Raw genomic sequence first — 72,089 nt, forward strand, 5'->3', positions numbered from 1 at the left:
ATCCTACACGTAGGATGTCTCAAGGGCACTTTTTGGCACAGACTCCAACTTTTTTATCATGCACATGTTCTGAATGACATTTACAAGCCATACACCAAGTTTCATCACATTTGGACCAAGCTTGACCTTATATGCATGGAAAAATGCAAAGTTACGGCATAGAGGCAATAATGGGCCAAAGACCTACCAAATCTTGTCCAAATCCCATGAAACTTGCACAACACATTCACCAACACATCAGCAAACAATCTGTGTGGTCAGGGAGAAAAAATGATGAAATAGTAGGATGTTTAATTGACCTTTTTGGCATGCAAGGGATGTTTTATCATTCCAGATCCAATTACCTCATCATCAAGAGCCCATATGTCAAGTTTGAAGCCATTCTAATCACTTTTGATCCCCAACACCTTCAAGATACACTTTTTGAGCCCAAAAACACCTCACAGAGCCTTACAAGCATCAAATCTTGTCCAAATTCAAATCCAAGAACATGGCCATGTTCCATAGGCCAAGGACAACCCACAGAACAAGTTTGATGTCATTTTGATGAAAAAGACATCCTACGTGTAGGATGTCTCCAGCATAAATTTAGCCTTCTGTGCAAATAATGACATCATGCGAGCCAATACCATGGTGCAATGAGCCCATATACCAATTTTTAACCCATTTGGACATCAATTGCTACCTATGATGGACATTCTACCCAAATTGTGGCCTAAAGCCTGAATCACTCAAAAATCCACTTTTTGATAGCCAAATTCAAATCCAAGCCTATAGCCATGTTCCATGAGCCTTACACTACCTGCATGTCAAGTATGAACCACTTCTTATGAAAAAGACATCCTACGCGTAGGATGTCTAGATGGAAATTTTTGGCCAGATTTGCACTGTGAGCACATGCACAGCTTCACAAGTTCCTTTTAAGCTTTATTTTCAATTTTCAAGTCATTTGGATAAGTACAACTCAGTTTTGCAGCTAATATGGAAAAAACACTAACTTCGAACTACCGAGTGCAACAGGATCTATGGCGGCCTCGAAGTCACCGAAAAAGATGAAAAGAATGACCATCAAAGATTATCTGGACGAAGTGGAACCCTTTGTCATTCCAGAAGGAACATTAAAGCCCACCAGCACTTGGATACAAGAAGATCTGTTAGAGTCAAACGACCTAAAGATCTACCAAGGAGTGTTCAAGGACAATGAAGGCAATGTCATAGAGCTACCAATGCTGTCGAGAGAGCTCAATGAGTTTGTACGAAGCAAAATGGCCGGCTACTTGGAGAAAATTGACCTCCACAACTACTTCGAAGCAATACCGGCAGGGGTGGACATCAAAAGAGTATGGGAATTTGTAACAAGCATCAAAGAGGATGGAGTGGCCAAGGTAGCAGATTTACAAGGCAGACCAGATACAGAGATCATAATCACGGAGCGGGTTGTAGCCCATGCACTAGACCTCTCCAATGAGGGGGACAACGTCACAAAAAGAAGGGATGAAGTCAAAGTGTACAAAGAGAAAAGGGCAAATTACACCTTTGAAGACATTGCCAACCTAAAGGTGGCAATTATGAGCCAGTTGTACAACCAGTACTTCCACATGTGCACTAAGAGGCCATAGAAGTACAGGATTCCGCCAGGTGCAATTGCCACAACTTTTACTTGGGCAATGACAAAAGGCACCCCAAAGATAATCAACTATGCGGCATACATACATGACAGCTTAGTAAAGATAGGCAACAAAAAGCCAACCTACATAGTGCCAGGAGAGCTGATCACCAAAGTGGTTTATGGGGCACTACACGCTAAAGGAAGGTGGCCTGACCCCCCATTTCAGAATGAATGGCTGAGAGTAAAAGAAGACAAGGAAGATGAGCCGCAAAGGGCACCAAAGGTGGCTACGAGATTGAAGAGACGGCTGGAGCCAGTTGAAGAGGAGCAACCCGAGCAGAAGAAAGGAAAGAAGGAGTTTGCTCAAGTGCCGGCCAAAGAAACCAGGTCTCAGAAAGCAGCAAGACTCGAGAGGCTGATGGAGAGTTTTCGAGCACAAAGAGCCCTCAAGGGTGATTTAAACGAACTCTGGAAGCCATCTCTCGAGTCTATGTCCGGATCATCCAAAAGAGTGCAAAGGGACCGCTTTGAAGATTATATCAAGAATTTCGAGATTCTTGATGCTGCAGCGGAAAACATTCCCCATGTCCCTTTCACCGAGGAGGAAGTGGAGCAAATAAGGCAGACACTGCTAGATGAACAAGAAAGCCAAGAAAGAGAAAGAAAAACAAAAGCAGACAGAGACTTAAAGGGCAAACCGGTAGCTTTACCAGATAGCCCTAAACCCAGCCCACAGCCATCACCACCTCCTAGCAGCCCTCCACCAGAAGATAAGGAGGTTGAGGACAAACAAGATGAAAGGCAAGCTGAGAAGCAAGAGCAAAGGCAGAAACCTGAGCCAAAAGAAGAGGCCAAGCCTGAGTCTGAGCAAAAAGGATTAGATGAGGCCTACTACGCATTTTTGGACTTGCTAGCTACAGGCTATACAAAGGAAGAAGTTGCCACAGTTGCATTCGACTTGGCGAGAATAGGGCATAAAGAACAAATGCAAGGCATTCGGCTAGTGGAACTAAAAGAAATTGCTACAAACACTGTAGACCTGCACCTGCCCTCCAATGACTGGGACGTGGTGATGACAAAGCTAGCCGGATTGCGAGCACAATCCATGGCTTCAGAGAAAGAGATGATAACTCTCAAAGCCACTGAAGAAAAGACTAAAATGGAAAGGGATTCTCTGTAGGCACAAAGCCAAGGGCAAAAAGAGAGAGAAGCTGACCTCTAGGCCAGCTTGGCAACGGCTCTACAAAACTGCCAAGCAATGGAAGAAGCAAATGAGGCAGCAGCAAAAAGAATACAAGTAGCTGATGAAGAGTGTTTGCAGCTCAGCAAGTCATTGCGAGATGCTAAAAAAGAACGAGATAATCTAACACTACAGTTGGCAGAAGAAACAAAAGAAGTTGAGGCCATGAGGAATGCCAAGGAAAGAGCAGAGATAGAACAAGAAGCAATCCTGGATGAAATCCTTGAGCTCAAGGACAAATTAAAAGTCAAAGATCAAACCATCCAGAGGCTGCGAGCATCACGTACTAGAGTCAGAGCAACGAGCTCGACTCAAATCATTTCCGAGAGTCAACTATATGAAGAGCAAATGCAGGAACTTCAGAAGGAGCTGACTCTCGAGAAAAAGCAGAGGTTAATGATGGCTGAAGGTTCTATCGTAATGCAAACAAGAATGGAGGGCCAAAAAGCCCTGCAAGAAGAAGTGGAAAGCATAAAGATAAAGCTCGAAGAGGCGGAAAGAGTAAACGCTGAACTTAATGACCTCCTCGTGAATATGGGCGAAGAGGCTGAAGCGGAAAATCAAACACTCCTCAGGCAAATTGAGGAGTTGAAAGGCCAGCAAGGAGGAGAGGCAGAAAGCTCAGGGCCAGCCGCCAATGAGGGCATAGACCTCAAAAATGTGGCAGATCCTGTGGACACACACATGCAAGAGGAAAGCATAGCAGGATCCTCTAAAGAGCCACAGGATCTAACACAAGAAGAGGAGGAAAAATTGTGTAAGGCAATAGAGGAAGAGCTAAGAGAAAGCACGAAGGAAGCCTTGGAATGGGAGCAGAGAGTCTTCAAATCTATCACAATTCAGAAGATTGACGCCAGCAATCTCAGGCGCGAGTGGCTTCAACCCTCTCTCCCATATCCATTGCTGAAATATGAGGCAACTACAATAAACAAGCGGATCACAGAAGAGCCAACGATACCTCTCTACAATGCAGACACCTCGAAGCCAGAAGGAGTTAAGCTTATAGTGGATTCTCAGCCAAAGTGGAGGAAGGCTTGGCTTACAAAGTATCCACAATACCTAATCCACCTGGTAGAGGCACCTAAAGATATCAGAGACAATCTCAGCTTCTGTTCCCTACCAAGGGTTAGGATGTGGAAGGCACAGGAAATTTTGCAAAGAAGCCAACCCACTTGGCTGAATTAACCAAAGCTGTCGGGCATGAAGGCAGGTGAGAGAATAAGTGTCCAATACATGGCCCGAAAATCCTAACGGGCACCATAAAGTTGTTCACTAGCTCACTTGACCTTACATGCATTATGATGAGAAAAATCTGCAGAACCATCTTAGCAGTTTTCAAGACCTTCAAGCCAGGCCAGGTGATCAACAGCATAATCTTCTTCCAGGATACATACAGATGTGCTTATGATCTGTGAGGTCAGCCTTCCAAGGAGGTGATACATGTGCTGTATCAAAGAATCATGTTTCTACCATCCTATCACCTCCAGGCTTTTGAAGAAGCATTCTATACGAGGTTCTTCACCATGAATATAGATATCTTTGGCCCAACAATGATGAACCTACATTCCGGGTACGAATCATTGCTAAAGATGAGGGAAACGATAAGATGAAGCAGCTGATCAAGGCCATGTCGGGGACGACATGAGCAAGGAAGGGGGGAGTGTTAGAAGCTGGACACACCCCACGGCATCTAACTACTCGGAGGACTATTATTTTTTGTAATTATTCATTCATTGAGGAAAACCTGATTTTTCACCTTGTAATTATTGGGACTTACAGAAGTTTCCAGATTGTATCCCAGTTTTGATAGTTAGATTGAGTAGATGGTTGATTTTGGAACTTTAGGGTTTGAGGAATTATAAGGTATATATACCACTTTTTGACCTTAATGAAAAACCTTTTGTCATTTTAAACAAGTTTGAAGTCTGTGAGTGAGCGTACTGTGTACGAGCTTCATCTTGACGCTACGTGTGCTCCGAAGGTCGGAATCGAGTGCGGAGAAGTGCAGCGTGTTGCCCCCGACTAGAGCTACGCGCCGATACCAACATTGCACGCGTACCGTCCGGCTTTGTGAGCTCCTTCTACGAGCTTCATCGATTGTTTGGGTGAGCATATGTTGTCCGATTTTGCATTGCAGCATATCCACGCATTCAGATTGAGTAGAACTACAAATTAGGCACTTTAGATTTCGGAAACAAAGACCTGCAGATTTCGGCCAGACATCCTATGTGTTTCTGCACCAAGTGTTTTGGGTCGGGATTTTGGTTCATAGACCTTAGGGAGAGCGACCTATTGGTATTAGTAGGGTCTCCTTCAAGTTCTATGGTGTTTCGAGATTGTTTGATGGGTGTTTGGCTCTAGGAAGCGTTGTAGGAAGTTTCCTCTTTTGCACTCTTGAAGGCTGTGACTTCGACAATTGGTAGAGACCTCTGTAGAAATTAGTTAAAAGTCGGTCGAGTGTAGGTTGACACCTTATGCTTGCTTCTACACGCCTGCGGATCGAGCTTCATCCTTAGCTGACATTACATGTTAGGTGAGTTCTCGCTGTGCTGACGTCCGTCGCAGCGTATCCGTCCAACATGCAATGAAGATGGAAAGCTTCATGCATCATGAGAATAACATAAACTTTGCAAAAAAAACATTAACTATCCCAAGCCTCAGTCCCAAGGCCTCAAACACCTTCGAAGGTGGAGAGAGCTAGGGGGAATGAGGGTAGGGAAGAGGATGAAGAATCATTCATAGGAGAAATAAATAGGTCCTCACTTATCATATCTCTTCTTGCTTAGCATAGCATAATAGCATAGTAATGAAGATGAAGAACATGGCAAGCTTAAGCATTGAACCATGGCTCTTGGTTTGATTTTCATTCCATGGCCAACAGTGTTGTTGTAGGCTCTCTACTTCTCCACAAGCTTGGAGAAGGAGATGGAGCTCTTGCACTTTGCACTCCACACAATGAGAGAATGTGTGTGTGTGTGTGTGTGTGTGTGTGAGTATACCCCCCTCTCATGCTTGGTCCACACCTCTCTCTCTCTCTCTCTCTCTCTCTCTCTCTCTCTCTCTCTCTAGTAATATTTAATTATATCATTTAGGACATGTGTCCTCTTTTTCCTCTTTGAGAGAAAGAACTTAATTATTTATTTTTATGTATCTAAATTCTCATTAGACCCCTTTAAAGCCTATCCAATAGGATTTAAGCACATCTTAAGGGCCACATGTAAAGAATTGTTTTTTAACATGTGTATTTTATGCTAACTTTCATTTGGATACTTTAAGCACTTAGTCAATCAAGCATGGAAATGGAAACGTTAATGCCTCTTGAGAATTTATCTTTGAATTTAACACTTCAAGAACCTTAGTCATTTAAGCATAAAAATCACCTCAAGCTTTGGGCAAGGTTCCCATAACCACTTTAAGTATCTTAGAACCTCATGCTTGGGTAGGATTCCCACCTCGAGGTTATCCCTAGTTTGCATAAGGTCAAAGGACTTTTTAACACTAAATTTTGGAGGTTTTTAATGAAGCTAACCCTAAGGTCTTTTAAACTCCATTAGATGCAGGTTGCTCTTTGATAGGCTACCTCCTTTTGGATCTTTATTGAGATGTAACCATCTCTCCTCTTGTTCCCTTGCTGAGGTAAATCTAGAAGCACTTATTACACATTGCTCTTTGGTAGACCGTCTCCTTTTGGACCCCTATTGAGATGCAACCATTTCTCCTTTTGGTCCCCTGTTGAGATAGGTCTAGAAGCACATATCTATATCCTAAGACTTGTTCCCCTTTTAGCTTTTCATATTAAGTGATCAGTTTAATATGAGAAAATCATTTGGTAAAGTTAGATATTATATTTTATGACATTTCTACTCATTGGCATTGAGTAGTGTTATTGCTTATGGAGGCAATGGGCAATGGAGTACTCAATGCCTTCCCCCTCTCCATATTGAAATGTTTGAGCACTTTAGCAATGTACTCAGATTGAGACAAATAAACCAATTTCTTGCATCTGTCTTGCCTAATGCGCATGCCAAGGATATGGCTTGCTTCACCCATGTCTTTCATTTCAAAGTTTGCATGTAACTCTAACTTCAAGATTGAAATCTCATCCCTGCATTTCTTGGCAATTAACATATCATCCACATAAAGGACCAAATCAACAAACTATCATCTTTATCTCACTTAGTGTAGAGGCAATGTTCCATATCGCTACGTTTGTAGCCTTGAGAGAGCATGAACAAGTAGAATTTATGATACCACTCCCTTCATGACTGCTTTAGACCATAAAGAGTCTTTTCTAACTAACACACCAAGTCTTCATTGCCCTTCTCAAAAAAACCTTCTGGCTGCTGCATATAAACTTCTTCTTGAAGATCCCCGTGCAATAACACCGTCTTGACATCCATCTGGTCAAGTTTTATATCCTCTTTAGAAACCAACACAAGTACACCCTGCAGGGTAGTCATCTTGACAACCCGAGAAAAGATCTCATCAAAGTCAATACCCTTCTATTGCTTAAATCCTTTAGCAACAAGTCATGCCTTGTACTTGGGTTTATTATCATGAGGTGTAACTTTCTGTTTATACACCCATTTGCATGGTAATGCATTTTTACCTTTAGGAAACCAAACCAGCTTCCAAGGGGCTTCCAAGTTTGATTCTTATGCAGCAAGTCCATTTTTTATTTCATAGCTTTCTCCCACTTTGCCTTGTCATCCATTGACATGGCTTCCTTATAGTAGGAAGGCTCTCCGTAATCTATCAGGAGGCCTTGAAACTCTTGTAGACCTTCTAATAATTGCTTGAGCTGGTTGTCCCTCAACAACATCTTGTACTACAGGAGGATTTTGTACTTGTTGTCTGACATCAGACACTTCAGCCCTATTGTGGACAACTCCATCTTCTTGTATATAATTCTCTTGACCTCCACTATATGCACAGGCTTCTTATGCATCTTTTCTTCATTGAAGTATATGTCATTGTTGTGAAGTATCGTTTTTAGCTTCAGGATCCCATAATGAAAGTCCCATCTTGCCAAGATTTCCATAACCAAGAAATATGCTTTTTTTTAAACATAGGAGCCAACTTGCTTTGAAACTCCTTTGGAACATGGCAATACGCTTCACAGCCAAAGACTCTAAGATGCTTGTAAGAAGGTGGCTTCGCAGACCAAAGCTCTTCAGGTACCTTCTCATTTAACTCCTTGTTTAGGAGATCTATTAATAAGATGGATAGCAGTTGCTAACGCTTCCATCCAAAATCCATTAGACAACTCTGCATTAGACAACATGCTACACGTAACTTCTCTTGTATGGTAAGGTTCATCCTCTTAGCAACACCATTTTGTGGAGGGTTATATGGAGCAGTCAACTCTCATTTGATGCCTTTGGAATCACAAAAATTCTGAAAGGCTTTAGTGACATACTCACCACCATTATTTGACCTTAAGCACTTGACTTTCTTGCCGAACTGATTCTCCATTAATGCCACAAAATTTTGAAATTTTGAAAGAACTTCATCCTTCTTCCTGGGAGGATATACCCACACTTTCCTTGAGAAGTTATCAATGAATGTAACAAAGTACAATGAACCTCCCATGGATATGTTAGGCATAGGTCCACAGACATCACTGTGCACTAACTCTAATGGCTCCCTTTTATGAGTTCTTCCTCGTTTGTGTGGTGATTGTGTTTGTTTACTATAAAGACAATGCTCACAAACTAAAAAGTCTCAAAAGTCTAAGAAATTGAAGCCACTAACATAACCAAAATGAGACAATATTTTCATTCCCTTTTGAGACATATGTCCTGACCGACGATGCCACAAAGAACCACTTGGTTGCTCACTTACACAGATTACAAGGTTTTTTTACATTAGATACATGTAGCATGTACAAAGTCCCAGACATTGAACCATGTGCTACCACTAAAGAACCTTTGGTGATCTTTCACAAACTATCACCAAATGTGCAGTAATATCTCGCGTCATCCAATTGTCCTGTACTAATCAAGCTTTTGCTAAGCTTCGGCACATGTCTCACATTCTTGAGCATGAATGAAGAACCATTTTGAAATTTAAACTGCACATCGCCGACACCAACTATATCGCAAGAAAAATCATTGCCAAGATGAACACGACCTTTACGGGCTGCATTATATGTACTAAACCACTCTCTATGAGGAGTCACATGAAACGATTCACCTGAGTCAAGAACCCAATCCTGTAAAGCATAGTCGTCAGTGGAAACCAAAAATGTTGAATCCATGGTAGATGTGAGATAAATGTGTCCATCAGAATCTTCCACAAAAACATTGTTGATCTCTTCAATCTTTATACTTCCTTCCTTAGTCTTGCCTTCTTCCTGCTTCTTGTCTTTACCTTTCTCTTGTTTCCATTTTCGATGGTCTTTCTTCATATGACCCTTTTTGTGACAATGATAGCACTCAATGTCTTTTCGGCCACGAGAATTTCCTTTTTTATTTTGATTTCCCTTTTCCTTTGATCGACCACAAACAACAAGAGCATTGCTAGTACCACAAGAAGCATCAAGATTCTTCCTGCTAACCTCTTTGGTAAGCAAACTGCCCTCAACATCAACACATGTTAAACCATCAGGAGGTACTGAGTTACTTATGGTTGTGCAAAAAGTATCCCAACTTTCTGGCAATGTAACTAGCAAGAACATTGCTTTGGCTGAATCGTCGAAATTGACTCCTTGTGCAGAAAGCTGATTGAAAATTGTGTTGAACTTATTGAGATGGTTGCACATGGGTGTGCTCTTATCCATCTTCAAATCAACTAACTTTTTCAGCCAATAAACCTGTGATGCTACACTTTGCTTCTCATATAGGTCACATAACTTCTTCCACAACTCATAGCTAGTCTTTTCTATGTTCACATTTGTCATGCCAAGGGTAGGATCGGGCACGACCAGGCACGGCCAAGGGCCAGGATGGACATGCAGTCAAGGGGGTCCCTATATTTAGAAGGCCAAGGGCCTATATAAGGCATGGCTGGGTGGTGATGAGCATGTTCCAGTTCCCTTGTCCTTTCAGTGGTATCAAAGCTTAGGGAGGAGGAGCCATGGAGGAGGGGGAAGGAGATCAATTGTGAGGTCTTTTGTCTCTTGTTTACCTCTCTCTCTCTCTCTCTCTCTCTCTCTCTCTCTCTCTCTCTCTCTCTCTCTCTCTCTCTCCATCAAATAACAAGGCAACCTCTCCCTCTCTCTTGCGTGTTATGGAGGGCGTGGTCCTCAAGACTGGGGAAGGCTTTTTGCATGCTTTCCATGGGGGAGAAGAAGATGCTGCAGCTCTACTGTGTATGCAAGGTCTCTAAGCAAGAGGTCCATCTCAAGGAGCACCAAAGTACCGCGTGTACAGCAACCCTAGCAAGGGAGGAAAGGGACAACATCGACCTGCATAGAATTGGCCAATGTTAAGCTTGAAATGTGCGCAGTGGCAAGAGGGAAAAATTCCGTTCTGCGCTAACCCCATTCGGGCACTGTGGTGGATGCGATGTTTCCCTACTCCTTGGCGCAGACGGCTGCCATCGCCATGCATTTTTTGGAGGAAGGTTTACACATGGTGGGCACCCTAAGGGTGCCCTAATGCCACCCTAAGGGGCTTGTCCCACTGCAGGAAGGAATCCACTGAAGCATGAAGAAGGAGGGTCCTCATGACTGCAAGCAAAGGGGCTATTGCAAAATCATGAGGCTATGAAGCGTGCACAAAAACACTATATTTTCCTCAGATCAGACTGCATGCAGCATGCATGTTCGCATGTGGCCATGCGATTTCTTACAAAAGCATATGCATGCAAAAAGCCACGAATTTATTATGGTGGAGTACTATAATAATGAATAAAGATAGCACGGCTATCTTTACTATCCATTATCGCTTTTCACCATGAGTTTCACATAAGGAAAGGCATTCCAAGAGAAGCCTTGCAACCAACCTCCATGCGAGTACATGAGGGCAAGACAAGCTTCAAGTTTCAACATGGGCTGCAAGGATCATAGAAAAAGCTACCACATAGGCCATGCGGCTAGCAAGGTCAGTCGGCACAAGTCAGTAATGAGGTATGCATTTTTTTTTGAAATTGTTTGGAAAATTTGTTCGAACATGATGAGTGATTCTTGTCCCAGCAATGCTATTGTACATGTTATCAATCTCCATTCATTTGCATGGTTTTGCTAGCATGAAAGATCATCATTTGCACATGCAACTGAATTATGTCTATAATGCATTGTTACTTTGAAATTTACATAACATTTCGGGTAAGCAAGGCTTGCATTGCCTTCTTGCAAGGCTCGCATGCAATCGAGGGGGGTACACCTAAGGCACTCCAAGCACAAGCACGGCTTGTGACAATTGTTTTAAGCATTACAATTTTGTTGGCATCAAACCAATGCTTAACCTGCCAACATGACTCGAGCATGGCTTGAGTACCTGCACGGAGCAATAACAGTTCAATTTTGATGCCCATGGAATCTCAAGGAAATCGGCACACCCTGTGGCTCGACTTCATGAAGGTTGCATAGAGTTGGGCATGGACGACTTCTTGTCACTGCTTCCACAAGCCGGCAAAGATGCTCGCCACACGGCACTAGCCAATTTCAATTGAAATTGCATGCCAAGGTCAATTCTCGTTTGCCATGATCTTTGTGCGTCAGTAACAACAACTGTTGGCTCCAATCTGGGCATCTTGCATTGAAGATTTTTACATTTAGACTATGCTATGAGCATACAAACTTGGCAGGGGAATTGGCAATATGAGTGCAGGTTACTTCATTACATACCAAACGGGCATGTATGATATACGAGGGTGTATATGATTTACACGATAATTCTCTCTCACACAACAGATAGGGTTATGAGCTACATTTGAGCGAGTTTTTCTTTGACATCTCAAGACAACTGGTTACAACAGGATAACCAGGTTAGACCTTGTTCAATTTTGTTTATTTTTTCATGTTTACACCTTTGATTGGAAACTATTGCTTTTGTGCAAAGAAAAGTGCTTTGTCAATTTTACAAGAAGCAAGGCTTCTCCCTTGTGCCAAGGTATTGCCCAATGACTTGGCATCACGGGCATTGGCACACAAGTTTGGGGAATTGGCAAAATAGGGAATATTAGCTTACCAAATCCCTACCACTCTAAACTGTGCACGGCACTTATGGTTTTGGCTCTCACGTTTGAGGCCATCACTTTTGCCAAGGTCTTAGGATTATGTATGCATGGCATGCTAGCTAGGTGGATTCAATTCTATCGCCTCCTAAAATATGCTTCCGCTACAAGACCAGACACTTTGTCAAGGAGAAGATAAGTTTTGGATTGTTTCACATAATTTTGGTTTCTATCAAGGCACAACAACACTAAAAAGAACCTAAATCAAGGACTTAATTCCAAGGCAAAGTGCTATCATTAAGTCACACTAGTGTCCTCACAACCACATACATGGTGTAGGTGGGTAAGTCTATGACTTGTTTGTGTTTTTCTGTTATCTCTCTCAATGAGAGAGTCATAGCAGAAAATTGTGGCACGCTTGTATGATAAGCTGCACACTGCGCATAAGATGCACACAAGCATGGTCACAGTATATACAAGGTAATAACTTAAGGAAAGTTCCTCAGCCTAGCACTCTCTCTCTCTCTCTCTCTCTCTCTCTCTCTCTCTCTCTCTCTCTCTCTCTCTCTCTCTCTCTCTCTCTTATTTCTCTTGCAGAATAATGAAAACTTTTGAAGAATCTTTTGATACATGTTTTGTTTGGGAATCAGCCTGAGCCAAGGTGCTCTAACTCTCAGCTAGAAATTGGGAAAGACGCCCTCTACATTAGTCTTCATCGTTTTGTCGATTGAACACTAATTGCCAGAAGGACTATGCGCCACACAAGTTGGGTAAGAGTCATTGTCAGATCTCGGGTACGACCCAACTGTTGTCATTCCTTGGGTGCTTGTTCTTAAGATCGAACAGATCTACCCAGTGGAGTATACATCGACGTTAATGGACAAGCAAGAGTCTTGTCATTACAGTTGTTTAGGGTGTCATTTTTGCACTACATGTTTTCAGTGTGACGCTCGAGTTGAGTTTTTGATGACCATAAACTCACATCAGCTGATCTCTACCACGGATTCTAGATGCAACAAACCACTGCAACATCATGACTGTCCATAAGAGCTAGGCCTTTCACTTGTGTGGATCTCCTACTCTCTCTATAGCACTACGAGTATCTATGGACACATAGTTTGGGGCAAGACCCCGCGAGTGCTTACTAAATCACCCCATAGATCTATTTGAGTTATACTTTCAAGGAAAGAATTACACAATCTACCACACGGTAGCCGACAAATTCAACTTTTCATGTTGATTCCCATCATTCTATACACGGTCAAGTACGTTGGTTATCATTGCCTGCTAGTTGAGCAGTTTCTACAAAGGGTCTTACCAAGGGGTTTGACTATGTAAACTATAACCAACGAGATTGGATTGCAAAGGCAACACCCAGGGTTTCCAGTGCAATGTTGCTTGGTTTTTTCATAGGTGGGTGACATGCTCCTTTTCATCTGAATACGGGTAAGTGAACATTAAGTTCAACTCTCCAGGTGTACATCTATTGATTTGGTTTTCTTCCATTTTTTAGTATGTTTTGTTTGGCTTTTTCAAAGTCTTATAAATACGCTTGCATGTTTCAGAGATATGCCAAGGGCATGACAAAACAAAGCAATTTGGGCCATCATGTCCCATATATTTTTCTGCATTATGTTGTTATGAATCCATGTCCAGGGTTCGCTTTGGCACATGTTGTCACATGGGATACAACATGGTCTAGGAACTCAAGGAGTTCGATTTAGACAGTGTGGAGCAATGATAATGAGGGTCCCTCTCACTCTTGTTGCGGAGTGTTTTGCAGTTACCTCCACACACAAGTACCTTTTGTACTTGAAGGATGTTCTTTTGTCAAAACATTCTTACATGAGACATATTCCACATGCGGAGAATATGAGTCTCTGGACTGGCATTGGTGCCCCCTATTTTAATTATGTGTCACGACAAAGTCCCTAGGTGCTGGTCAAATCTATTTTCTAGACCATTTTCAGCACGATGTATCAGGAGCAATTTCAGTGGCCAGAAATTGTCGGATACTTAGAATGACTTGTTAAGGTACAAGTGCTGCTAAACAACATTACAGATGGTTGTTTTACATATTGCAAGGCTATGAGTTGTTAATGAAAAAGTTTCATTGTTTGTACCTAGAAGTGATCATTGTTTCACCTTCTATTATGGTTCAGACGTTTCAGCAAGGCTTGCAAATCATTGCAACTGAAAGTATTTAGTTTCTTTTCAGAACTATTTGCATTCCTCTTTAATGTGTGCTAAGCGCATCACATTTTCCATAATTATTGGCAAGGATCACCATGGATATACAGGTTCGGATCTGTTTTTTGCTAAATGCATGCACACTAGGTGTTATGGGCCCTAGTTTTCAGCAAAGGATGATTTGGAACGGCATGCGTGTTCATCAAGTTGTTGCTTATGAAGTATTTTGCACTCTATGTACAGTATCCCTGTGAGATTACTTTTGGGTCTACTAATCACCAATAGAGGTCATGGCTTGGTTTGTGTGTTTGTGGATTTTTCAAGTTAACCACGATGGTTATTCCGGACATTGTTGATTCCTCATCCATGTTACACGATATTGTGATTCCCATTTACCCGTCATCTGGGAAGACTGTCTGTAAACCGTGGGGGAAACACACCTTAATACTGTCAGTTATCCAAGGGGATAGAAAAATTACAAAGTGTAATATGGTGCTAAAGGATATGCAAAGTGCGTACATTAGCACCAATCAATCCAATTAATACGCATTTACTGCTCTACTTGGAGTTTGCTTACCATAAGTTAAAGCATGTTTGCGACTAGGTGTAGTCTCTTCATGTATAAATCAAGTTCTCAACCTTGAACACTAGTTATGGTGGGGTTGTTTACTGCTGGGATTGGAAAACAAGTCAAGGACTTAAATTTGGCTGATGAATTATGCTAGAAAGTTACTTTCATGGAAAGTGAAAAGAGGTACTCCTTAGGGTACATCTTTGTGTGATAACTCGTTTTCCATACTCATGTGTGTTCTAAATGGAGTCTACACACTACAATTGGATAGGAATCGGCAACACAAGACAGTTGCAAATGGACAACAATGTGAAAAACCAAGATGCTACTCTTGGCTTCATTGAACCTCCTGCTGAACCGTGTTCCAATCAACCAAACATTTGGATCCATGAAGGATGCCACTATAGAAAACATTAGTGTATCATCACTCTTGTTTTCGAGGATGAAAACGCTCCTCCAAGGGGGCAGTAATGTCATGCCAAGGGTAGGTTCAGGCACGTCCAAGGGCTAGGATGGACATGTAGTCAAGGGGGTCCCTATATTTAGAAGGCCAAGGGCCTATATAGGGCATGGTTAGGTGGTGATGAGCATGTTCCAGTTCCCTTGTCCTTTCAACATTGAAGTACACATTCTACGACAAAGTCAACATGATGGTGGACCCGACAAGCTCATCCAACTCCTGTCAATCATACTCATCCATATCCTCAGGCTTTATCCCCTTCATCTTTATCGGACGGATCTGCTTCTTTTGTACTAAGACATTGTAAATTTTTTCCTTCCAAAATGGGAAGTTAGTGCCATCTAACTTCTCAATGTTGAACAAACAGTTCTCTAATGATGAAGCCATCACTCAACAAGGAACAAAGGTGATAGATCCACTGCACTAAAGAAGATGATAGAAAACCTGAAAAGTTTCGACAGAGGCTCCCCTGCAAAACTGACTTCTAAACACAAAACAAATGTGTACAATGACTGAAATGCTGATGAAAATGGCTAAACTGACAAGATAGAATCTCAAGGAACTGTCGCTGTCAGTTTCTCCAACTCTAGAAGAGTGCCTTTGAACAATTGAACATTGTCAAACGCATACGCATACGCATAAAGATGGTAGCAATGCCATCAATGGCGGGTCATTGTCAATTGAACATTGTCAAACGCATACGCATAAAGATGGTAGCAATGCCAACAATGGCGGGTCATTAGATGTACTGCACTAACCGCATAAACATACATCCTATGTCAATGCCGAAACTATGGAGATGTTGGGGGCTCGCTCCAAAACCTGTATCACCGAAAGGATCTCCACATTTGAGAATCCTCCAGCTCAATAAAACCTTACCACAACCCTCAACAATGGGCTTTCCATATGTCCATCACAATACATACACCACATAAGATCCGACATCAACCATAAAAACCCTTTTCTGTAACCGCTACGGCGTTTTGTCTGATTTAGCAGACCCTCGAGATCTTACATCAAATATCATGTGATAGAGATTGTAGAAAGAGTCTGCAACGAAAACCTGTACAATGCGGAAGAACCGACGAAGGTTGTTAACCTTCACAGCTCACGGACACCCCATCACGTACGACGGACGTGTATTATGTATTTGGTAGAGTCAGGTACCGGGCTTGTCGGACCAATAGGAAAAGGGTAAGAGTGATCGCCGATGAGAGGCGCACTCTAACTGGGACATTCAAGGGATTAGTTGGCTAAGCATGGGCGCCCAAGTGTGAATGGGGTGAGCTCATATAAAAGCCAACTAAACCTAAAATTCACTCATTCTCTCATTTGTGCCATAGAAAAGTGCTCTTGCTCCATCTCCATCTCCATCTTCTTCTTCTTCACCTCCGTGTGTGTGTGTGTATGTGAGAGAGAGAGAGAGAGGGAGAGTGTGTGTGCGATCGAGCATTACGAAGGCACGACGGCGGCGAAGCGGTTGAGCGCGGCACGACTGCAGCTTCTTCTTCATCGCGGCGAGGAATCCACTACGAAGGCGAGCGTAGAGCGGTGAGTGACACACCCTTTGCTCTCTTGAGCTTGCTAGTTTAGGCTTGTTGTGTGCTTGGAGCCATTTGTGGCTCGCACACGGTGTATCGGCAAGTCCTTTGCTTCGACAGTGCGGCAAGGAGCGCACATTTTTGGCGCCGCTGCCGGGGAAATGCCCTACACTAAGCTCGGTTAAGCACTTTACGCTTTCTTGTGGTGCAATTTCTATCATAGGAAAGGTAGGGAATGAGTGTGTGAGGTTGTGTGGAGAAGGATTTGTGAAGAAGGAAGGTGTGTGGTTGTGTGGAGAAGGTTTTTTGTTACGCTGTACTGTCTTTTTTGTTTTCTGTTAAAGAAGGAGTTACATTTTTTTTGCAATGAACTGTTAGAATTAAGGTATTAGCTATGGAATGTTAGTTCTGTAAGGTTCAATGTTAGTTCTGTAAGGTTAGTTTTGTAGATCTGTTAGCTACTGTAGTACTGTGTAAACAGTGTTAGAGTGTGTGTGGCAGTATCTTCATTAGCTGTAAGTAGATAAGTTAGGTGTAGGTTAAGTGTGTGTGTGTGTGCGCGCGCGCAGCGCGACCGCGGCGACTTTTTTTTTTTTTTTTAATTAAAAAAAAATTCAAAAAATTATTTTCGGGCTGGGGATCATTCCCCAAGCTCAAGCCCAAACCCAGACCTTAGTCCTCAATTTTAAAAAATAGTTTATACACCTTTTTATATTTAAAAACTATTTTTAGGATTTCGAGGACTATAAAAACTATTTTTAGGATTTCGAGGGCTTCACGTAGCCGAATAGAGAGCTGTAAAGCACGGCACGTTCCTTTAGCTAAAACGCTTGTCTTGAGCTTTTACACGCTGTCAGGAGTTTTTTGGAGCAAGGGATTGCGCATATGTACATACACATGCATGGTGCATCGAATAAAGGATTGCCCATTTTCTTTAGCCAGGTGGTTACGTGGGGCCCACATGTGTACAGGTAGGACAACATGTACATAGTGCATCGATTTTCACTATTACCAGTACCAGTGTGTTTTTTCTACAATAATGAGGAGTTGGTAGCGCTTAAAACTTCTCGAGGAAGCTATCCGCGGGCCGACGACATGAGGCAAGCAGGTGCGTCAGATGGCATCTAGTGGCGTCAGGAGGGCGAACGAGGTCAATATTTGCACGCGGATGAGGACGGACACAACGTGGGTGTTTTCTTGTGAGAGTTATGCAGAAAGGTCATCATTAGGACCACTTTTTGGGGCCACTTCACGTGGTGGCGAGATGCATTATTGGAAAAAAGCTGAGTGCCAGGTGTGCGAATGATGCAAAAAGGTGACAACTATGCACTGCGAGGTCAGTTTTTGGCCTGTTCGGGGTCCGTTTGAGGTCATCTAAAAGGCCAAGGGTGCCCAACTAAAACAGCTAAGTGTGGGAACTGAAAAAATAGAGAGAAGACCAGAAAAAAACGTGGAGAAGAGAGGAGGAACAGCCGCAGGTGTGTTTTTGCTCATTTTGGAGCTTATTTTGGCCGTAAACTGCTCATCCGAGGTCGGATTTGAGCTCTTTGACATTGTAGACTGGGGTTTTGGGCCGTTCCGGACGCGATGGCGCTGTCCATTTTGCCAAATTCCTCACTCTTTTCCTGCTGTTTTTCTGTGTAAGTTTCTCCTATGAGCGAAGTTTCTGCTCCAGTTTGTGATTGTATCTGGTATCTTTTACCCATATTGTGTGAGCTGTTTGCCCCATTGGTGTTGGCCCAAGCTCATTTGTATCTAAAAATCATAAATTCTCCTCTTTTGAGCTGAATTTTTGGGTGTGTGTGCGTATGTGTGTGTCTGTGTGGAGTGGGCAAGTGGATAGTCTCTCTCCTCTCACTCCAGAGGTGTGTTCCCTGTCTCGGCCAGGTGTGTTGTCTAAGCCGAGTGGTGCCCCATAGTGTGTGTGTGTATCTTCCCAAGAGTGTGTGTCGGGTCGTTATAGAGGCGCTGTGTGTGTTTTTATCCCGCTCACATTCTTTTGGTGCCCCCACTGAGGATCTTCTTCGAGTACCTTCTGCTTCGAGCTTCGAGCTTCGAGCTTCGAGCTTCGAGCTTCGAGCTTCGGGATTACAGGTTGCAGATTACAGGTTACAGGTTACAGGTACAGGGACAGGTACAGGTACAGGTGATTCACACAGGTACAGGTAGCTGGAGTACAGTGATATACTAGCAGTGATGTCACTTGCAGTTGTTGTGGGAATGCATCACTTGGCGCCTATTTGAGCGCATTGTCTGCTGGATTGTACGTTACTTGTGGAAACTGCCATTGTACGCATTTGTGGAGCCATACTTGGTTGTATTTGGCAGTCCCAGCCATTTCTGAGACTTGGTCTGGAAGATAGTCATTTCTGAGACTTGACTATACGCGATTTGCATTAGCTTTCATGTGAGGGTCGATAGCGTGAGGTTTTATTGAGCTGGGGGATTCTTAAATGTGGAGATCCTTTTGGTGATACAGGTGGCTGGAGCACCCTTTTTGTGACCTCGCCATAGGCTATGTACTAGTGAGTCCTATTTGATGCTCGGGTTCTATTGTTGGCAGTTTATGCATACATATACAGTCTATATTTTGGGTTCTCATTGCTCTACTTCTGGGGAAACTCTGTCGAAATTTTCCCAAGTTATGATGGCTGGTTTTTTGGTATTTTGAGCCATTTATGCTGTTATGCTGCTGAAATTCTGGCAAAATCAGAGGTTGAGTCAGGTGTGCCTTCTTGGGAGCTTCATGGTTGGCTTTAATGGATGATCAAAATGGCCCTCAGTTCACTCCTTTTCATTTAACTCAAAGAATTCAGATTAATGTTCATGTGTCCAGGAAGATCTTTTTCCAGCAGCGCATAGTCTTTATGTTTGGGCCAAGAAGATTGAGAGAGATCCTGGAATGTCCTTTGCCTGTTGTCATTCCGATGATTAACTATGAAAACTCATTTGATGTGCATGTGTTTGTCCTCATCTAAAGCTGAGCTCCATTGAAGTTTCTGAGGATTGGGTAGTAAAAAGTTTTGGGTTCTTGCACGTGTGTTCGAAGGGGTTCTCAAAGCATCATAATTTGGGTAGCCATGGCTTTCTCTTATCCCGAGTTTCATGGAAGAAGTGATGAAGATGTGGAAGAATTTTTGGAAAAGATGGAGGTTGCCTGCATTAGCAACCAGATTCATGACCCTACGCAAATGTTACGCCTTCTCCAAATTTTTTTGAAGAGTGATGCACGAGTTTGGTCTAAAGCATTTGAAGAGGAGTTGCGTGTGGCTGATCCACCTGTAAGGTTGAGTTGGGACAATCTACGACATGGGTTGGAAGTGGAGTTTGTGAAGATAGAAGATCCTGACAAGGTGTGGCAAGAAGTACAGGCTTTGGTGCAAAAGGAAGGTGAGCCAGTAGATGCGTACATACGTAAGTTTTCATTGGCATGGGAGTGAATGTGCAAGGCTTTAGCACCACAGGTACCCCCGCCTGACATGATGAAGAAGGACAGGTTCTTGGCTGGTCTTTGGGAGAATATACGTTGGAGAGTGGAGCTAAAGAAGCCTAGGACATATGAGGATGCACTAGAGGTAGCAAGGAACAAAGAGTGGAAGCTGAGGAAAATGAGCCAGTTAGGGGTGGAGTCTTTGCCAATGAGGTCTGAATTTCAGCCTATAGAGTCTTTACAAGGGCGCATGTCAGGGGTTCATCATGAACCAGTGGTTCCTGTTACTACTCAGGTTATGCCAGCAGTGGTCACTACAGCAGTGCAAGATGATGGCCTAAGGCAAGACATGAGGCAAGTGGTTGATCTGATGAAGAATCTCTGCCTAAACATGCTAGGTCAAGTGGGAAATAATCGAGGTCGAGGGAGGTTTGCAAATCAGCAAGGAGGTGAAGAAAGGCCTAGGAATGGTGTTGGACAAAGCAATGGTAGGTTTTGGAGGCAGACGCCCACATGTTATAATTGTGGAGAGTTGGGTCACATCAGCCCGCAATGTGATAAGCCACCAAGGATGGGGGGAGACATGTATCCATTGCCAAGACAGGTGCTAACTAGGTCAAATGATTATGGCATCGAAATTAAGGGAGACGAAGGAACCAGTGGACTCACCCAGGAGGAAAAAAGGAAGACAAAAGTGCTAAGTGTAGTCACCTTGGAGAAGGCATCAAAGCTAGAGGATACATTAGTGATGCCTATTGGGAAGAGGACCACAGAGGAAAAGGAAGGAAGAAGTGTCCCAGGTCCTAGTAAGAAGAAAGGAAAGAGCCATGAAGGCGAGGATGTAGAGGCCAAGAGGAAAAGGAGAGCTCGTCGAAAGTTTCATGTTTCAGATTTTCCACTAGGGGATGGGCAATTAAGCTATGACTTGAAGGAGGATCTGACGAGCAGGAAGGCAGATGTTACTTTTGGGCAGCTTATAGAGATGGTGCCTAAGCTAAAGCGACAGTGGAAGAGGATGGTTAACCCAATGGAGAAAGAGCCAGAGAGAGGTTCAGTGAAGGTGTTGGCAATGGACGAGCTACCAGACATTTGTCCAATAGTAGATGTGTGGCATAAAAGGAAAAATTTGGGACAAGGTTATGTGGATGGCGGAGCCCAAATATGCGTCATAACACACTCATGCGTTGAGAAGATGGGTCTCACAGTGGCTGGGGTGTCAGGTTTTCGGATCAGATTGGCAAACCATCAAAAAGTAAAATGCTTGGGTGTTGTAAAGAGCTTAGAAGTGGAGGCATATGATGCAAAGGCAGTGGTTGATTTTCATGTGATGCCAGCAGGGTTGGGAGCATATCCTATTATACTGGGCAGACCATGGTTACGTGCAGTGGGAGCTGTTCAAGATTGGCGACATGGTACGATTAGCCTCTATGGAAAGACAGGTACCAAGAAGCTTTATAATATGGACACAAGGAAACGATTAGAGGAGCTTTATGAAGATGAGGATGAGTCTAGTGATGAAGACTCTTCCACGGTGACAGATGAGGATAGTGATAGCACTACCAGCAGTGATGAGGATGCTGATGTTGCATTTCTTTTGATGGATAAAGAAATCCAGGAGTGTGGTTTAGTCGCATTTGCGAATGAGGTTGAAGATGAAAGTGAAGGGCCTTATGAAGTGATTGAAGGGCTGATGCAAACCAAGGTTGAGTTGTCAAAGAAGCAGGAATTGATGACACAAATGATCAGTGGAGACCTCTCAGCTATGGAGAAGGATATATATTTGCATATGCTGGCTAGTTTTCCTGATTTGTTCATTACTTCATATGAAGAGACCAGAGGGTTCAAGGGTGAAGAGATGCATATAGAGCTGAAAGAAGGTGCTAAGCCAGTGCGGAAAAGGCTAAGAAGGATGAGTCAAGAGCAAATGGAAGCCTTGCGGGTAGAGGTGGACAAGTTATTGAAGGCAGGGTTCATAGTCCCTGTGGAGACCACAGAATGGGTGAGTCCAGTAGTAGTCAGTCCAAAGAAGGATGGGAAGTGGAGGATTTGTGTAGATTTTAAACCCTTAAATGCAGCCACTAAGAAGAACCCATATCCTCTTCCATTCATCGATCAGATCTTGGATTCAGTGGCAGGTTATGAGAGGTACAGTGTGTGTGATGGTTTTTCAGGCTATTTTCAATTGAAGATTGCTCTTAAAGACCGCACAAAGACAACTTTTATTACGCCATGGGGCTGCTATTGCTACACAGTATTGCCATTTGGGTTGTCAAATGGACCATCTTTCTATCAAGAAAGAGCAAATTGGGTGTTGGAACCATTCATTGGTAGTTGTGTTAAGGCTTTTATGGACGACTTCTGTGTCTATAGCAGTAGGGCTGAGCATCATGAGAAGTTGCAGATGGTATTGGCTCGATATGATGAATGTGGAGGACAACTAAATCCAAAGAAATGTCATCTAGCATAGCCAAGGGTGAAGTTATTGGGCCATATGGTGTCAGAAAATGGCATTGAGGCTGATCCAGATAAGGTTAAGTCTATTATTCTTCTTCCATCACCTATGAGTACGAAGCAATTGGCAACCTTTATACACAAAGTGAAGTACATGGCACGGTTTATTCCATTGTCTTCGCAGCTTCTTTATCCATTATAGCAAGTGGCAAAGCATGATCCATTGCAATGGGATGACAAGTGTGAAGAAGTGTTTCAAGAGGTAAAAGAGGTGTTAGGGGGGTTGTCAGCCATGCAGGCTCCTGATTGGGAGAAAGTTTTTTATGTAAATCCATCAGTAGGGGATGATGCCATTGGAGCCATGCTATTGCAAAAGGGGAAGGGCAGCCATTATATGAGGCCAGTGTATTGTGCAAGCCGAGTGAAGTTGGTAGCGGAGAGAAAGTTATCGGAAGTAGAGCTAGTGATGGCCAGTGTAATATTTGCTTGTCGACGATTTCGTCATTACTTGCTACCACGGCCTTTTGTTTTCTTGACGAGTTATGCCTTTTTGCCACAGTTAATTAATGGTATTAACATGTCAAATGTGGTGAAGAAATGGGTAATTGAGCTGCAAGAGTTTGAGTTCTCTTTTCTAGTGGAAGATAGTACAAGGGCTACCCTAGCTGATTTGTTGACCTACAAGGAGAATCCCCTTATTGTTAAGGAAGAGGTGGTGAGAAAGGTAGTTGAAGAAGTGCCACAGATCAGCAATGCACATGTGTTGTTCTTTGATGGTTCATACAGAAAGAGCCATGATGCAGCTTCAGGGGGTATAGCACTTTATGATCCAGAGGGGAAGCTAGTATGCAAGAGAGGGTTCAAATTGGATGCGCATAGTAACAATGAGGCTGAATATGCTACATTGGAAGCCGGATTACACATTTGTTTGAAGCATGGGGTTCGAAGGTTGAGCATAAAAGGTGATGCCTTGTTAGTGGTGAAGCAAGTGTTGGGTGTGTGGAAGAGCAAGAACACCTCATTGAAGGAAATGTGCTTCAGAATTAAAGGCCTGTTAAAAAAGTTTGAAGCATGGAGTATCAGACACATTGAACGTGCTCTAAATGGAGAGGCACATGAAGCAGCTCAAGGCATGATTGGGGAGCTATTTGTGTTGAGGACCACTTTACCTCTTTATCATGGCCGGGAAAGTTTGGCTCAAGAAGAGGAGTTTTTGCTAACAGGAATCATTCCAAAGGAGATTCAGAAGTCTAAGAAGTATGGCTTTGTGCGTAGAGCATACAGGTACAAATTGATTGGTGATGTCTTATACATGAAAGGGGCTGATCTCGTGTTGAGACGTGTACCTTGGCGGGAGGAGCTTTACAGAGTGTTGGAAGAGAATCACGAAGGCGCATGTGGTGGCCATTTTGCTCTAAAGATCACCTTGCATAAGATTTTGCAAGAGGGGTATGTATGGCCTAGTTTGCACAAGGATGTTCACCATTGGTGTAGGTCTTGCAATAGGTGTAAGCATTTGGGAAGAGAGTGTTGAAGCCAGAGCTACGAAAAACCATTATGGCGTTTGATGTGTTTGAAAAGTGGGGAATTGATGCAATAGGCCCGTTACCTATCACAAGCAGGGGCAAAAGCTATATTTTGACGGCAGTGGACTATCTCTCTAGATGGGCAGAGGCTATAGCAGTAAAACAGATCACTGCAAAGGATGTGGCAAAATTTGTGTATGATGAAATATGTTGCAAGTTTGGGGTGCCACTGGAGTTACTTTCAGATAAGGGGCCTGGCTTTAGAGCTAAACTGCTAGATTTTTTATGTGCAAAGATGAAGATTAGGCACCAGCATACCACTCCTTATTACCCGCAGTGTAATGGCTTGAATGAAAGATTCAATGGTGAGTTGGTACAGATTCTTTCGAAAGTGACAGAGCACCAAGAAAAGAATTGGGATTTGGAATTGCCTAGTGCATTATGGGCTTACCGTACTTCGGTGAAGACAGGTACAGGGTTTACTCCATTTCATTTGGTGTATGGAAAGGAAGCACTATTGCCTGTGGAGGTAGAGTTGCCTGCGGTCAAGATGTTAGAGAAGTTGCTTGGGCCGCCTAGTGATGCATTCAAAGAGAGGCTCTTGCAGTTACAAGAGGTCCAGTTGGATAGGATGAGCGCATTGGAGCATTATGGGCAGATGCAGGATAAGGCTTTGGCAAAGATAAATGAAAAGTTCAAAAGTAAGGGTATCAAGAAACATGACTTGGTTTTGCGCTACAACAGTAAGCTGGACAGCACCTTCCAAAAGAAGTTTCAAATTAAGTGGGAAGGCCCTTTCAAGGTAGTAGAGTGTTTTCCAAATGGCACATATCAGCTGGCTAACCTGGATGGTGTTCTACATAAGTCAAGGGTAAATGGATTGCGTCTTAAATTGTATCATGCTAGATTGATGATGGTGGAGCAAGATGAACTGATGGTGGAGCAAGCAATGTTGGTGAAGGATGAGGAGACATGTGATGCGGCGAGTCTCATATCGCTCTTTGCTTCTGCTGATCATGAATGATCTAGCAGGCTAGGGGATGGGCAAATTATGTCAGGAGTTTTTTGGAGCAAGGGATTGCGCATATGTACATACACATGCATGGTGCATCGAATAAAGGATTGCCCATTTTCTTTAGCCAGGTGGTTACGTGGGGCCCACATGTGTACAGGTAGGACAACATGTACATAGTGCATCGATTTTCACTATTACCAGTACCAGTGTGTTTTTTCTACAATAATGAGGAGTTGGTAGCGCTTAAAACTTCTCGAGGAAGCTATCCGCGGGCCGACGACATGAGGCAAGCAGGTGCGTCAGATGGCATCTAGTGGCGTCAGGAGGGCGAACGAGGTCAATATTTGCACGCGGATGAGGACGGACACAACGTGGGTGTTTTCTTGTGAGAGTTATGCAGAAAGGTCATCATTAGGACCACTTTTTGGGGCCACTTCACGTGGTGGCGAGATGCATTATTGGAAAAAAGCTGAGTGCCAGGTGTGCGAATGATGCAAAAAGGTGACAACTATGCACTGCGAGGTCAGTTTTTGGCCTGTTCGGGGTCCGTTTGAGGTCATCTAAAAGGCCAAGGGTGCCCAACTAAAAAAGCTAAGTGTGGGAACTGAAAAAATAGAGAGAAGACCAGAAAAAAACGTGGAGAAGAGAGGAGGAACAGCCGCAGGTGTGTTTTTGCTCATTTTGGAGCTTATTTTGGCCGTAAACTGCTCATCCGAGGTCGGATTTGAGCTCTTTGACATTGTAGACTGGGGTTTTGGGCCGTTCCGGACGTGATGGCGCTGTCCATTTTGCCAAATTCCTCACTCTTTTCCTGCTGTTTTTCTGTGTAAGTTTCTCCTATGAGCGAAGTTTCTGCTCCAGTTTGTGATTGTATCTGGTATCTTTTACCCATATTGTGTGAGCTGTTTGCCCCATTGGTGTTGGCCCAAGCTCATTTGTATCTAAAAATCATAAATTCTCCTCTTTTGAGCTGAATTTTTGGGTGTGTGTGCGTATGTGTGTGTCTGTGTGGAGTGGGCAAGTGGATAGTCTCTCTCCTCTCACTCCAGAGGTGTGTTCCCTGTCTCGGCCAGGTGTGTTGTCTAAGCCGAGTGGTGCCCCATAGTGTGTGTGTGTGTATCTTCCCAAGAGTGTGTGTCGGGTCGTTATAGAGGCGCTGTGTGTGTTTTTATCCCGCTCACAACGCCATATTTTGTGGCTCGGTTACAAAAAATAACCAAAAATAACGAAAAACTTGGGTTATAAACAAAAAAAAAAAAAACTAAGTGAGCGGCCTTCACGGGTACTCACCAACGCGCTTAGAGTGTGGAAATCATATGAACCTACGCTCTGGACGAGTGTTAGAGCACGAGCATATTGGTAGTGCCTCCATTTACGCGGGCACCCATTATTCCTCCACCCTAGGTTCTGGACCTTCGGCCAGGACTCAAGGTAGCGCGACCCAAGATCCTCATATCGCGTCTAGTGATTCTTCCTCTGACTACGAAGTCATGGAGGGGTATCCTACACCAAACCCTGATAGTTCAAGTCAAGACATGCATGCCATGGGCCCACGGCTCGGGTCCAGCGTGTTTAGCCGCTTAAAAGAGACCCTTAGTAGAGCTACTCGCTCCGAACATGCGGTTAATGAAATAAATGAAGGGAGTGGGGAAGTAAATTCGTCATTCATGCCTAAAATAGACCCTATGCTTCTTGAGAGTGTGCATGTGAATGTTCCATCCACTGTACCTCCTGATCCTTTAGGACTATCTCCCTCTGAGGTTTTACTACCCGATGGTAGGAGTCTTGCCGAAGTACAAGAGATCGAACGCTATATGCAAGCAACAAGGGAGAGGGAAATTGAGAACCTACGAGGGCTAGAACAAAGTCGATCCCTAAAAGCAAAGGCTCCTATGACAACAATCATACCAGCCGAGCAACTGAGTGCTCCCAAGGTAGCAGTCACGGAGGGGCAAGCAATGGGGAGCAATAATGCTTCCACTTCAAGGGAAACCTCCAGCACGCCAGGCCTAGATGGGATATTCCTAAACGAAAATTGGGAGTATGACCTACAAGCAGAAGCTTTAACTGATCGGTACACAGGACACACCTATCATGTGGGTTGGTTAGATGTTCTACAATCCACATCGGGTGCTACTAGCATAGATGAGCAACAACAGAAATTCTGTGATGTCCTCCATAGGATTGTCGAGTTAGAAAGACAGAACACAGGGATCAACAGGCCTAATGAGATTCTTGGATACGGGAAAGGCCAACCAACCAACCCTGTCACAAATGGAGACTCCCTCAGTGAGCCCCATTGATCCTCCATATGTTGTTTCGCCAGGAGCCTCAGTACAATCTGAGCCCACAAGTGGCAGCTTTACCTTCCCAGATCTAGCTCATCTTTCTCTTAATGACACTACGGCTACCATGCATATCCCAGTGGTGAGCATGACAAGAAGTACACCATGGAGTTCATTTGTTAATACTGCGCCGATGCCTAGTAGCACAGTGCCCCCAACTATACCTACATGTATGTATCAATCATGTGCAACTGTCGTACCTCAGCCTCATGTAGCTCCTACACCTCCGATTATTCCAAGAGCTTACAATCCACAATGGAATTATCCAAGCTCTTATACAAGTGGAGCCATGCCATTTAATAATAACATGCCATATCAAGCACCTCCTATGCCTAGGGCCACACCTGTAAACTTTGGACCACCGTCTGGTACACCACCATACGAAATATGGGACCCAAGAGCCGTGCGTATGCCAAGGCTAAGGCCAACTCCCATCTCACATGTGGTTCCAGGAGCACACATACCCATTATACCTGCTCAAATAGGAGATTTGGCAGCATTTGCTCAAACTATCGGTCGCTCTATTGCGGAAAACATGCGTGGTGCACCTGATAGAGAGCCTAGGAGCAAGGCAGTTCAAGTAGCTAAGCTCACACAGAAATTCAATGGAGACGGAGATGCTAGAAAGCATATGGAAGTCTTTGAACATGTGTGCGATTCCTTGGAAGAGCACAATGAGCTACATAAGTGTAAGGCTTTGAGTTTGACCCTAAGCGGAAAGGCTGGAGATTGGTATAGAACCTTAAGAGTAGAAGAAAAAACGATCTACTCTACTCTTAGGAGACTGTTCTTAAAAGAATACATACAAGAGGGAGTACTTTGGGGTGTAGCCTCTCAGCTCCAGAAAGCCCAACGAGAAGAAGGTGAATCCGTGAGAGACTTCATTAGTCGCCTAAAGAATTTGAATTCTCGATGCAATCCAAACGAGCGATTCAACAACAACCAATTGCTCGATAGATTCATTAGGGGACTACGACATGAAAGTATCTATAATGGCCTAGTCATTAGAGGTATCACTACTTGGGAAGCAGTCACCATGAATGCAATCCAATTGGAGGATAATTTAATGATTGCAGGAGAAAGAGTGTCTGCCGAGCCGAAGTCAAGTAGCTCCCAAGCATCAGGGCATGAGCCAATGAAGATAAAGCCAATCGTGAAAGAGCAAACGATATCTGAGATGACTTTGGCAGATCTCACAAAGGCCATCCAAGAAAGCCTTAGGGGTAATCGTGCTCCACAAAACACTCATATGTTTCCAAGAAGGGAGCAACAATGGTGCTCAATTTGCTTTGGCCCACATACTACGAGTGAATGCCCTACTTTCAGAGTAAAGTTTAACGGGACTTGTAACGCGTGTGGTAGGTATGGCCATCAAGCGAAGGATTGCCTAATGCTTAAACGCATCATGGAAAACAAACCGCCTATAGCTTGGGCAGACTCACCTCGAGTTCCTGCATTGATGCCTACCCCACCCATGGAGCAACAGTTGCCATTACAGCACATGGTCCCTAGAACCCAAAATGTGGTCCAAACCACACCGTTGCCACCTCCAGTGCTAGGACCGCAACCCCCTCATCCAAGAGTTACACCTATGAACCAAATAGGTTGCGAGTCATCTAGTACTTATGTAGATTGCGAAGAGGACATAGACTCTAGTATCACCTATGGAGTCGACATGCTTGAGGAGTGTCCCATGTACTATATGGAAGACCATTGGGGACAAATCAAGCCGGTATATCAAGCTACTGCGCTAGCAGCAAGAGGCCAAAACATTAATAGTTTTGCCAGGAGACCACCTCTTCAGTGCTACGAATGTGGTGGACCACATCGAGTAGCTGAGTGCCCCATTAGAATACAAAAGAATGCCGCACTAATGCAAACCAGTCAAGGGAGTGCATTGGAAATGCCAATACTCACTTGTAATCGTTGTGGCATAGATCATTTGATCGCACAGTGTCCTAACAATCCAAACGCACCGAAAATCACACCATTGAACATAATAGAGATTGTTGATGGGACACCACCAACTATAAACATAGCACCAGTGAATGCACTCACACGGTCGATGCTCCAAAAGCAAAATTACATCCTCGAAGAGAGAGATGCTGCGTCCATTGGCCGAGCGAGAAAGAAGAAAACACGAAGAAAGAAATCCCTTAATGCTTCTAGCTCAAAACCTAGTTCAAAGACTAACATAGGGACAGGAGAGGATCCCGTGTATATGAATGACCCTGAGGATGACTCAGATTCGATAGAGACCACGGAGACCAAAACTGTTACTACAAAGGAAAAAGCCAGTGAGGAGGATCACGAGAGGGAATTACGACGAACACCAAAAGAGTATTCAAAGTTAAACTACCCATTTGTGAACCCCCAAGATAAGCCACGAGAGACAAAATATGAGGATTGCAAGAGAAAGATTGGAACCTATCCAAACGCAACAGTGGAAATTGAACGAGTCCAACAATTGAGGGGCTTGGTGGAAGAAACTCAACGAACATTAGAACCTGAACCCAAACATATCCAGATGTCGGACACAGTGTTTCCTACACAAGTTCAACCTCACAAGAACTACAGGCCGTTAGCTATACCCAGTATCATTCAGGAAGAGAGTGAGGGTAGGATATCTGAAAGTGGACACACACCTTTCCTACTAGAGAGAATGTTTGGTGAGGGAATGCCCGACCCCCTTGAGGAAGTTGAGATTCCATCTTCACCATTCTCTTGTCAGGGTCCTACGTCCCACAAGATGCCATTAAATGTTGCCAAATTGATGGATTTCATGTCTTCAGAAGTTAGAACCACCATCATGTCCAAACTATATAAAGACCCCGAACTAGTCTCAGCTCTTCGAGCCTTCCTCAATGGAGAATTACAGGCCGGATTACCACAGTTTGCACATATGAACAAACCTGACTCGGTAATGAATGAGGAGGAACATTTAGCACCACCATCTGACCTAGCGGGACATGAATCTGTAATTGAAGTACCCATTAACAAGTTGGGGTAATACTTTGAAGGTGATGAATCTAATGCTACTCTACCAATCACCACTAAAGGATTAGCTGTAAAGGGAGTCCTTGACGGTGGTGCGGGAGTCAGCATGGTGACAAAGAGTTGTTGGGAGTCTATGGGGCGACCTCACCTTGAAGCCACAAGCGTAGTGGTAAAAATGGCTAATGGATCTATTGTTACGCCTATTGGAATGCTTAAGGATCTCAGGATCAAGGTCTTGGGACACAAGGTAAGTCAGACTTTCATTGTTATGGATTTTTCCAAGCATCCTATGTCATTTTAGATGATCTTAGTGCGTCCATTCATGAGGGAAGCAAAAATGGTGCATGACTGGTCCAAGAACCACGTCTACTTACAGTTCCAAGACTCTGTCATTCGAGTTGATCTTTTAAGTGGTCGAACGCATCCTCTAGGAAATAAATTCATAATTGATAATCGATCAGACACAACAATTCACTCAGCTCCATTACAGTATTGTTACACGTGTAACGAAGACACGGATATTGGGAAGAACTCTCCTTATATGGATATCCTACCCGGAATGGCTGAGTCAGACAATGTCAATTGGGTACACCTAGCGGCAACTATAGATACATGGGGAGCTAGAGGAACAACCTGGGTAACACCAGATGGGGAAGAGATACCACACATTGCACCGGTAAACATGTTAGGTGTAGCGCATGTAACATCCGATGATAAGAAAGAGGCACACCTACCTGAGAGTGAAACTGATGATTCCTCAAAGGCTTCAGGCCAATACACATCAGAAACGGAATCTCAGGGAGAAATGGATTCAGAACCTAAGGAAACATCGAGTGAGCCAAGTATAGAAACTGAACACTCAAGGTCTAGTACGACCATCTATGGTAATTTATATGAGAGTGAAGAAGATACAAGCGAAGACCTATCAAGCGAGTCGAGTTCAAACATTTACCAAAATCAAAACCTTAACAAGAAACAAAGGTCATATAAGAGACGACGATATCGAGCAAATGTGAGAGCTAGGATAAACAAGGAAAGATCTACTGCAGAATGGCTTAGCTATCTAGGGGCATGTGATGCTCATCGAAAGCTAGTAGACAATTGGGGTGAACATCTCCAGAGTGTCATGTGGTGCAGCCCGCGACCCATTGACCTCGCTCAATTGGAGGTTACGCCGAAATTGAGTCGAACTATAAGAAGACGTCAAAACCGAGAGTTAGCACAACAACAAAAGGAGGCAGAACTAAAAGAAAGGTCTCCGTCAGGACAAGAGCCTGCTGACTTACATACGGCTCCTGAACATTTTAAATCTTATACCACGGGGGAGCGAAAGGTTGTGTATGCCAAAGCCCAACGAATACCTACCAATGGAAGCAGTGGAGTCTATGATGGTCCAGCGGTAGTTAAAGAGATAGAATTAGCAGAACCAGGTGAGGAGTCTAAACCAGTCTTTATTGCTCAAGACCTTACCGAAACTGAAGAGGCTGTACTTAAGGAGCTCCTCAAGGAATACAAGGATATCTTTGCTTGGACATATCATGACATGAAGGGCGTTCCACCTTCTGTGGTGCAACATACAATTCCCATGATCAACACTGCTAAACCCGTCCAGCAACGACCCTATCCAATGAATCCTAAGTACGCCAAAATTGTACAAGAGGAGATTGAAAAACTTATCCAATGTGGATTCATATACCCTATTGAGCACTCAGAATGGGTTTCTCCAATAGTCATTGTGCCAAAAAAGAATGGGAAACTAAGAGTGTGCGTGGACCTCAAGAAAGTTAATGCAGCTACTAGGAGAGATCATTATCCCTTGCCATATTCAGAACATGTGCTTGAAAGAGTTGCGGGCAAGGAAGCTTATAGCTTTTTAGATGGGTACTCTGGTTACAATCAAATCACAATTGCATTAGAGGACCAAGCTAAAACTGCTTTTATCACAGAGTTTGGAGTGTTTGCATTTCGTGTTATGGCTTTTGGCTTAACGAATGCCCCTGCTACATTCCAACGATTAATAAACACTGCGTTTAAAGAATTTCTAAGGGAGTTTTGTGAAGCTTTCCTAGACGACCTTTGTGTTTATTCTTCTTGGGAGAAGCATTTGTTATATCTACGAAAAATATTTGAAAGGTGCAGATTTTATCGCATCTCATTGAACCCTTTCAAATGCCAATTTTGGGTTAAGCATGGAGTCATTCTAGGGCATATAGTGTCCAAGAACGGGATATCCACAGATGAGAGTAAGATTAAAGCCATTGCCGATTTGCCACCACCTACGAACTATAAAGGAGTTCAAAGATTTATGGGCCATGTTGGTTATTATCGAAGATTTATTTTAAACTTTGCCGAGATAGCGCGTCCATTGTACAAGCTTCTTATCGAGTTTCACTGGACGGAAGAATGTCATCAATCTTATGAGTTATTAAAGAAGGCCCTAACAAGTGCTCCAATCCTGCGAACACCCAATTGGAATGTACCTTTTCATGTGCATATTGATGCATCAAATTTTGCTATTGGGTGTGTTCTAACTCAACCAGGAGAACATAAATTGGACTACCCTATTAGCTTTGCAAGTCGCCAATTAAATGATGCCGAGATGAACTACACTACTACAGAGCGCGAAGGTCTAGCTATGATTTACGCAGTAAAGAAATTTCGCTATTACCTTCTTGCTACCAAGTTTGTGTTTTATGTTGATCATCAAGCATTGCTATATTTGGTAAACAAGCCGTGTTCCACAGGTCGAATTACACGATGGTTGTTAATTCTTCTTGAGTTTGACTTCACCGTTGTTGTGAGGCCTGGGAGGAAACATGTCATGGCGGATCATTTATCTCGTATCCCTAATGGCGAAGCTCCTACGGGGGTTGATGATGAATTGCCTGATACTCCTTTGTTCATTGTTGAGACAATGCCTGAATGGAGTGAAAAGATTGTTAACTTCTTAGTTAATGGTTTTCCACCCAAAGAACTGCGAAAAGATATAGCTCGAAAATTAATCAAGGAATGCGAACCCTATTGCTTACTGGCTGGAACTCTCTATAAGAGAGGAAAAGATGATGTTCTTAGACGCTGTGCCCGCGAGGATGAGTATTTATATATTCTACAAGAGGCACACATGGGCGTAGCTGGTGGTCACTTTTCAGGAAAGTTGACTGCCCGAAAGATCTTACAGTCAGGCTATTGGTGGCCCACTCTGTTTAAGGATGCATCACTTTTTGCAAAGGGATGTGATGAATGCCAACGCTTCAACAAGCCACAAAGAAGGGATAGGATGCCTCTACATCCCATCAAGGTAACCCAACCATTTGAAAAGTGGGGCTTAGACTTTGTAGGACCGATTAGTCCGGCTGCACGTAACACGCAATCACGATATATCATTGTGGCTACCGACTATGTAACCAAATGGGCTGAAGCAAAAGCAACACGAAAGGCGGATGCAAAAACAACAGCTAAGTTCCTCTTTGAGAACATTATCACACGTTTTGGATGCCCCTTTGAACTTGTGAGTGACAATGGAACTCATTTTATAAATGAAGTAATAAAAGAACTCACATCAAACTTCATGATATCTCACCACAAGTCTACACCCTATTATCCCCAAGCAAATGGCCAAGCTGAGAGTACCAACAAAACTCTCATCTCCATTTTGACAAAGACAGTTGAGGCTCATCGCACTGATTGGGACCTAAAGCTTACATCAGCTTTATGGGCTTATCGTACTGCGTATAAAGTTGCTATTAATTGCACACCGTTTAAGATGGTGTATGGCCAAGAAGCAGTTATGCCATGGGAGTTTGTCATTCCTAGTCTTCGAGTAGCTTCTCAAGAAGGTTGGGATGGTAACCCCTTAGTGGAGCGATTATATATCCTGGAAAGGCTAGATGAAGAGAGGCAATTAGCTGTGCGAAATGCTCTAGTGGAGAAGGATAGGAGAAAGAAGTGGTTTTGATAGCCATTTAAAGGATAAAGACATCAAGGTTGGTGATAAAGTTCTTATGTACGGGGTACGTAATGAAAAGAAGAAATTGAAATACGCTGGTAAGGGACCATATCGAGTGTGTGAAATTACCCCGCAAGGTACCATTCGTGTGGAGACTCTAGATGGAGTTGAAACCATTGGATTCCTTAATGGGAGTAAATTCAAAAGATATTATGATCCTCTAAGCCAGGAAGAGTTGCAAGCCATCCATCAAAAGAAGGCTGCCAAGGAACAAGCAGAGCTTAAAAAAATCCAAGCAAGAGTTGAGGCTCGAGAACGACAACAACGTCTTAGACGCCAACGAGAGGCTAATCTGGGAATCACGCAAGCATTTTTCGAGGACACAGATGACGACTCATTAGAATCTGAGCCACCCCTACGATACCCAATTGAGCTAAATAGCCCCTATGGGAAAGTACTATACAATGCCTTATTAGATACGGGAGCTAAACACAATTTGTTATCCTATGGAGTTTGGTGTCAATTAGGGAAACCGACCCTATCCCCGAGTACGATGCAAGTCAAGGGCATTAATAAAAAGAAAACTGCTATTCTTGGAGTCCTTCAGACCCCTGTTGTCTATGACAATGGAAGCATAGTGCAGAGGTTTCTAGTCATGCCCGCGGGAGCTATGGAAGGCAACGTAAACCTGGGACGCACGTGGATGTTGGCAACCAAATGCACTATTGATTGGGATACTGGTAGTGTCACGACGCGACCACCGACTCTTACCCCTATCATTCAAGCAAAGTCACCTACGTTGCAAACTCTAGCAAAGTTGAAGGATAGCCAACATTCACAAGCCAAGGTGGTTAACTCGTCTTTGCCGGCTACCCATGAACCTAGCACTTCAACACTTGTAGTTGCAGCAAGCAGTAATATTGCAAGTACTCAACTTGCACGACCTAAGAGTACATATCAATGGGTCCCCAAGGCCTTACTTCCAACTACCTCAACCCTCCCATCCATTCCAAGAAAAAATTTCCTGGAAAACCAAGAGCGCGCCCTAGGAGAGTCAAGACCAAATCACGATGGATTCCAAAACAACTATTAGAAGCCCAAGGCTACTATGATGGAAATGAGCAAATTTGGGTACCTAAACGTAAAATGTGTCCTTTCCTATCGACAACAAACCCATATGAGTCAAACAGTGTAACGCTAAAGCCAATGGCAGACCGTGGGAAGGGAAAGATCACAGAATGCTACACACCTAGTCCAGAGCTAGTTTGGGCTCCAAGGCAAAACCAATTTATTCCACCTAGCTCAGGAAGGGGGGAGTTCCATGAAGCTTCTAGCTCCTCATGTAATACATCCATAGAGGTAAAAGCTTCTACACAGCCTCAATCTATAGTAGTGGACCTCCATGAAGCTACAAAAGAATCCACACCTCCCAGTGTTCAAGAATCACCTGATGAACCACTTCAAGTTCGATCCTGGGAGAGTACCTTACCACCCTTGCAACTTGACAAGGCACCTAGGGTAATAGAAAACTACTGGCAAAAATCCTCACCTATTACCAACTGGAACAATTGGTTTCAAAGGGTGACGACATCATTTCAAACGGTATGATCTACCCAAGGAAGGGGGAGTGTTTGTGGACATCCATCATTCACTTGCTTCCCTCTCAACCTTTCTCCCTGACCTCTTAATCTCCAATCTTAGGGAATGTATATGTAAAGCCTTATACTCACAAAAACAAGATTAAAAAGTAAAAGAGCAAGAGCCATAACACAAATCATAAAAACAAATTATGCACAAGAACACGGCCCTTGTAATATTTGCACTCTAACCATCATCTATTTGCATGTACAGATATGGCTAGTACGCTAGAGTCATCCACTCCTGCCTTGGGTGAGAGGTACCCTCGTTACTTTTCACAAATATTTCACATGGTCTTTCCACTGCTTGCATGTGAATGTGATTTGATAGGTACGCTAGCATGTGAGAGGAATTTTGAGGAGTTAGAATGGCTGATACGTCTCTTGACCACGTCTGATCCATACTTAGTAGAGAGCGTTTCTCCCATTGCACAAGCCTACCCTTTTGACCAAGATGACTATAGGCGTCTAGTGACCTTCTTAGTAAACATGGGCACCTATGATGAAGAAGAAAATTTACACGACTACACGGATGGCACATATGGTCTCATGGATGATGACTTGTTTATCTCGACGACGAGATAGGGGTTTAGCCTTAGGGTTTCCCCCCAACCTCTACAATATCCTATTCCCTTGACTCTCTAGGGGGAGTGCAAATAATTAGGTTAGGGTTCCTTATGTTTTTTGTTGTGTTCAATAAGTGTTGGTACCTTTTTCCACTAATGTGCCTCCTGGAGGTATTCCTTTTGTTTCCTAGTGTGTACAGGAGCGTGTTGCTATTGATAGGATTTGGACCTTCATGGAATCTTTATCTCGACTCACTCTTCAAATCAAGCGCGACCATCGACACAAACAGGTGTTTCTTGTCCATTAGCATTGCCCCTTATCTTTTTTGCATCTATGATTGTCTGCTTTAATTGTGATTGGTAGCCTAATATTCACCGCATTTGCTTAGTATCAAACATTTAATTCAATGTAATTTTTTGTCATAATCACTTGTCTAGGTTTAAAAATCAAGCAGTCCGACTAAGCTAGTTTGACCAAGTTAGGTGTTAGAGATCTTCTCTTAATACCATGGGGAATGCCTTCCTAATAATCAACGGTTACTTAGGTTCTTAATCCGATTTAGGCAGCATTGTGTGAAATGTACTAGGGCTTTCTAGTGGGCTTGACCCTATTGACCTTTAGCTTAAGTATTATAAAGGGAGTTTACTAGTGTGATGAGCCTGGGGAGGTGTATCAGTGTTATATGACCCCCCAAAGTTACAAAATTAAAATGCTGAAAATGAACAAACAAAAAAATCAAAGTGCCACACTGTAAAATCTTAAGCTGGAAGAGAAATCTCAACTTGATTTGGTACTTCACTCACATGTATTGCCTATGGTACTTGAGCCCTAGAGGTTCCCAGTGTGGGCGCTTTTTCTTGAAAAGCAAAAAACCCAAGGCATACAAAATAAGCACACACATCAAATTGAATCACTGTGAAAAGACTTTGGGGGGTCAAAGAAAAAGTAATCAGTCAGGCGATGATTTCATGAAAAATTCCTTTTATGGTAGCTTAACTACAAGGTCTTCTAGATAGAGCCTCTAGTCAGCCCTCGAACATGAATACTTGGCTCTCGCGATTAAACAACTTAATTGACCACAGAAAATTAAGAAGCTTACGCATGGTATTAATATTCGATCTCTAGTGCCTTTCGACCGTCAAATTAGCGACCCCAGACTTGTTTAATTTTTTACCTTTACATCTGTTTATGCATATGATTACATTGCAATTTAATGTTCATTGCTGACAAATTGTTTGAAATTCTTTTACCAATCAATGTGTCTACCTAAAACTGCATTTGCTTTTTAATCACTTATGAAAATGCAATTACCGTGCCAATGTTGTTTGATTTTGCAGTGACTGAAGAAGGCTAAGGACATTCATCTCAAATGCTCTTCCACCTCGACGAACGAGCTTCAACTCAATAGCTTCCGAGGACGGAATCTACATCAGGAAGGGGGGCATGTTAACCCTCATGGCTCATGGACACCCCATCACGTACGACGGACGTGTATTATGTATTTGGTAGAGTCAGGTACCGGGCTTGTCGGACCAATAGGAAAAGGGTAAGAGTGATCGCCGATGAGAGGCGCACTCTAACTGGGACATTCAAGGGATTAGTTGGCTAAGCATGGGTGCCCAAGTGTAAATGGGGTGAGCTCATATAAAAGCCAACTAAACCTAAAATTCACTCATTCTCTCATTTGTGCAATAGAAAAGTGCTCTTGCTCCATCTCCATCTCCATCTTCTTCTTCTTCACCTCCGTGTGTGTGTGTGTATGTGAGAGAGAGAGAGAGGGAGAGTGTGTGTGCGATCGAGCATTACGAAGGCACGACGGCGGCGAAGCGGTTGAGTGCGGCACGACTGCAGCTTCTTCTTCATCGCGGCGAGGAATCCACTACGAAGGCGAGCGTAGAGCGGTGAGTGACACACCCTTTGCTCTCTTGAGCTTGCTAGTTTAGGCTTGTTGTGTGCTTGGAGCCATTTGTGGCTCGCACACGGTGTATCGGCAAGTCCTTTGCTTCGACAGTGCGGCAAGGAGCGCACAAAGGTAGACCACCCTGCTGTTTGAACTGAATATCTCTCAAACCGTGCAAAATTTTCAGAAACTTCCTTATACAAAGTTATAGACCACGCGAAAACAATTGGGAGTAATAGGAATGGACATGAAATAAGTTGTTTTTACATGTCAAAACAGATCAGTAAAAATCTAATTCTTGTACTTCACGACCTGCAGGCAGTCTGACTGACGTATCTTAAAATTGGTAAAGATTTTGAGAAAACTTTCTTTTGCAAACAAAAAATCGATCAGGCCGTAGAGGATTGGCTTGATTAAAGAAGTTTTGATAGGCTAAAATAGATCTGCAAAAACGTGCTATAGTCTTTTCTTTTTCTCTGTCTGCTTCCCCGTTGAGTTCCAATGGTGCTCCCAATCCTTGAGCTCTGATACCAATTGAAGTGCACGTGCGAGCGTGTGTGTGTGTGTGTGTGTGCAGCAACGGAGAAGAGAGAAGAAGAGATGAGACACAGGTTTGGGTGGACTCAAAACACAATAGTGTTAGGGTTATGAGTCCTTATTGTTTTATGTAGAATGAATGATCTGTGTGTGTGTGTGTGTGTGTGTGTGTGTGTGTGTGTGTGTGTGTGTGTGTGTGTGTGTGTGTGTGTGTGTGTGTGTGTGTGTGTGCAGCAACGGAGAAGAGAGAAGAAGAAATGAGACACAGGTTTGGGTGGACTCAAAACACAATAGTGTTAGGGTTATGAGTCCTTATTTTTTTATGTAGAATGAATGATCAGTGTAAGTTCCCAATTAGTCTTTGGTCGCCCAACACTCAGGCGTAGCAGATTGGGCTTTACCACCCCAACAGGGTCCTCAAGCGAGTGGATTCATGTAAATGATTTGTCAAAAATAATTTAAAAAAATGATTTAGCTTTGTAATGATCAATAGTGAGGACATTAGACTTGTGTAATTCTCAAAATGGTTCACAAAATCATGAGAATTTTATTATCCACTACACTTAGTAGCTTGTGTGGGTACACTAGGTACCTTGACTAGCTCCTTGTATGTTGTGGTGGTGCTTCTACTAGCCATGCTTGCAGCAATTGTGGTGTCTAGAAGTTTAGTTGGTGCATGATTAAACATTGCAAGATGCCTAAGAAGTGCCTCATTGAGTGGATCATGATAACATGTCTTTGATCCTATCACCCTTAACATGTTGTAGTGGACTGCATTTATTTGTCCTAAAGCATGGTCTCTTTCAAGCTACACCTCATCTATTTTTCTTGAGCAGTGACTCAATTATTGTGACAAGGTGTTTTGGGAGCTCTTCATTGTTCTAGGCATGTATTGTAGCAATGGCTCTTTCAAGCACACATAGCAAGGTCCTAAGGTCCTTCTCTATAGTAGATCAAGGAACCCATGCACTATTGTTTCTCCTGGATATCATAATGGGAGAACCCAAGGCCATCGTCTATTACACAGTGCGTTGGTGAGTTCACAAGATAGTGAAACAAGGATAAAAAGAGACCTCTTTGAGTTTACTACACAAGCTACACCCAACAAAATATGATCACACAAGAAGCAGACCATCGTGTAGACTTGTTGAGCGGAAGAGGATGTGAACACCCCCATCTGTGTGACCACATTCCCATGCTTTGATTGCTCCACCTAGCATGAGAGCTCCAACTTTGTACCTACTTGTGTAGAGCATGTCGTTGTGGGGCCGATAGTAGTCTTCTGCAAGCCAACAAACAAACATACACACACACACACACACACACACACACACACACACACACACACACACACACACACACACACACACACACACACACACACACATAGTTGCAACACGTTGAAGACAAAGAAGGAGATAAAGAGAAAGATTCTCCTATTTTAGTACAATGTCTACCCTCTTAGCATTTATACCTAGGGTTGTGGTTCATGGAGAGTGGGTGGCCTTGTTTTACAGGGTCACAATACGAGGCTATGCCAACCACAGTATAACAATGGACCTCTAAAATTAAGGGATTGGGGTGCATAAGTCTATTAAGTAAATAGATTTAGGTGGCATTGTTGAAGTCCTTCCGCATTGGAGACTATTTGGCTCCTCCAATTTGGTTCAATGTTGTAGGGTGTTTATAGGTCCACCAATACTGATTCTCCCTACGCTTCCTTGGAAATTCCTTAGGGTAAAGGGGGCAATAAAAAACTAGCGCCCCATAATGAGACACAAGATGGGGACAGGGTAAGGCCAAAATATAGACAACTTTGATCTAATGAAAAAGTAATTTTACAATGTGGATGAAATAAGAGCCCGCATCTGTTTTTGTCTTTTTACAAATTTAAACCTCACCCATTAAAGGCGAACAGTGGCTTACAGCTCGTCCACAACTAGTTTTCAATCTAGCTTGCAAGCGAAAACTTTTGGCGCTTTCTCGTCTGCCCACGGTCCGTCTGCCCACGGTCCACTGCCCAAGCTCCAAGATTTTCTCCATTATTGGACATCGTGCATAATAAATTGCACGATCAGCAATGACATCGTAGCAAGAAGATAAACAACTAGTTACAGATCAACACAAGGTTAGGTGCTCTACCACTCTACACAATCCACAAACACGAGCTAAGAAAAAGCATTAGACACAACCCAAACTCTACACAGTCCAAAGACCCAAGCTTAGAAGAAGCATTATAGACAATAACTACTCTCCACTCTGTGTAGTTCAGAGAGAGAGAAAGAGAGTGATATATATATATATATATATATATATATATATAGAGAGAGAGAGAGAGAGAGAGAGAGAGAGAGAGAAAGATAGGGAAGTGGAGAGCGAGACAGAGAGAGAGATAGGGAAATAGAGAGAGAGAGAGAGAGAGAGAGAGAGAGAGAGAGAGAGAGAGAGATAGGAGAATAGAGAGAGAGAGAGAGAGAGAAAGAGAGTGATATATATATATATATATATATATATATATAGACAGAGAGAGAGAGAGATAGGGAAATAGAGAGAGAGAGAGAGAGAGAGAGAGAGAGAGAGGAAAATAGAGAGCGAGAGCGAGAGAAAGAAAAAGAGAGATAGCAAGAGAGAGAGAGAGAGAGAGAGAGAGAGAGAGAGAGAGAGAGAGATAGGAAAATAGAGAGAGTGAAAGAGAAAGAGAAAGAGAGATAGCGAGAGCGAGATCGAGAGAGAAATAACGAGAGATAGGGTACGTAGAGAGAGAGAGAGAGAGAGAAATAGAGAGATAGAGAGTGATATATATATATATATATATATATATATAGAGAGAGAGAGAGAGAGAGAGAATTAACTAGAGATAGCTACGGAGATAGATAGAGAGAGAGAGAGAGAGATAGACAGTAGATAGAGAAAGTCGGCGTGAAAGAGTTAGGTTGGCTAACCAATTGTGTGAAAAGGACAGAAAATCTCTCTACCTCTCTCTCTCTCCCTCTAGAAGAAACTATGGAACTAAAAGAGGCAAAGGGGTTTTGCCCGCTACATGCATTGTCATGTACACTTGGGAGTGCACGTATGTGTCTACCCATATAGGATTTGACCAATAAGGACGAGATTTTGACCCGGTGGTCCTGATCTCCGTACACCTCTGGACTGAGGTGTACGGAGATCAGGCAAGACTAGAGAATGCGAGGTAGTTTACATTGTGAGGAGTATATATATTAAAACAACATTCATAATCATTGTAGATGGCAACGTCATCAACTAACATGGAGGAAAATATTTCATGCTTGTGCACGCTCTGCAAGTATCAAATCCTGCGCATGCGTAGGATATGTAATGAGCATGTGCACAAGTACGGAGAGTTTGCTAGAGAAATCGTACAGAATCTACGATACGACTCCTACGGACCCAAGCTTAGAAGAAGCATTACAGACAATAACTACTCTCCACTCTGTGTATTTTAACCAAATAGCCCTGCACTCTGCACAATCCTCCTAAACCTGTAGGTTGCATCTGGAAATTGATAACACACATGTTGCAATACAACTCATCTACAATACACCTACCTGCAACATATCTCACCTTGCCACCATGGCTTCTAAAAGACTAGCAACTTGCCATATCTAAGATGAAAACCACCTGTTTCTTGGGATGAGTCTATTGCAAATAGGAAAGTCAAAAGCTCAACCCCACAAAGGAGCTCCACAAACCAGGAACATTAGAGTCTAGGACATGGAAGGAGTCGACACACTTTTACAACCAACAATGCAACACTCACTGAATGGCAAATTCAAGTGCACCCTGTGAATGCAAAGCTTGTCTGATAGAGAGAAATCCACAACTAGAGGACTTTTTGTGCATATCCCTTCTCTTGCATAAGAGTGGCGGAAGAGTGTGTTATTGTGGTAAAGTTCACGTGTTACCTGTCTTTGTGTGCAAGCACCCTTGCAAGAAAGCCCCATTCATTTCACCCAAACTTCCCATTTCAACCACAAGCCAAACACCAACCGAAAACCTCCCTCAAGATCCTCCAAGACGAGCTTCCAAAAGGAAATTTTCAGTACAAGAGTATTCCAAACTGCTAGAAAACATATTAGACCAGAACAGTTTGGTTTACACAAGAGGTAAGCTTAACATGCTCACATCTATTTTTTGGTTGAAATGCTTGCGTTTATGTTTCATCTTTGCTTATGTTCTTATTGCAAATTATTCAGATTAATTCACTCAAATGTGCAAGAGGAAGCAAGCAAACTAGGCACCAACATCACCCACAAGTGGCTATCCACATACATACCATTTCCATCCAATTTCAAAGACCACATCACCAACAAAGTGCAAGAAGAGAGTGCGTTTTACTCCTGCTAGAAGTAATGTTCACATTCAATCACCAACGAAGGACAAGGGTCAAATGTCAAGGAGATACGGCACTGCCATTCCAACCCTACCAAAAAATCCTTGAAGAAGCCATGGTATAGCACTTACTTCAGCACCCAAAATAGCAAACATGAAAAATCATACAACAAGCAAAAGACCACCATTGATAAAACAGGCCAAGGCAAATTTTCCATCGGTAAGAGCATCATCAAACTTCTAAACACAGGTAGATTTTGTAGGGAACTGTTGTCACTTGGTGCAAGAAGATGAAGGACAACCAATCAAGCCAGTACAAAAGCGAAATAAGCGCACAGTTTTGAGATGGACAAAGAAGGACATGGAAAAAGCATTACAAGCACGAGATAAGGGTCAAATTCATTACCGAAACTGTGGGTAAGTCTAGTAGGCATCTTCTCATCCTAGATGGGATGGAAGCCATGTATCCCTAGATGTAGTCAAAAAGGCTAATGAAAAGGAAATTGACATAATTACTCTACCAACACATATGTCACATAAACTTCAGCCCTTAGATGTAAGTGTGTTCAAGTCACTAAAGGTGCAATTTTGGCAAGAAAGAGACATTTGGAAACCAAAATCTTCATCAAGGCAAGCTTCAAAAACAGAAATTGCATCTATTGTGGCAAAGGCAATCAATTCCTCTTTCACGCAATCTAATACCAAGGCCAGCTTCCGTGCAACTGGCATATGGCCATTGGACTCATCAGCTGTTCGTTTCAAGGGAAAGTCATATCACACTGGTAGAAGATTCTACAACAGCCACTAGAGAAGATCAGTCCTACAATGATGAAAATCCATCTCAGGTATCCAACACCCCATTGCATTCAAACATAGATAAATGGAAGGTTGCCATTTGGATAGGGTTGTACACGTGATCCTTGGAGGGTGGCTCTTTATACACCCATGAAAGGGCTATGAAGGGTAGGCTCTCCACCATTCATGGATACCCACCACACCTAGACTCCGACGCCCCTAGGCAGGTGGTAGGGGTGTCATAGTCCTCTTTTCCACTCCATTTTTTTATACAAAGGAATCTTTGTTTTGTACAATTACCTCAGCTCATTTAATTGCAACAACTTTATCTTTCTTCCACATGTGCAGAGACACATAGCGCTAACCAATACCCTAACCACCCAAAAAGCTCCAATTTTGACTCCTAAAACTCCCTCTCCCCTTAGGTGACCTTAAGTTGGCCCCTTTACCCTAGTGACCTGGGCTTTAAACAAAAAAAAAGTTCTTCGAGTTGATTTTATGGTTGCATGGGAATAAATTGGCTCTTTTGAAGTTAGCATATGACTTTGGCCATTCTTGAAATCCCAATCTGCATGTGTCACTTTTTCATGCTTGTAAAGTCCCTTTTGTTTCTTTGCTTCAAAAATTTGATGTTTGCACAAGAAGGTTAGCACAATTGCGGGGGCTGCCCCAATTGTGCATGAGTGCACAAAAGAGGTCTATTAAGTTTCTAATGTATATCCATGTATCTTGTGTTGGAGTCACTTGATGTTGGGAGTTAATGGCACCTTTTCTCACACTAGAATGCAATAAGTGTTTACATGTGAATGTAAATTACAAATTTAAATACGTGTACCCAAAGCTATTGTGTACTCATGTTGAGAAAAATATATTCAAGCATAATGAAATATTAATGACAAGGATTTGGCATTGTTGCTTGGTGTCGAATGTAGTGTCACTGCGTCCAAGGCTTAGATGTTGACATTGAAGACAATGAACTTTAAAGGGAAACAGAAGAAAGATGATGGAACCACTTGTTGGGATAAGCCCAACTTGTGATGGATGCATAAATTGAGTAGATCCGAGGTCCCTAACACCTTAAGGTTTTGAGGTCTTGATGACTAGGCTAGTGTGTGGAAACATCACAGTGAAGCATGCATGCATGAGAACAGTACTGGGATAGGTGACCTCATGGGAAGTCCCGGTGCGGTGTTGCCCCTGGATCCTACAAATGGTATAAGAGCCATCATTCAAAGTCCAACCTTTAAGTTCCTAGGACACGTTGTAGCCGACATCAACCTTTGCGCTAGCCACCAGCCACATTGAAGCTCTCAACCTTTGATCCTGGAAAAACACAACACGTTGGTACTAATGGGGACAGGAGAGTCCCAAGTTTGGCTTAAGGGGGCGGTTGTTGGGATAAGCCCAACTTGTGATGGATGCATAAATTGACTAAACTAGAGGTCCCTAACACCTTAAGGTTTTGGGGTCTGGATGGCTAGGCCAGTTTATGGAAACATCATAGCAGTTAAGCGCACATGCGTGAGAACAGTACTGGGGTGGGTGACCTCCTGGGAAGTCCTGGTACGGTGTTGCCCCTGGATCCTATGGGATAAAGCCAACTTGTGATGGATGCATAAATTGACTAGACCGGAGGTTCCTAACACCTCAAGGTTCTGATGTCTAGGTGGCTAGGCCTATTTGTGGAAGCATCACAATTAAGTGCGCATGCATAAATTGACTAGACCGGAGGTCCCTAACACCTTAAGGTTTTGGGGTTTGGATGGCTAGGTCAGTTTGTGGAAACATCATAGTTAAGTGCGCATGCATGAGAATAGTACTGGGATGGGTGACCTCCGGGGAAGTCCCAGTACGGTGGTGCCCCTGGATCTTACAAGTGGTATTAGAGCCATGGTTCAAAGTCCAACCTTTGAGTTCATAGGACATGTTGAAGCTAACTTCAACCTCTGAGCTAGCCACCGGCCACGTTGAAGCTCTCAACCTCAAAGGTACATGCTACCTTTCTAGTTGTGCATTTGGCTAGAAGAAGAGTGTCAAAAAACATCCTTAATTTTTTCTTGATGCAACTCGTTGTGACGTATATTAGAGACAATTGGGGTATGCCCATTTGAGAAATTGCAAAAGTAAACAAGTATTCACATGGGTCATTCCAAGTTTGACGGACTGGTGTGCAAAGCTAAGCATGAGTTTGATAATGCTTATGGTTTTTCTTTTCTCTTCTCTTTTGTATCCTCTTGTTTTTGTTTGTGTTGCTCTCTCTCTCTCAACTTTTTTTTGTTTTTTTGTTTTTTTATTTTTATTTCTTCCCTTGCATTTACATCATAATATATAATTTAACCCATACTAAATACATGTCTGCCACCATTGCATTACTATTGCACTATGATTTGCCCAAGTTTGGAGTAACAATTCAGAATATACTTGCTGTTAGAAAATGGATTTGGAGGTATTGGTTGATGATGATGACCATGATGATGTTTCCCTCTATTGAATCAATAATGAGTGGGCCTTGTTGATGGATTTGACTAGGCAAAAGTTAGAGCTGAGGTATGCTCAAAATTGTAACATTGAATTAAGAATTGCAATATGCAAGGCACTTGAGATTGTAGAAGAGGGTCTGATAATCCATTTTTTAGTTGGCACTATGGAGTGTTGGTTTTGACATGCTGCTTGGTTGGTTCTAATTGAGTTTTGACCTACTGCTTCATACATGGTGAGATCTTGAGGTAGCCACAATTATGCAGCTCGCTCATAGTAGCGAGCTGCATAATTGTGCTTCAAGCAATTGTACTAGGATCCATCACATTGTAGACCACTTCGGGGGGTTTCACCATTTAGTACCCTCCTACATAACGTGTGTTCGCGGGGTATTAAAAAAAATCGCTCTTTTAACATGTCTAAATGAATAAAATGACCTCTTATTTTAGGATTTTTTTTTCACAATTAAATATAAAACCCCCTTATTTTAATGTATGTCTGTTGAATTTTTTAAAGTTTTTGTATTTTAAAACCCCTCTTTTTGAACTCACGTTATACATTAACATGATTACATAGTGTACCGCCCGAGTAGATCACTTTGGAGGATTTGCCACGAAAAAGTAATTTTCTCCATAGAACATGTCACTTGAATTGAGACATGGCAGTGTGTATAGTAGATATCTCTTAGCACTTTTTGAACTGCTCAAGTTTTATAGATTTGGGCACCCGTTTCATGATTCAAGTGTTCTACTGGCTCCACTTTCGCAAAACTCATTAATTTCTTGCTTTGATTCCGACGAATCTAAAAATTTGAAAGCAAAAGAAGCCTGAACATGTCAGCATCAACTCTTGGCACCGGTTCCCGTGGACGATGATCATCCTCTCACTCGTCTCTTCCTCTCCATCTCGACGTTATGCCTACAGGCTTTTCTTCATCATCATCGTCATCGTCATCGTCTCCGCCATAGCCTGCGCCTCCAAGCTTCTTTCTTACCCCCACGATATTCAAGCTTCTGGCCATTTCGCCCCGCCTGCGCCCCTTAGTTCCTCCATGACTTGCAGCTTCAATCGCGACGTCTCCTGCATTTGTTGCAATACTGTCCAAGGCAGGCACGTCCATGGGAGCGGATTCTTTGCTCTCCCTCTGTCATGCACCACCACGGACCCGATGTCTTCCTCTGACCCTCCGCCTTGGCCCTCATAGGTCAGGAGTGTTGCTATCGCCTGCCACATCCCTCTGTCCCTGCGAGCTCGCCTTGTCTACGAGAGCAGGAAAATTGCTCCTTGTTCCTCTCTCTCTCTCTCTCTCTCTCTCTCTCTCTCTCTCTCTCTCTCTCTCCATCCGATTCCTGCGCCAACGTTTGAGAGGGAAAACTCTCCCTCTATCTCTGTCGCCTTCGACCTGACAGATGCATAGGAACAAACCTCCTTCACACGCAGCAGCGGATTGAGAAAGAGACAGACAGTGCGTACCCTTTCCACATCAGAAAAGATTTTTCTTCTTTTTTCATTTCTCTCCTCTACGTGTCATCTGGCGTCTTTTTTGCCTTCAAAGCCATGCAAAGCACTCAACTTTTCCTTCAAACTGGAAAGGGGATCTTTGCAGATTCCTATCAAAACTAATGAAAAAGTCGTTTTGGCTACCGACCAATTGATGTAGTGGTTAGATTTGGGTGTTGGCTTGTTGAGGATTGATCCTTAGTCAAAAGTGGGCATTGAAGCATTAAAATAGATGCTACCTTTATCTTGCTTCGTATCCATGATGACTATCTCAATGGTTTTGAGAGGTCATTTATGTACCAAGACCGGAGGATGGCAAGGGAAGTGAAAAAGTTGTTTCTTCAACTCATTGTGCCTTGGACTCAATTTTAATGTGGTTTCTTGCAAATTTTATTCTTGGTGACAAGTTAGTGTAAGGCCAAGTTTGTGCTCTTTCGTTTAGTAGCATACTAGCACTAGAATCTGATATATAATCATGTGGATACTTAATCAAGTTTCTACATGCAACAATGTCATATTAGCATTATAAGCTAGTATATAATCATGGAGTTCAGGGTGTGGCGTAGGATAATGTCCATAATAACTCTTTTCATGAGCTCTATGTAAAAAGGTGGGCATACCTCCATGCATCATGGTGTCATAACATCCAGGTGCTACTAGTTTACATGTCACATGATCCACGGGTTTAGAAAGTACCCACGTGGTTATAGGCATTGACCAACCTATTGCACGTTCTCCTGTTAATGTTGTCATTACAACTGCAATAGCAGTGCACTTGGGTTGTAAACCTTCTATTGTCGGTACAACACATCATGAGCTGATGTTGACTTTGGAGCACTTACCATTATTGGTTCACTCATGGAGGGTACCATATAGTAGCAAGGGAACCACCAAAGTTGTCTTACTAGGTGTCTGCCTCTCTATTGCTACAAGGATCTCAAAAGACTTCCCCCCTCTTCAGCCTAATTTTAACAAGTCAATTTCTATGGAATACTCTAAGTTTGGGTTGGGTGGAGGATCCTCGATCATTTTTTCATAAATTCCCTTATGACGAAATGATGCAATCATCCAAAGAGTCTATTGTGTTAGTTGATGGCTCTCTCAAAGCCCTAAACTCTCCATTGATACACACTTATTGTTCTCAAGGTCCATTTTGATTACCTTTTAGAGGGTACTCTTGGATCCCATGTTTGTGTGAAAGTCTCTAAAGGTCCACTAGAAGCCACTTCAAGAATAGTGTACATAGCTACCCAGGGTGACAGAAAAGGTGATTAAGGTTTGGTCAAAATTAATCCCTGGACACTCCCACAAGGTCCAAAAGTCCTCAAATGTCCAAAACTTCCTAGTTTTGGATGGTTTTAACCTTAAAAAACTCCAAACTATGTTGTTTATTTCTTCATAGTCAGGTGCAATCATAGTGAAAATTGAGGCCTCTTTTTTTTGGTTCTTCAAGTCATTTTGGAGGAAAAACTTGCCTTGTCTCAAGGAAGCCCAAGTTGGTTTTTCAGGGGCCTCTTTTTAGGCAATTTTCTACACTTAAAAAACAAATTACTGGCTTGAAATGAAGGCTATAAGGCATCAAGAGGGACATTTCAAGGGTTTGGACAGCTAAGACAAACTTTGCTTGTTAATTCAAGGATTGTCTTAACTAAGTCAATGCATCAGCTTAATTTAACACGATGTATCGACTTAATACGTCTTGAAGTGATTTATTGGCTTAATGCTAAGGCAGTGCATCAACGTATTAGCTTACTATTGGGTCTAGTGCACTTCATTAATTAATTTCCCGCACAGATTCCCTCAATAACTTAACTCTTGAGACTAGTTTTGTAACTGGAGACGGTGCACACGTATGTCATCCTCCTCGTTCGCGGTCACACTCACAGTCATGTGCAGATTCTGCCCTTGCGCAAGCCTTTCAGCCTGTCTGCATCGCGCTAAATGCTCGCCTTGCCACCAAACTGCTCAGCAAAGTCTTTTTCCTATTCGCCCCCACCCGATATCCTCCATCGATGCATTGGCCCGCCTCGCGTACAGTCTTTTCATATCTCCAAGCCTCACAATACTCCCTTGCCGTAGCTCCAGCAGACCTCTGACCACGAAAACGCTGATGCAAAGATCGCAAGGCAACATCCAAAAGCCAAGGAGAAGTCTGACTACTGCTCCTCGTTCTCATTACCTGCTCGCTCAGAGTGCCGACACCATACACGCATGCTCTCTCTTCATGCTCGCGACAACTGTCATGCCGATCTTTCTCTCTCCTTGTCTCTCTCTCTTCCACGTGCATGCAAACGTGTCTCTGGTCCTCGCCTCCTCCACTTGGAGGCCTACTTTATTCTTGGGCTTACTCTTAGCTGCCCTTTTACCTCCCTAAAACAAAGGTATCTCCACATATTCTTATCAAAACAAATGGAAAAAAGATTAGGGCCACATTACTTACTTGGTTCACTTATTCATTTATTACCAAGATTCCCACGAATCCCCTTATTCAGTCTATGTCATGGTTTATAGCCTATAGGGCATTAGATCAACAAAATGTGTAGCTCGAACTCGCGCACCCACTGATAGACTCCAAATCTCTGGCGTAAACCAGTACATCCAAGCGTTCTCGACGTACCTCAACGCGCTCTTATTAATTATTAAAAAATCCAGTCAGCCTACAGTCGAGTGCATCAACTCTCTGAGCAGACTCAGCCTCGCTCTTGGCTCATCCCTCATCCACACATGCATCAGACTCGAGGCTCGCTCTTCCCTCATCCCCGCATGCCTTTAATCAGATGTGTTCACTCATCTCACCCTACCCCACGTTGGACCTGTGCGCCAATTGGCATTTTTGTAGATTCGGCATATTTTCAGATTTTTCTCCAGTTGGTACCCCCTGCTAGCAACTCTTTCTTTTATTCAATTACGTTCAAGATTCCTCCCATCATCATCTCCTACCTTTCGGAAATGGGAATGCGTCATCTCCTGTCTTTCAAAAGTAGGAGACAGGTTTTGAGCCTAAATCCTTTAGATAAGGATTCCGAGAGCAATCTCGTAACCACTCAAGCTGGCATACAAAGGTGCTACTACTTGTCTGGCCATTCCTTTTTGGTGTTCGTCAAGTGCTACCGCCTCTTCGCTCTCATGGCCTCACCTCCCCACTCACGGGTCTCCACCTTCCTGCGAGCAATCACTGCATTGCGGCACCCTTCTGCTCCGCAAGCTAATTAGCTTTGCCAGTGCGGTTTTTGGTCAATTCTTCTGCGGGACCCCTTCCTTTCCTTCATGTTTGCCAAATGGGATCTTCCATCATTCTCTTTAATAAAACGTTAAACGAGATTGGGTCTCGTTTAATAGCTCTATACACACTACAACAACAGGCTATAGTCCTTTCATGTTAACTAGTATGTGACACGCGCGTTGCCGCGGCTACATGTGCGTCAATTGAAGCAACCATTGTTCTCCTTCCCTTCACAGGGAGAGAAAATGTCGGCAAATGCATATGATTTTCATGTAAGCTTTTATAGCTCTTTAATACACTTGTGCATCAACCACCACTTTAACTACTTTCTAGATGACAATGTATGACAACACACAAGGTCTAAGTGCCCTCCACATTCACATCAACCAAGCACAAATTTATCTTTTGGATCAACACTATGCTTACCTTTTCGAGTGTAAGATCGAACAACTAATGAAATGTAGTTACTCTCCACATTCTTGTGGATTGACCAAGGACAAATCTCCTTCTAGTTGGTCATGCCAAGCTCCAACGTACTCCTCCTAATCATGGCAAGTTTAACCCTCCTCCTAATCTTCTCTCTCTACCTATCTAATCGTGGTAGTTAAGAGCCTCGAAACGGGCATAGCGTTTCACATGGTTGACTTTTGAGGCCCTTTCATGGTTAGCAGGCACCTGCTCAAGATTTGTCTCATCACTTAGTCATATCAAGAATTTATCTTTCAAGCCATCGGTTTTCTTGACTTGCAAACAAAGCTGGAAGGCTATTTAGCCGTTCCAAAGTGACCAGGCTCTAAATGTAAGCAAAATGACATGGAGGTAGTCCTGCAATGGAGGCACATGCATGGAGACATCCCTACTATAAGAGACCGAGTCATCATTTCTAGGGGGAGGCAAAGGGCCTGCATTAGGTATGCAACACCAAGGAGGATCCAAATGAGCAAAGGATTGCTAACTCCAAGACCAAGGCCAATACCTTCTACTGGCAATGATCATCCTCCAAAGCAATCACATCAGTGTTTTGGAAAAAATATTTTTTAAACATACAAAATTGCTTTCCTTTAATTTTGCAAGAGAAAACTTAGAAAATTAGGTTTATTTTGCAAGTTTTTACACTATTTTTCTCTATTTTGGGACGATTTCTCCTTTTCCTCTTTCCCTCAACCAACATTTTTGAAATTGAAAACGGCATGGCATTAAGTTGAGACACATCTTTTCCAAACAATCAATCAAAGACCCGCCTTGCACGATCGTTGTAGTGAGAACTGTAGCAGCAGGCAATGCCACCTATTCCCTTGCAGAACCTCCTTTTTCCTTGCCTATGTAAGGAGTTCGAGATGTAAAAATTTGGGAAAGCTAAAAATCTTGGATGGTCATGTTGGAGCTCTCTAACATTGTAGCATCCGCTAAGACAGGCCAAAAAAAGACGAAGAAAGTGTGGAGACGGATGTGGGACTCTCTCTCTCTCTCTCTCTCTCTCTCTCTCTCTCTCTCTCTCTCTCTCTGTGGAGGGCTGTAGCTAGGCAAAAATGGAGCTTGTCGGGATGAGGCGGATATGCAGCGGTAGAGGAGTAGGCGGCTTAGCAAGCACTTGTGGCAAGTGGGACATGTATTGGATCTAGAATCTTGACGTCTCGGCCAATTCTCTGTCAAGTGCCAAGGCTAATCAATGGCACTCTCTCTCTCTCTTTCGAACAAAAATAGACACACTCCTTAGCACGAATGAATGGAATTGGTTTTCTCTCTCTCTCTCTCTCTCTCTCTCTCTCTCTCTCTCTCTCTCTCTCGCAACACACACGATGATGGTGTCATAGAAAATGAAACCCGATCTCTCTCTCTCTCTCTCTCTCTCTCTCTCACACACACACACACGCATGTTCAAGGCGAATCAACTTATCGACGCGTGGCACATCTCGTTGCTCATTATTTTTCCAAGCTTCGAAGCAAAGTCATCCTTTACAAAAACAAAAGTAATCACTCTTCAAAATTGAAGGCTAGAGTGAAATTCCATGGTCTTCTAAAGAGTTTAAATAATATAAATATATACATAGTACTAAGTATTGTGACTTTTTGTGACTTTTTGACAAGACTGAGAAGTCAAAATTAAGTCTTTTCATTTTTTTACCATCAGAGTACTTGCTACTTACCCTTCACTTTTATATTTCAAGAGTACTTGCTACTTACCCTTCACTTTTATATTTAAAGCCAAATGACTTCTCACTTATTCTTCACTTTTCCATTTGAAACCAAATGTTGCTTTAGGTTCTTGAAATAAAGGAGAGAGTGACACATGGATGTCTTTTACTTCCTTGAAAATTTTAAGCTCAATTATATATAGTATAGATTTAAGCTCAATTATATATAGTATAGATATAGATGTACATTTTTCAACCAAGAGCCCCATTTGCAATAAAGTTGCAAAAAGAACAACTACATATGTCAAAGATTTTCTTGATGACATGAATTTCATGTCAAAGGTAGTGAAAGACAATGTTAAAAGGGCCCAAAATCGCGTACTGGGTCCATTCTAAAGAAACTCATTAATTAGCCAGATTCGATTCGTTTGGAATCTCTCAGCTTAAAGGAAAAGGGGTTGGAGCCTATTTTTGCATGAATCCATGTCTCGCTCTGCACTCGGCTCCCTCACAGAGCCAAATCCCCACTCTCCAACTCTGTCCTACAATGGGCCATTCTTCACGGCTCCCTTTGCTCTTGTCAACTATCGTGCAAAGGCAGATGTCTGCTCTATAGCCACAGCCTTGAGCTGACACCCAGCTTCTTTGCCCCTCGCTCCCTACCCTCTCTGTCGGCTTTGCTGCCCGTTGACCCAGACCCCTTCCCATCATCCCTTCCTCTGCAATGTGACCTCTTGACTCATTGCCAGTAGGCTAGGGAAAGCATAGAAAAGGCTGGCCACATACTGTCTTCGCAATCGCTCTGCACTCGGCTCCCTCACAAAGCCAAATCCCCGCTCTCCAACTCTGTCCTACAATGGGCCATTCTTCACGGCTCCCTTTGCTCCTGTCAACTATCGTGCAAAGGCAGATGTCTGCTCTACAGCCACAGCCTTGAGCTGACACCCAGCTTCTTTGCCCCTCGCTCCCTGTCCTCTCTGTCGGCTTTGCTGTTCGTTGACCCAGACCCCCTTCCCATCATCCCTTCCTCTGCAATGTGACCTCTTGACTCATTGCCAGTAGGCTAGGGAAAGCATAGAAAAGACTGGCCACATACTGTCTTCGCGATCGTTGGTAGTTCACAATGCTTCCATCCCTTGCCCTTGCCTCCTTGCGCAGGCAGCTCTGTGTGCACGCTCTCTCTCCCCAACCCCCCTGCAACACAAAGATGGATTGCCTCCACCCCGCTCGCTCTGTCGTCCTCACAAGCCTCGAACCTTGCAAATTCCTCCAATCGGGCCTGCCTTGCACGTAAATATCGAGGTGCACTCCACCACGGTCTTGCCTTGCAAAAGAAAGAGAGAGAGCATGGCGCTACAGCTTGGGCACGGCGATGCAAATAAGAGAAGAAGAATAAGAAGAAGAAAGTCTGAACATACATCCGAAAAATCTACCTCTTGCTCTCTCCTCTCCTCCCTCCTCCACATGCCCCTTCCCCTCTTTTTAACTTCAAAGACATGGAAGCGTCTGCGCTTGATTCCCCTTATTAAACCCCATATGCAAAATTGGCTCCACATGCCCCTTCCCCTCTTTTTAACTTCAAAGACATGGAAGCATCTGCGCTTGATTCCCCTTATTAAACCCCATATGCAAAATTGGCCAGGCCTATTCGCGCTAAAACATATGTTGATAAAAAAAGATCAATAGACTTTGAAGAGAATGAAAAGGTATTTCTACGAATTTTAGAGAACCACGTCTATCAAAACCAAGTCTACTCTTAAATTGTTTCCAAGGTATTGTGGTCCTTTCACAATATTTAAAAATATTGGACCAGGTAGTAGAGGGACCCAATCTCGTTTAATGTTTTATTAAAGAGAATGATGGAAGATCCCATTTGGCAAACACGAAGGAAAGGAAGGGGTCCCGCAGAAGAATTGACCAAAAACCGCACTGGCAAAGCTAATTAGCTTACGGAGTAGAAGGGTGCCGCAGTGCAGTGATTGCTCGCAAGAAGGTGGAGACCTGTGAGCGAGGAGGTGAGGCCATGAGAGCGAAGAGGCGGCAGCACTTGACGAAGACCAAAAAGGGACGGCCAGACAAGTGGTAGCACCTTTGTATGCCAGCTTGAGTGGTTACGAGATTGCTCTCGGAATCCTCATCTAAAGGATTTGGGCTCGAAACCTGTCTCCTACTTTTGAAAGATAGGAGATGACGCATTCCCATTTCCGAAAGGTACGAGATGATGATGGGAGGAATCTTGAGCGTAGTATGTTGCTACGATCTTGGAGGCACGACAAATTATGCGGTATCTAGTGAGATACCCTCAAAAAAGTGAAGTAAAACGAGAGAGAGAGAGAGAGAGAGAGAGAGAGAGAGAGAGAGGGAGACAGGGCACGTGTCAGTACTTTGCTACATACGAGCGCAAGAGCGATGATGGCAACATGTGAGATCGCATGCATTCTCTATGCATTGCACGCCTCATCCACCTCCCGGAGTCCACGTCGACATCTCCAAAAATATACCCATCTCCCTCCCCCCCTCCACGTGCCACCTTCCCCTCTTTTCCCCTTGAAGCCACTAAGAGCATCTTCTTACATTCGCCTTAACAAAAACGGGTACTCCCCTGCTTTATATATACTTGCTAGCATCTGTTTCAAATACAAACATTCTCTTTGGATCCACTATAGCTAAGATGGGAGGGGTAGCTATTGCAACTTTAAGTTTGCCAAAACTCTTTGTCGCTTGACTCTGAGTCCAATCAGCAGCTTTTCCTTTAGTTTTAAATTGATTAGTCATTGGGGCAGCTATTTTGGCATATTTTTGAATGAATCTATCTATGCTAGTATAAAAAGGGGAGGGATTCCGGCTCCCCCCCCCCCACCACGTGGTGCCACCTCCTTCCTCCGGCCGTGTCTTCTGCAGCCCGGCAATACAATGACTCAACGAGTGCGCTCAGAGAGAGAAAGAGAGAGAGAGAGAGAGAGAGAGAGACTGTTGTGAGTCTGTGTGCCTCTCACACGTGGGGCCTGTCCAGCAGCCCGCCCACCTTATCGCACGTGGAAGGGGAATAGAGAGAGAGAGAGAGAGAGAGAGAGAGAGAGAGAGAGAGAGAGAGAATGCTCAGTCAGCGCAAGTGCACTCACTAGGGGGGAGAGAGAGAGAGAGAGAGAGAGAGAGAGAGAGAGAGCACTGCGCCTGCAGGTCAAATCAAAGCAACAGGGCATCGAAGTCAACCATGGCTGCAGGACGAGCGCGTGATTGGTGTGTGTGAGAGAGAGAGAGGGAGATAACTTAACCTAATGTAGCTTTATCTAACCTAACCTAACATAACTTAACGTAACTAAACCTAACGTAGACTAACTTAACCTAACCTAACATATAAGATAACCTAACTTAACTTAACATAGCTTAATATAACTTAACTTAACGTAGCTTAACTTAATCTAACATAACGTATAAGATAATCTAACTTAACTTAACGTATAACCTAACATAACAACGTAGCTTAACTTAACGTAACCTAACCTAATTTAACTTAACTTATAACCTAAAACATAAACCCCATCAACTACATAATTTGAAAAACGACATAATTCAATTTTATAAAAATTCAAAACAAGATTTTTTCATAAACTTAAACAAACTTTTTTCACAATTTAAAATGAAATTTCACATGACAAATCCTAATTTCTTTTAATTAAAGGTTTGAGCACTCACATTCGTCCTATTTGAGTTGTTGTAAAAGTACTGGAACCTGCAAAAACGCACACACAAATATAAAGTTAAACCCTAAACCCTAAATCTACAAGTAAACATGAAAACAATCTTACCTTAGTGTTATGCGCTAACCCACAAACAAGATTAGCACCTCCGACGGCGTGTATCGCAGCAGATCTATGAGAGATGGTGAAGAGGAGAGCTTGAGAAAACGCACAAGAACTAAGAGAAATGCGCAGAGAAAGCCCGCGGTTTCGGTTTTTGCAGGTACTGTCGGTATAACCGTCGGTACAGTCATCGAAAGGGGCGACATTGGTATGCGCATTCGTGCTGCCGTCGGAATACGTGCCGGAAGAGGCGTCGAAAATTTAAAAATCAAATTTTAAAAAAACATTAGCTCCCTCCATAAATACACCGACGCCCGCCATTGACGCCAGTAATGTGGCGCCGGAATTCAAGTGACCTCTTGTAGTGAATCCCTCCAGATGCAATCACCTACGCTTGAGAATTCCCTATCCGGAGCATGATGAGACATAAAGATGCAGTGGTGTGAAGAAGCTATGAGTTGTTTCTAAAGATGCAAAGCGAGGGTATCCCTCAATATGCCAACTTCAAAACGTCACTTGCAAAATTTGCCACCTCCTTCACCTTCCCCATCATCATGAATCATAGGTTGAAGGAGAGAGAGAGAGAGAGAGAGAGAGAGAGAGAGAGAGAGTAGCATAATATAAAACGCTTGGTGGTTGAAACGATGGATAGTAGTCTGTTGTGCTATGGACTCTTTGCTAACGATGGATAGTAGTCTGTTGTGCTATGGACTCTTTGCTATGGAGTTTGTGCTATGGATAGTAGTCTGTTGTGCTATGGACTCTTTGCTAAGTCTCGCAGTGAGCAGCTCTCCAAACACCCACCCCCTTTATGAGTGTCTCAACATCCATAATTACATGAAGCATGATGAACATCTACAAGTTGGACAACGTTCTCTCTCTAGCATCAACCACTACACCTTAGAAGAAGAGGTCGATGTCACAAGTCATGAAGGTGAAGACTGCATGAAGATCCCGAAAGGGATCGTGCTGGTGTTGCTAGGGCCCGATTATTGCACCTGCTACATCATTCAGACACCCTACTGGAATATCCTTTGCCGGTGCAGTTGTTGGAGATGTCTACCCAAGTGTTTGGATACACGGAATATAGGGGCGCCCTATAGCTGCCTTTTGACGCTCACCATTTTGAGGAGCTGCTTAATCCACTAAGCAATGAAGAGGTCCCTCTCGGCCCCCTTCTATACTACAATGCAGACCTAAACCTCTCTTGCATGGTGCCTACTGCTGCCAGCTGCCCGCGGGAGTCTACCTCTAATTTCTCTGTCAGCACACACACAGAGAGAGAGAGAGAGAGAGAGAGAGAGTGCATTACAGTGTTCAAGAAAAACTATTTTGGCAATCATTTCCTTTTTATCGATTTTTCAAGAGAAGATTGTAAAAATTAAAGTGAAATCTAACCAATTCCAAATCTAGGCGAGACAAAGAGAGACTCCAAAGGCCTGAGAAAGAGAGAGAGAGAGAGAGAGAGAGAGAGAGAGAGAGAGAGAGAGAGAGAGAGAGAGAGAGAGAGAGAGACTCCAAAGGCCTGAGAGAGAGAGAGAGAGAGAGAGAGCGCGCTTTTCTTGATCTCCTTTTATGAAATTTTTCAAGAGCAAGGGGCTTGAGGGTAAGAGGGGTCATACCGCCGTCATTTTATTGGTACTATTAGTCGCTGCCTTGCGCTGCCCGCCGTCGTCGAGCTGAAGTCGCCGTAAAGAGAGAGAGAGAGAGAGAGAGAGAGAGAGAGAGAGAGAGAGAGAGAGAGAGAGAGCGAGAGAGAGATATATATATGAAATGATATAATAACGTCTTCAAAAGATCAAAATGACCTATGACTAGGTTGTTAAGTATGGAGCCTGATTTACCCTTGTAATTTTCTGTGGTAAAAGCGCACATTTGTAAGGCCCCCATTATGAGGAGAATCCATCATGCGTGAAGGAAAATCACTCACCGGAAACCAAAATTTTCACGGACAAGAATCAGGGGACTTTTTTTTTCGCCGGAATATTATGGCTGGACAGTGGCCGGAAAGTGGTCGAAAAACAACCAGTCGGTTGGCCGGTGGCCGGTAGTCAATGGCCGATGGCCGGTGGTCGGAAGTCAATGGCCGGTGGCCGGCGGCCGAATTCAAAAGCGGACTTGTCTTCTCAAGGGCGGCCGCACATGGGCGGATTGGAGGGTCCGATTTGGACTTATTCGCACAAGGGCGGCTACACATGGTTGTCTCTCATAAGAGAGGGCAACCCTTTTGGCCTATAAAAGGAGGCCATTTCTACACACATTTCATAGTGTGAAGTTGATGCAACAAGGTGAGTGTGAGGTGGTGAGAGTGAAGCAAGGCGGGAGCTCCATTAAGGGTATAATCCCTTTGTAAACTACTTCTTGTTTTGAAGTACTAAAGCCATTGAGTGGCTGCTTTCCCATGGACGTAGCCCACATTGGGTGAACCACGTATATAGTGTGTACTCTCTCTCTCTCTCTCTCTCTCTCTCTCTCTCTCTCTCTCTCTCTCTCTCTCTCTCTCTCTCTCTCTCTCTCCTGTATAATCTCGTGTATATAAATCTGTCTCTCTCCATTAAGTAATCTACTCAATTATCTATTTAGCTACGTCTTATTTCCTAACAACTGGTATCAGAGCAAGGTTTGCTCGTAGCTAAATTATCTCAAGGAAAGGATTCTTTGAATTGAGTGGGAGTTATGGCGGTGGAACAGAAGCTCAAGATTGAGAAGTTCAACGGCAAAAACTACCAACATTGGAAGATGCAGATTGAAAACTATCTCTACCAGAAGGACCTCTATTTGCCACTAGGCGGTCTTACGAAGAAGCTCGCAACAATGGCAGATGAAGCATGGATTGTCCTTGATCGAAAGGCACTGGGAACAATCCGGTTAAGCTTGGCGTCAACGGTGGCCTTCAATGTTTCGGAGATGAAGACCACGGAGGACTTGATGAAGTCACTTGACGACTTCTACGAGAAACCATCGGCATCCAATAAGGTATTTCTTATGAAGCGCTTGTTCAATCTAAAGATGACAGAGAATGGTTCAATTGCAAAACACCTATATGACTTTAACACAAACATAAGTCAACTTCGATGAATGAAAATCAATTTCGATGACGAAGTGCGAGCTCTCCTTATACTATCATCTCTACCGGATAGTTGGGACAGCCTTGTGATGGCTGTAAGTAATTCTATCTCTGGCACAAATACTCTTAAGTTTGATGATGTTGTGGGTGTTCTCCTAAGCGAGGAAATGCGAAGGAGAAGCACAGGAGAATCATCAAGTGCTGCACTATCAGTGGAAACAAGAGGAAGGCTTAAGGAGAGGTTCAAAAACCAAAAGGGTCGTGATCGCTCAAGGCGGAGCAAGTCACGCACAAAGTCAGTTCTTGAATGTTGGAACTGCGGCAAGAAGGGCCACGTCAAGAAGGATTGCTGGTCTAAGAAGAAGAAGGAGACAGAGTCTCAAGACAACAAGCCAACATCGGAGGCCAATGTGGCAGGTAAAGTACAGCAAGATGCTCTAATTCTCTCATTAGACAATGTGTCTAATTCCTGGATAGTAGATTCCGGAGCTTCATTCCATGCGACACCACACAAGCAACATTTCCAAGACTACACCAAAGGTAATTTTGGGTATATATACTTGGGAGATGATGAAGCTTGTGCGATTGTTGGCAAAGGTACAGTTTTTGTCAAAACTGCTAACGGAAATGAATGGAAGCTTAAAGATGTTAGGCATGTTCCTTCTCTTCGCAAAAATTTGATCTCTACAGGACAATTGGACGATGAAGGTCACAACATTGCATTCGGAAACAAACGGTGGAAGATCTCAAAGGGATCTTTGGTGGTTGCCAAGGGTGAAAAAGTCGGTACACTTTACTTGTGTACTGTTAGCACGCAACCTTCTGCTTGTGCAACAACTACAGAAGTTGACAGTGCGGTGTGGCACTACCGACTTGGGCATATGAGTGCCAAAGGAATGCAAATCCTTCAAACAAAGAAGCTTCTACCAGGTTTGAAAGAAGTGGACTTAGAGTTCTGTGAAGATTGTGTTTATGGTAAACAAAAGAGGGTAAAATTTCAAAAATCAGGAAATGAAAGAAAAAATAAAAAACTTGAGTTGGTTCATTCTGATGTTTGGGGTCCTGCAAGTACACCATCACTTGGTGGCTCATTGTACTATGTAACATTCATAGACGATGCGACTAGAAAAACATGGGTTTATGTCATGAAGAATAAATCCGATGTATTTTCCATATTTCAAAGGTGGAAAGCCTTTGTGGAGAATGAAACAGGTACCAAGGTTAAATGCCTCAGATCCGACAATGGAGGCGAATATTGCAGCCAAGATTTTGAAAGCTTTTGTGCTAGCAATGGCATTCGGAGGCAAAGGACAACCCCACGGACACCTCAACAAAATGGGATTTCGGAAAGGATGAACAGGACAATCATGGAACGAGCACGAAGCATGCGGCTACATGCAGGCCTACCGCTTGAGCTTTGGGCGGAAGCTGTAAGTACGTATGTGTACTTAATCAATCGGTCACTCTCAACGGCATTGGATGGGGGAGTTCCAGAAGAGGCATGGACAGTTAAACCGGTGAATTATGCATTTTTCAAAGTGTTTGGGTGTGAGGCTTTCATGCACATAGATAGAAGCCTAAGATCAAAGTTAGATGCAAAGTCCAAAAAGTGTTTCTTCATTGGCTATGGAGAAGGAGACTTTGGGTATCGCCTATGGAATCCTGAAGATGGTAAAATCTTAAGGAGTAGGGATGTAATTTTTAACGAACAAAATATGTACAAAGATTACTTGGAAAGAAAACAAACAAAAGAAACAGGTGATGAGTACATGGAGCTTGAGGACGGTGAAGACTCAAGGACTGCAAACGGTGACAATGTGCAACAACGTCAACCAAATGAGGAGCCTCAACCTATTCCCCGAAGATCTACAAGAGCAAGTATGTAAAGAATGAGGATGCAAGAGAGCTACACAAGACAAGCACAAAGCACACAGAGATGGAAAGCTGCTTCTTCTTTTTCTTCACAGAAAAGAGAGTACAAAATGACTAAGTGCTAAAGCTGAAAAGTAGCACATATGTACATGCGGTCACTAAGTGTGAACTCGCTAGAAGCGTACTAGGCTGGCACTATAAGTGTAGTCCAGCTGTAGAATCACTGGCAGAGATGCTCCGTGTCGGTCACCTAACGCGCCAGTGAATAAATGCCGTAAGCGGCCAAGACCCGTAGTGGATGCCAGCTCAAGGTGTAGAGCTCGACATCTCAACACTCCCCCTCGAGCTCTGCATGTCGCAGAGTCCAAGCATAGTCCGGAAACGTCGAAGCTTCTCAGCTCTGAGGGCCTTGGTAAAGATATTCGCTATCTTCTCCTCTGTGCTGACGTAGACCAAGTCAATGTCGCCCGCCAACACTCGCTCTCGAACGTAGTGGTAATGGACCTCTATGTGTTTGGTCCTGGCATGGAGCACTGGGTTCCTAGCCAACTGCATGCTGCTGAGGTTGTCACAATGGATGAAAATCTGCTGGTCCACCTGCACTCCCAAGTCCTCAAGTAATGTGCGTAGCCAAGCTACCTCGCACGCCGCAACTGCTGCACCTCTGTACTCGGCCTCTGTGCTCGATAAAGCAACCGTAGGCTGCTTTTTGCTGCTCCAAGTAACAGCAGCACTCCCAAAAGAGAACATGAAGCCACTCGTAGATCTCCTATCAACAATGCTACCTGCCCAATCTGCATCTGTATACCCATACAATGCTAATGGTGCATCTGCTGCATAGAACAATGCGTAGTCAAGAGAACCTTGCACATACCTAAGTGTGCGTCGTACTCCATCCAAATGTGGCTTCCGCGGAAGTTGCATGAACTGACTCTCCAAGCCTACTGTGTAGCTCAAGTCTGGCCTCGTGATAGTCAAGTAGATTAGACTACCCACAATCTTCCTGTACATGTTGACATCCTCAACAACATCACCCTTCTCTGCACTCAGCTTTGCATTCACATCCAAGGGAATAGAAATTGGCTTACAATCAGCCATACCATACTTTGACAACATGTCCAAAGCATACTGTCTCTGTGATAGCCATACACCCTCTGGAGTCCTGATCACCTCAATGCCAAGAAAGTAGCGCAACTTGCCTAAATCTTTCATTTCAAACTCCTGTTTGAGAAGACCCTTCACATGGTCAATCTCCATAGCATTGTCACCAACAATAATAAGGTCATCTACATATATGGTAATGACCACAATCCCCACATCACTCTCACGTACATAGAGTGAATGATCAGCATGAGCTCTCCTAAAACCAATACTGACAAGATACTTGGCAATCCTGTCATACCATGCTCTAGAGCCCTGCTTCAAACCATACAAAGCTTTGAGAAGTCTGCATACATAATCTGGGTAACCTGGATCGACATAACCAGGTGGCTGATCCATATACACTTCCTCTTGCAACTCACCATTCAAGAAGGCATTCTTTACATCCATTTCATGCATAATCCATCCTCTAGATGCAGCCACTGCTATGACAGCTCTCACTGTCGTCATCTTTGCCACTGGAGCAAAGGTCTCCTCATAGTCTATGCCATACGTCTGTGCATAACCCTTTGTGACCAGCCTTGCCTTGTGATGCTCAATGTTACCATCAGCCTTATGCTTGGTTTTATACACCCATTTACAGCCAATAGCTTTCTTGCCACTTGGCAATGGCACCAACTCCCATGTGTCATTTGCTTCCAATGCAGCCATCTCTTCATTCATTGCATCATCCCAATGCACATTTTCAACTGTATCCTCAAAACATGTGGGCTCCACATCCTGTATCACCTTAGCCATGTAGGCTTGGTGATGCGCTAGATACCCATCATAAGTCAATTTCTGAACTGGATTTCTGACTCTATTAGATCTCCGCGGTCCTGGGTCACTCCTTTGCCCTCTAGCATCTTCTTGTACTTTCCTTACACCAGGTGTCCTGACAGCCGAAATTCCAAATTCCTCATCAAGACTTTGTTCAGAACCATCTGAATCCATGTCTACATGTGAAAAACCTGATGATGCATCAACCATAAAGGGAGGTTCATCAACCTTTTCCTTTCCTTTTCGTGATACATTCCCTGTACCTGTTGGTGGAGTAACCTGCGTACGTAGTCTACCATTCCATGGTTTCTCAACAGAGCCACGAGAAGAGGACTCTTGTGGTCCACTCAAAACCTGTGACTGTGGCCTCACATTTTGTACAACCACATCATCTTTTACATCAGCCCCAATAGTGCCATGTGCATTACTGTACCAGCTGCTCATCTCATCAAAGACTACATCTCTGCTCACTCGTAATTCTCGTGTAGTAGGATTGTAGCACCTGTACCCCTTTTGTTCAAGGGAATATCCCACAAGAATACATTTCTCTGCTTTAGGATCCAATTTCCTACGCAACTCATCTGGTACATGCACGTAAGCTATGCAACCAAACACTTTCAAGTGTGCCAAATCAGGCTTTGTACCTGTAAACTTTTCCTCAGGTGTTACATCATGCACCGCAGCTGTAGGTGTCCTATTCATAATGTACACAGCTGTAATTACACCTTCAGCCCAGAAATGATGAGGCATGTTCTTCTCATTCATCAATGCACGTGCAACCTCTGCAATGTGCCTGTTTTTCCTTTCTGCGACCCCATTCTGCTGTGGAGTATATTTGCATGTAAACTGCCTGTGTATACCATGCATTCGCAGAAAATCTGAAAAATCATTGGAGAAGTACTCTCCCCCTCCATCTGACCTCAATGTCTTGATTTGCATATCTGTCTCCTTCTCAATCATGACTTTGAAGTCTTGAAAGTGACCAAACACTTCACTTTTGTTACGCATTAAGTAGACCCATACTTTCCTTGTATGGTCATCAATGAAAGAGACATAATACCTGCAACCATGTATACTTGCAGTATCGGTTGGACCCCAAACATCTGTGTGCACCACCTCAAGTGGCTTTTTACATACATTGCGCTCATGTGGAAATGAGCCCTTTGACTGTTTTCCAAACTGGCATGCTGCACACACTTTATGCATACCATCCACCTTGAATTTGGGCAAACCTTTTACAATCTGTTTTGATTGCATGCTGCGCAATCTCTGCTCATTGACATGGCCAATGCGTTTGTGCCAAATGTCAACATCAGCCACAACACCTGTGCCCTGTGCAAATAATGTAGCTTTTACCTCAGGCATGTCTACATTCAGCGTAAACATTCTGCCCACACATTTGCCCTCTGTGATCAGCTTACAGCCATTCTGGAAATCTTCTACATAACAGCCATTTGGATTGAAGCGAACTTGCAAACCCTGCTCAACCATTTGTCCAACAGAAACAAGATTCTTTGTAATGTTTGGGACATGAAGTACATCTGCTAAGTACTTTGATTTCCCACTCTTCGTATTTAGAGGTATGTCCCCTACATGAGCAATGGGGTGAGCTGTGTCATCTTCTGTCTGCACATAGTCTGACACATCTGGTTTGCGCATATCTCTAAACCACTCTCCACGAGACGTCATGTGATTAGAGGCACCTGAATCCACATACCAAACATCATCTTGGGTGGAATTCTCTGCAGTCATTGTATTCATTACATGTTGCATAACAAACATGCGCTCGTTTTTGCTGTCATCTGCATCTCTGCTAGTAGATGCATAGTTGCCCTGTTCTCTCTTTCTGCTTGCTTTTCCCTTTGGACAGTCACGTGACATGTGACCTCTTTCACCACAAGTCCAACATTCTCTACTATCTGGAGTATGTTGCTGCCTGCTTGATCCTGCACCATGACCTCTTTGACTCCCCATGCCTTGAGACTGGTTTCCCCTGCCACCTGTATTGTTTTGATTTGATTGACCTTCCAGAAATTGGCCCCTGCAACCCCTTGGGCCTCGACCACGACCTCTACCTCTACCTCTGTTGGAGTTAGAATAGAAGGCCTGTTCAGAATTATTTCTGCCATGAGAAGAAGATGTGTCAAGGTTCTTCTCCTCAAGAATAAGCATAGAAATCAAATCTTGGAACACGGGGATGTCGTCTCTTGTATTCATGGAAGACCTTAAATGTACATACTCATCTCCTAGACCATCCAAGCATGCACGGACAATGTCATCGTCTTCCACTGAGACTTTAATAGATCCAAGAGCCTCAATGATACTCTTGATCTTCAAAGCATAATCATTGATGGAGAGGTTGTTCCTCTTAACCTGATTTAGCTCCGACTTTAGTTGAAGCTTCCTGGCCTTGGTGTTCACCTCGAACACTCTGCCTAAGTTTTTCCATGTAATGGCGGGGGTTTCAACATCCTGTAGATAGCCCATCATGCCATCTGTGATGCTCATAGAAAGCCAATACATCACTTTTCTCTGGCCTTGTTGCCAGTCCCTCAAAGATTTTCTTTGTTCTGCTGTAGCATTTGCCTTGGGAATCTCTGGTTCCTTTTCATTGTCTCCTTCTACATAGTCCCAATAACCTTTTCCTTTTAGGAAATTTGTTATTCTGAACTTCCATGCAGGGTAGTTATTTTTCTCAAGCTTCTCAGTAACAATTTGACTGAAACCGTCAGACATCTTGAAGCACTAAGACAAAATAGCTGCAATCTGCAAAAACCTGCAAATCTGCTGAACCTGCTATCGTGGTTCCTGTAACGCTTTCTACACTCAACGAGTGTCCACAATCAAGCGTTTCACAACCACTGTACTTGTACAGTAAATCTCTGTATACTGCACTTTGGAGACCTGTTCAGAAACTTGTGCGAAAAACCCCTAAAATTTTTTCGTTGCGCGAGGCGCCTTTGGCATCTGGTCATGGATTGCGAACGAAGGTATTGTGATGCTCTTGCTCTCTTAGCCTCTCTTGCCTGCACCAGGCTCTGATACCATGTAAAGAATGAGGATGCAAGAGAGCTACACAAGACAAGCACAAAGCACACAGAGATGGAAAGCTGCTTCTTCTTCTTCTTCACAGAAAAGAGAGTACAAAATGACTAAGTGCTAAAGCTGAAAAGTAGCACATATGTACATGCGGTCACTAAGTGTGAACTCGCTAGAAGCGTACTAGGCTGGCACTATAAGTGTAGTCCGGCTGTAGAATCACTGGCAGAGATGCTCCGTGTCGGTCACCTAACGCGCCAGTGAGTAAATGCCGTAAGCGGCCAAGACCCGTAGTGGATGCCAGCTCAAGGTGTAGAGCTCGACATCTCAACAAAGTAGACCTCCAGAAAGGTTTGTTCCTTCCTTCAACCATCTCTTGATCTCAGATTCTGGAGAGCCGGAATCATATGAAGAAGCTATGCAACATGAATCCAAAGAAGAATGGACGAAGAGCATGCAAGAGGAGATGGACTCACTACATCGCAACCAAACATGGGAGTTGGTTGAGTTGCCTAAAGGTAAGCGGGCACTTCAAAACAAATGGGTGTACAAGCTAAAGGAAGAAGAAGGTGGGAAGAAAAGGTACAAGTCTAGGCTTGCGGTAAAAGGTTTTTCTCAAAAGAAAGGTATTGACTTCAATGAAATATTTTCTCCTGTTGTAAAAATGAACTCAATTAGGCTTGTTGTCTTAAGCCTTGTGGCTGCTCATGATCTAAATCTCGAGCAAATGGATGTAAATATGGCATTCCCTCACGGTGACTTAGAGGAGGAAATCTACATGCTTCAACCAAAGGGGTATGAAGTAAAAGGTAAGGAGAAAATGGTTTGCAGATTAAAGAAGAGCTTGTATGGTTTAAAGCAAGCATCAAGACAATGGTACTTGAAGTTTGATCAATGGATGTTGGATCATGGATTCACAAGATGCAACTCGGATCACTGCGTCTACACGGAGAATTTGGGAGATGGAAAATTCATCATCCTAATGTTGTATGTTGATGACATGTTGATTGCAAGTGCTAACATGCAGGACATCAAAGACCTAAAAGAGGAGCTGTCCAAATCTTTTTCAATGAAAGATTTAGGTGCTGCAAAGAGGATACTTGGTATGAAAATATCAAGGGACAGGACGAAGAAGACAATAAAGCTATCTCAAGAAGATTACATCAAGAAGGTACTAGAAAGGTATGCAATGCAAAATGCAAAACCAGTTTCTACACCTCTGGCTGGTCATTTTAAACTAACGAAGGATATGTGTCCAAAGACATAAGAGGAGATAGCCTATATGTCTAAAGTTCCATATGCTACAGCGGTAGGTTCTCTAATGTATGCTATGGTCTGGACAAGGCCAGACATTGCACATGCAGTGGGAGTTGTGAGTAGGTTCATGGACAACCCAGGTAAAGAGCATTGGCAAGCTGTGAAGTGGATACTTAGGTATCTAAAAGGGACAACAACAAATGCTTTGTATTTTGGAGGAACTGATATTTTTCTAGAAGGGTATGCTGATGCAGATATGGCAGGTGACAAAGATACTCGAAGGAGCACTACTGGCTATGTGTTCACGGTTGGAGGCACAGCAATAAGCTGGGCTTCAAAGCTGCAGAAAGTGGTTTCACTTTCTACCACGGAAGCAGAGTATGTAGCAATGACGGAGGCAAGCAAAGAAATTTTGTGGCTTCACAGATTCTTAGAAGAGCTTGGATTCAAACAAGACAATTGTGTCTTGTACAGTGATAGCCAAAGCGCTATCCATCTTGCAAAGAACTCAGTCTTTCATTCAAGGACAAAGCACATTGAGGTGAGATATCACTTTATATGCACTCTTTTGGAAGAGGGACAACTAAAGCTAGGAAAGGTGCATACACGTGAAAATCCTGCAGACATGTTTACAAAGGTGGTCAACAAGGAGAAGTTGAGCTTTTGCTCGTCTTCAATCGGCATTCAAGGATAAGAAGCCAGAATGGAAAGCAGTCACAGGTTTGGTTTGGAGATCAGTCTCCAAGTGGGAGATTGTTAAGTATGGAGCCTGATTTACCCTTGTAATTTTCTGTGGTAAAAGCGCACATTTGTAAGGCCCCCATTATGAGGAGAAGCCATCGTGCGTGAAGGAAAATCACTCACCGGAAACCAAAATTTTCACAGACAAGAATTAGGGGCAACTTTAAAGGCCGGAATATTCTTTTTCGCCGGAATATTATGGCCGGACGGTGGCCGGAAAGTGGTCGGAAAACAACCGGTCGGTTGGCCGGTGGCCGGTAGTCAATGGCCGATGGCCGGTGGTCGAAAGTCAATGGCCGGCGGCCGGTGGTCGGAAGTCAATGGCCGGTGGCCGGTGGCCGAATTCAAAAGCGGACTTGTCTTCTCAAGGGCGGCCGCACATGGGCAAATTGGAGGGTCCGATTTGGACTTATTCGCACAAGGGCGGCTACACATGGCTGTCTCTCATAAGAGAGAGCAGCCCTTTTGGCCTATAAAAGGAGGCCATTTCTACACACATTTCATAGTGTGAAGTTGATGCAACAAGGTGAGTGTGAGGTGATGAGAGTGAAGCAAGGCGGGAGCTCCATTAAGGGTATAATCCCTTTGTAAACTACTTCTTGTTTTGAAGTACTAAAGCCATTGAGTGGCTGCTTTCCCGTGGACGTAGCCCACATTGGGTGAACCACGTATATCGTGTGTACTCTCTCTCTCTCTCTCTCTCTCTCTCTCTCTCTCTCTCTCTCTCTCTCTCTCTCTACTCTATAATCTCGTGTATATAAATCTATCTCTCTCCATTAAGTAATCTACTCAATTATCTATTTAGCTACGTCTTATTTCCTAACATAGGTTGTGTGTGTGTGTGTGTGTGTGTGTGTGTGTGTGTGTGTGTGTGTGTGTGAGAGAGAGAGAGAGAGAGAGAGAGAGAGAGAGAGAGAGAGATAGAGAGAGAGAGAGATGTAATGAAATGAAATTATATAATAACGTTTTCAAAATGTCAAAATTACCTATGGGACCAAATGGTTACAAATTGATGGAACTCTTTGGGGTATGAGAGACAGAGAGATGAAATGAAATGATATATTAATGTCGTCAAAAGGTCAAAATGACCTATGAGACCAAACCGAAGAGAGAGTAGGGAATTGGAGATTGATAGGGATAGAGAGAGAGCAGCAGGTAAATATTTAGAGAGAGAAAGACGGATCGAGAGAGAAGTAGCCGGCGCGGAGATTATTAGGGGTAGAGAGAGAGGAGGAAAATATTTAGAGATAGATAGATTGAATATCGTCCAGAGAGGTCATATATGACCCATGGACCAAAAACAAACATTACAACGGTTTGGACTAAGCAGAAGATGACGATACATATTAGTTAAGGACTGAGGATTCATTGGGAGCGTAAAAAGAAATGGAAATGGGAAAAACAAAAAACCTAGGGAGGGTAAGCTATGGAGAGAGCTAATTTAGGGTTTTGAAACTATTGGATGATGGCTTTACCACCTCGGTAGACTGCCCATTTACCTTGTTTGGAGTCTTCATGTACCTTCTTGAGCTCACTTACTTTGAGTTGGTTTGTGGTTAATTCTTTGGTGATCTAAACGTTGTTTCCTTCAGCAGATGGGATTGGCGTGGTATCTTTTTTCGTTCTTCTTTGTCCTTGAAGGTGAGAATACAATGCTCGGGTGGCACATGCTTGTGTGTTATTGATTGTAGGGAGGTGTTTTACCACGACCTAACCGCAACCCACAAAATTGTCAAATCGTGGATCGGCAACCCGGCTAGGGCATGAAAGCATGAGCATAGGATGTATAAACATAGAGGATTCAAGGGATTCTTCTACTCATCATAAAGAGAAGCCATGGAAAGGGCTTCCTCTAATCAACCACACATTCCTACTTACTAATCATTTGTACACAATCATGTGGTTGAAATTAACCTCTCACATCAATCACTCTATTCACAACTCTTAATCACACAAGTACACAAGCATGCAATTAACATACCTACTCAGCATTAGTGTGTCCATTCTGGTACATCCCCTCAATGCAACTACGTATGCACACACACTAACCGCACACCTTGTAGAGAGAAATGAAGAGAAGGAAGGTATAGCCCTCACACCATGGCCAATGGTGTGGATAGAAGAGATTAACTCAAAAAAGGGACTAGGAGATCTACCATCACACTAATACAATCTCACTCCACATAATCAAACAAATGAGACTACTAAGAAAGAAAGTGTAATTGATTTTATTAGAAATCAAGAGCTACATGGGCATGGAAAGCCCATGAGCCTCATGACCATCCACTCTACAAAGAGAAGAACTCACCCAAGAATGACTTCTCATTAAGCATAGGGATATTTTATAGCTTTGGGCCTCAAACCCTTCAACTATGGGATAAAGTTGAGCTCTCTATGTAATGGAATTGATGTTTCTATTAATTATTGCAACTGACAGGTGGAAAAGGCTTGACCGAGCTAGGCCTCTGCATACGGAAATATATTTCATGTATTATTCAATATGCGCTTCGGCCATTTATGATCGGCCGGCCAGTTTGTACTCACAATTGACCATTTAAGAAATCTATAAAACAAATACGTGCAAGAGGGAAATGGTGACTCTTGCACAGGGGGAGATTGCACCCAGTGTCTGCGTTGCTCTTCTCATATCTCCTCTCTTCTCTCTCGTCGTGCCGGCGTAGCACTCCGCTCTAGGAGGTGCGCCTGCAAGTGCTCTCTCAATCTCTCTCGCTCTCTGTCTCTCTCTGTTCGTGTATCTGGCAATCATGCGACCACGTGATTGTGCCAGGTATGCCGATTAACCTGTTTTATATTGTTTATTGTGTTA

Source organism: Adiantum capillus-veneris, chromosome 7, assembly GCF_014529385.1.
Source record: "Adiantum capillus-veneris isolate H3 chromosome 7, ASM1452938v2, whole genome shotgun sequence".
Lineage (NCBI taxonomy): Eukaryota > Viridiplantae > Streptophyta > Polypodiopsida > Polypodiales > Pteridaceae > Adiantum > Adiantum capillus-veneris.